Raw genomic sequence first — 72089 nt, forward strand, 5'->3', positions numbered from 1 at the left:
AGGCACTGAGTTTTAATGAATTTTTTAAATAAATGGCAACGGACATTTAAGCTACTTTTTCCCATGGACAATTTAACGTAGCCCATAAGTTCCCATAACTCCTTGCTTATTACCCTTCTGGTTGACAAGATAAACAAATATGACATTCGGCTTACCAAAGTCACGCGCACTATGGCATTAATATTGGTCACATGACGCTGTGTATATAAAAGATGCAGAAGGCTGTCTGCTACAGCTTCAACCTTCTCTAAAGAACAGTGGCCACGGGTTCTTCTTGTCTCCTCAGCAGTGAGTCCTGGTGGTGGGCTTGATTAATGTGAGTTAATGTGCAGAATGTGACTGTAGACCTGCAGTATGGCTTGTAAGTATAAACATTTACAGCTGTGACTGATGCATGTGGTCATGCACTCATGTAATTTAAATTGTCAGTGTTAATCTGTCAGAATTATTTATATAATTCACTCCAGTTCATGCAAGCATTGCTATGGATATTTAGAGCTCACGAGCCATTCAAGAAGATACCAAATAAATGTATTTTTTGTAGGTTGATATTCATTAGTAATAGCATGTAGTAGGCTGACCTATTTCAAAAGTCTGTCTTTGCAATACAATTTATAATTGGAATTTAACTGTGAATATTTTACGCTGCTTCCTCTTTACTATGTTATCTAGGGTTGGGAATAGTACTTCATGTTACAATGCTGGGATACTGTGACTCCCTTTTCTCCATTTTGTCTCCTAGTAGTTTTGTCTCAAGCTGCACTTTTCTGTTTGCACCTCGTCACTGGGGCAAAGTTCACGCTGTTGCTGTCCATGCCCAACAACTCTTTACCATTCAGCGTGGGGCGCATCGGAGCCGGGGCGCTAATTGCCATTGATGCTGTGAACAACAGCCCCGGTTTACTTCCAGGTCAGGTATCTGTAGGGATGTGCACTTGTGGGAGACCTCACAGAACTATGTGCTAAACATGGCACTTGATCATTAGCATGAGGTCCTCAGGATTTAAATCAATAGATCAAACAAGAACCACTTGGTTGTTATCTGCATCCTGAAAAAGAGAATCAAATTATTTCTGCCACCCAGAACACAATCTCTAATAATATTATAAACACAGTTAAAATGGGAGGAGCCTTAAAATGGGACAGTGCTCATGTATGCTACTTTGTCATTCTACATTTAAGCCAGTCAATACATCACATGCATCTGTTATCTATTTATTTATGTATATCCTTAATGCATTGCACTGTGCATGGTGCTACATTGAAAATAGGGGCAATTACGAAACAAATAAATGATTTATGAAACATTTATTAGCCAAATAAATCATGGTTAATACAGGGTAATGTTGGGGCGTCATGAAGAGGAACAGCTTTTTTTTTTTACAATGAAATATCATCATTAAATGATTGTGTTCCCATCTGTCCTTTAGATTATTTATTGAATCCAATGTGGGGAACAAGAACTAATCAAAGTCTGCACGTTCAAACTAAGAATCTGCATAAGTACATTTGACAGATTATGTCACATAGTGCTCGAGCTGTTCTATAGATAGCATTTGCCCATTAGGACTGAGAATTGCAGCCTAAAGGAGACCTTCATCTCTTTCATTTAGGTCATTGGCTGGAATACCATTATGTAGATGATGAGTGCAATGACCTGAAAGGCCCAGGGAAGGTAGTGGAGCTTCAGCACAGATACAAATACAGCGCTTTTATTGGCCCATCTTGCTCACAGGTACTTAACTCTACTATCCGTCTCCAGAATCTTTTAACCTAATGTTAATTAGCCGTAGCAGAGCAAATGAACTTTAATTGTGTTCATGTACTAGGTGTGTGCCGTGACTGCTAAGCTGGCAGCCTACTGGAACATTGCGGTGGTGAGCCCCATTTGTGCAGACCAGCAGTTTCTGGACAAAGAGGTGAGAGGATAAACAAATATAATCAATCGTTGCAATCTGTGGCACATAAAAAAGGGCTGAGCTGTACATGGAGCTATTAAAATATAAACAGACATTAATTATACGCATGCTCTGTATAAATGAAAAAGTGCTGACAATGTACCTGCAGAACATTTCTCCTGGTGTGCTGCTTCAGGCCGACAGGCTTCACACTTGGTGTATAAAAGTTTCTTTAGTTATATTCTTACGAGTGAGTTCTTAAGAGTGAGTTACTGTTGTAAATATGTGATCTGTTAATTTGTGGTTCATGCCACTGAGCAAAGCACCGTTCCCACACACTGCTCCCCGGGCATCTGTCATGGCTGCTGCCACTGCTCACTAAGGGTTACTATGGGTTAAATACAGAGGACACATTTCATTGTGTCACCGCGTGCTGTGCTGCAGTGTCTCACAATGACAATCACTTCACTTTCACTTTCACTGTATGTCCTGGGCTTCATTCTAAAAACTCAATATTAGGATCCAACAGGATGCTCCAATATGATGTCAACAAAGTCAGCATGTCAACTTCTACCAGTGTATTGCTGAAATATTACTGGATCCCGTTTTGATGTTGGTTATCATGCATGATATAAGTATAGAGCAAAAGCCCAATTCACACATAACATTTGGGTTGTGTAAACACTTGCCATCCTGGTCACAGTCATTTTAAATGCCTGGAAATTCAAATTTAGAATTGAAACTGACCTTATTGACCTGACCTGACCCGACCCGACCCGACCTTATTGTACAAGTGAAAAACTCAGATTTTCCTCCAGTTGGTACGAAATGTAAAAGCAGCCAGCAGTCAATAGTGTTTGAAGTATGAAAAATAGGATAGGAATCAACATAGAAATAATTTTTGTGGATGGTTCCTCCTAAAAACAAAGGAATGACGTCAACAATTGGCAGACAGAGCTGTGCCTGCCCAAGTCACTACAAAATTCTGAAAAATCTTTGCTCCATAACAGTTTGTTGTGTATGTGGTCAGACCTCTTTTTCACCACGACACTGAGTGTAATGTGTGTGCAAAAGATTTCTCAGGATAGAGGCAGAGGGTTTTACGTAATGCACTTTGCTCTCTGTGTGTTGTCTTGGTGCCGTAGGCATACCCAACTCTTACCAGGGTGTTTGGACCCTTCACTAAGATGGGCTCCTTTTTTGTGGCGATTTGTGAAGAGTTTGGCTGGCGGCGAATTGCGATTATATACGACAGCAAACCAGCATGGAACATCCCAGCAGAAGGAATAAGGTAAGAGAACCAAGAGATGAAGTCCATAAAATATCATCATGATGTAACGAAAACCTGGACCCAAACGAGCCCTTTAAGGAATTGTTCTGTGTCTGTGAAGGTACCAGGCGGAGATCAGCAACATCACGGTTTCCAAATACCTGGAGTTCAAAGAGGAAACAAATTCAACTTCCACATTTACCCAGATCCTGACGGAGGTGTCTGACGTGGCGCGAAGTGCGTGATGAAGAACGGGTGAAGGTCGATGTTTAACGCTCTCGTAGTGGTATGACCACTCACACCGCGCCCCATTCTCTGCCGCAGTCATCGTGATTTCAGCACAAGGAGAGGTTGTGCGCAGATTCCTCATAGAGGCCAAAAGGAGAGGGTTGACAAAAGGCGATTACATCTTTTTTTGCTTTGAGCCATACGAGCAAAAACACACGTTTGGAAACTTTGACTGGAAGCAAGGTGTTGCCAAATCTGACTGTTAAATATTACACGCTCCGTCCTCCGCGACATACTCACAACGCTTTTCTCCCAACATTTTTCTTGTGTTAAGGGGATGATTTTGACGATGATGCAAGACAGGCATACCAGGCCCTGTTCCTCCTCTCCTTGTACAAGCCCAGAGACGAGAAGTACAGAAACTTCTCCAACAACGTCATCCGCAGGTCCAGAGTGGACTTTGGCTTCGCATATTCTCCAAATGAGCAGGTGAGGACAGCCACACTCCAGACGGAAAGAACGTTTCTAGTAAATGTTGACAATTGGAATATCTGTGATCGTCTGATCTGGGATCATTTTGCGTACGCGCGTCTCCACAGGTGTCTGTTTTTGCCGCTATAGCTCACGACACGGTCTGGCTTTACGCTCAGGCCTTGAGCGAAACTTTGGCCGAAGGCGGTGACCCCTACGACGGTGTCAGCGTCACCCGCAGAATGTGGAACAGGACCTTCACAGGTTCGACGTCATCGCTGAGCAGCTAATTAATGAACGGCGGGGCCAGAAATCCAGTCGCGAGCGCCGCACCACTAACGCGTCTCCACGCTTGCCCCCCCGGGCCAGGTATCCAAGGAGATGTGACGATCGATGCGAGCGGAGACCGCGAGTTAACCTACATGATGAAGCACATGCAGGGCACGGGTGACAAGTTTGAAGTGAGTCAGTGACTTCGATTCATGTTTTAAAGAAACAGCCTCCTCCTGCCAAGGCCTGCTTCACCGCACACTTCATTCGCCATCACGCCTTGTCAGACAGAGCATAATAAATCCCACAAACACAGAGGCTGATGACTGATAAAAGCCACTGGTGTGTTTTTAACGAATCGTTCTCGCAGTGTCCCTCTTTTTCATGTTCCAGTGGCTTTGAAGTCATACTGTGATGTGTGTCTTTTCCTTCCTTCCTTGAATGGTCATGCTTTCCTTGTTCTAGGTTATTGCTAACAACTTTGGGACAAACAAAGCCTACGAGGCTGTGCCGGGCATTCACATCATTTGGCCAGGGGGGCAGAAGAGCCCCCCTAAAGACACACCTATTTGTGGATACAGAGGGGAGCATTGCACCAGAACTGGTAAAGCCAATGCCTAGTCATTTAAAAAAAAAAAAAAAGAAGTGATTGTCACGTGTGATACACAGCAGCACAGCACACAGTGCACACAGTTAAATTTGTCCTCTGCATTTAACCCATCACCCTGAGTGAGCAGTGGGCAGCCATGACAGGTGTGAGGGGAGCAGTGTGTGGGGACGGTGCTTTGCTCAGTGGCACCTTGGCCTCACCGCTTCCTTAACCGCTAGACCACCACTGCCCTAGCAGAGCTGCATTGGCCGGGAATCGAACCCGGGCCTCCCGCGTGGAAGGCGAGAATTCTACCACTGAACCTACAATGAATATTTGGGCATGCAAATGAATTACAAGTGGACAACGTTGTTTATTCTCTAACGTTTTTAGAACATGTGCACCCATTGAATAGTTACATTTCTGCCTTTATGCAAGCAGCATCCTAATCATACAGTGTATCCACGGTATGTGGGCACATCATTCAAAACATTTTATCGACAGCTTGTTGGTTTCAGGCCACTGCATGTGTGCAAGGATGAGGGTCAACCAAGAGGGGGAGCTGATGCTCCATCCAGCACCAAGCGTCAGTCAGGCACTCAGCACAGCGCGTTTCTGAGCGCATGTTCATGAGAATGTGCATGCACATTATCTAAGGGCACGGCTGAGGTCACTAAACTCATTTCTGTTCTAAACTCCTCAGCTGCTCTCTCAACCTCTTAAAAATAAGAAAAAGGAAAAGAAAAAAAACACGGTCAATTATTTAACAGTGGCTTTCAGATCAAAATCACCTTTCTTTCTTTGTGCTGAAATATGGATTTTTGAAATGGATCTTATTGAGGCCCCTGCAGGTGACAGATGAAACCAATAAACATCAGACCAGAATTATATAACATGGTTATCAGCAGTTTAGGATATTAGGGTAGACTGACATATGCTGTCTGAATTTAAACTGGCCTGTGTCTGGCCGGAATATGCGATATGAAGGACTCTGTTTTTATACAGGGTTATACATTGTACAGGTTCCTCTTTTTATTTTTTCTTTCCTTTCAGACAGAAAATTTGCGTTTGCTTTGGGACTCGTGCTTGGGCTGATGGCTACTGGGAGTCTTGCAGTTTTCATCCTATACAGGTGGTTTTATTTTATTAATAACATTTATGTACATTGCTTATTGCAATGAAAATGATCCCTGCTTCATTTGTCTACGATTACAACTCTATAACAGAATATGATGATTTGCAGAGCCTTTTCAACCTATATTCAGTTGAATACACTACAAAGACAAGATAATGTTCAAATGGATAAACTGAAAACTTTTTTTTAGGTAATTCTTTACTTATTATGAATTTGATGCCACATGTTCCAAACAAGCTGGGACAGGGGCATATTTAGCCCTGTGTTACATCACCTTTCTTTTTAACCTTCGGGAACAGAGGACACTAATTGTTGAAGCTGTGTAGGTTGAATTCTTTCCCATACTTCAGGACAACTTCAGTTGCTCATCAAGGAAGTATGGGATCTTCAATGTCATATTTTGTGCTTCATAAAGCGCCTCACATTTTCAATGGGAGACAGGCCATGGACTGCAGGTCTGGTCTCTTTAACTACGGAGCCACGCTGTTGTAAAACGAGCAGCATGTGGCCTCACCTTGCCTTGCTGAAATAAGCAGGGACGTCCCTAATAAAGACGTTTTTTGATCAGTCTTTTCCCCAGTCCCTTTCCCAGCTTTCCCAACGTATTGCAGGCATCAAAATCAAAATGAGTGAAGATGTTATGCCGGGGTCACAGAGGACATCGAGAGAGCGACTGTAGGGATAGTGCAGAAAGTCGCAAAAGAGTGGGTGAGTATATCGCCTTTTAATATATGACTGTACGCCAGCCGAAGCTGTACACCACGGTCATGTAAGCGCAGGTTATACGGTCATGTAAGTGCAGGTTAAGTCGAGGTGAGATGGGATCCGAGTCAAGCATGTAGAAACAGTTTCAATGACTGAGCGCCAAGCACCTGGTCAAACGTCGCCCCTGTCACGTGACAAGGGTCAAGTGACAGAAGATTTGCAAAAGGCAATAAAGTTTATGAGTTTGAACATTAGATATCTTGTCTTTGTGTGTGTATTCAACTGAATATAGGTTGGATGGGATTTTACAGCTGAACATTTATTGAAGTCACTCTGATAAATGGTGGCTAGCAGACCTAAAGCATTAAAACCCCAACAAACAACAACCCATTAAGAGATACCCCAAAAAAAAGCTAAAAAAAAATAATAATAATTTGTTATCTTGTGTAAAGTAGACTGAAATCTCTAATCTCTGAAAGTCCCCTAATACAGAATTTGAAGTCTCTTTCTGAAATTCAGCATTTGTGAACAATTGCAGCCACTTTTATCCAGTCCCACAATACTGGGACAATATCCAATCAGTATTGTCTGTTAAATTCAATATTACATTTTACGGTGTAGTAGCAATTATTATTTTCATATAACATTTGACCTACTATTTCAAATGCGCTTTTTGCTAAATTTTCAGTCAGTTTTTTTTTAAATAGTAAAATGACCATTTTTGTAAGATTAGAAATGGTTTATGGTTACACAGGAAATATAAGCTTCAGGAGAAGACATCCATGAGGCTGTGGAGGATCAACCCAGACAATGTCATCATGATGGAGCACTCCTTCATGACCTCAGCAGGAAAGGTGTAGAGTCAAAGGTCGTTGCCAAGGCGGCCACCAGCACTCTTACAGCTAGGACTCTTGCCTCTCCTTGACTTCCAACCTTTCACTGAGCTGAAACATCATGCTGATAGATCATCCTCTGCAAAACGACTAACTGCACTTATCCATGAACTCATCATTTTAAAGTGGTTAAAATTCTACATCTGTCTGTAAATCACTCACTTAAAGCATAGCAGTACTAAAATTAGATCCCTGAGAGCTCTCTTAATTCCAGAGATTGATGCTTTGAGACAACAGGGTCATACCCTACAACAATAGATCAAATGAAATAAGCATTGTCCACTATTTCCTTGGCAAGTTCATTAAACTTTGTTGGATAAACACAAAAAGCAGGCCTTGAGAGAAACAGCACAAACATTATCCAGAGTAATCAGACCTGGCATTTTAGCCAAATTAAGTGTAATCAATTAGTGATCAGTCCAAAATAAATTATTCAATTATTTTGGAGTGGTTTATTTCATCAAGCAAAGTTTAAGTTCATTGTCTTGATTTTTTTAAATTTTTTGCTTCTAATTTATGGCACCTTATTTGAATACCAATGCCATTCAGGGGTCTCCTGAGTCGATTATTGGCAGCATTCAGGACAGGAGCTCATCCCACAGGACTGCAGTCTATAAGGTGAGTGCCTCACTGCTCAATATTTAATCTTATTATGTAGGTGGAAGTAGTCGATGTCACAGTTACGTTGTTTTCACTGTGCAGTTCCTGAATATTGACCTATTTGTGTGTGTTGTCTCATACATCTTCATTCTTCACCAGTCAGTTTGAATAAAAGTGTCTCCCAGATGATCAAAAGTAAATGTAGATTTTGACCTTACCCTATGACAATAAGGCCACATACTTGCCAAGGGACGGTGGCTCAGTGGTTAGGGCTTTGGACTTGTAATTACAAGATTGTGAGTTTAGATCCCATGATGAGCCACTGTTAGCCTCAAAACCTCAATGCTCCTGGTGCTCCTGCAAATTAGCAGCTTCCGATGAGAAATCGGCTCATTATTGGCATATAATATTGGCATATAATTGGCTCATTATTGGCATATAATTATATGTGCCCATAATTTTTCTGTCCCAGAATCTCATTGTTGTTTTCAGGGGAATGTGTGTGCGCTGCGCCTCCTTACCGTGAAAAGTGTGTATCTGAGCAGTGAGCTGCACGCTGAACTCAGGCAGGTGGGGTTTCATTCGCCAATTGTTCTATGACCTGTGACCTATTACCTTTGGGCAAATGCAGTAATAATTGTTGTCTACTGCATGCATGCAGTGCAGAGATTTGACGCACCCAAACATCTGTGGCTTCATCGGGGCGTGCCTAGAGCCCCCCCAGCCCTTCTTACTCACCGAGTACTGCCCTAAAGGCAGTCTGCAGGTAAAGGCTGTGGTCCGGACTTTTTCTGCTGAGGCTTCTAAGCACTTTCATCATGTGTTTCATCTTCCAGGACATTTTAAAAAGCAAGTCTATCAAGCTGGATTGGAGCTTTAGGTATTCTCTCATGCTGGACATTGTAAAGGTATGCTATTCCTTATATTACAGAGGCATTCTGATTAATACAGAAATTGCACTTTGAGTTACCCTGCATAAAACTGATCACCTGAACTTCAACTTGAAGATACACTCATGACAATCTAAATTATTTTTATTCCCTTCCTTACAAGAGAAACCAGCAAACAGATAAATAAATGTTCAAATAAGACCAAATGTACTCTGGATGAAGTGCAATATTATAAGTGGGCACCACACCTTTATAATAGTTTTCAATTTAATAGTGATTCTTCTTGGTGATTTTCTTAAATTGTAATTTAGTTTTTTTTTAACACATGATTGTTAAAATGCATTGATAACTTTAGCTGTATTCATAAATGTATATCTCAATAAATGTATGGTGTCATTTTCTGTCATTGTCTGTTAAAGTAAAAGTAAAGTGATTGTGAAACACAATGAAACATTTCCTCTGCTTTTAACCATCACCCTTGGTGAGCAGTGGGCCGCCATGACATGTGCCCGGGGAGCAGTGTGTGGGGACGGTGCTTCGCTCAGTGGGACCTTGGTGGATCGGGCTTCGAACCACTAATATTCTGATTACGGGCAAAAGTACTGGAATGTTTAATGCATGTAGCTGTTTTTTTTTTTCGGTTTTCGGAAGCAACCTGTGTTCGTCAAAGTTACACATTGCTGTATGAAGCTGTACATGAGTCTGCCTATGTAACCATCTCTAGGGGGTGGACTACCTCCACCACAGCCCCCTGCGCTCCCATGGACACCTCTCCTCCTCCAACTGTGTGGTGGACAGCCGCTTTGTTCTGAAGGTCACAGACTTTGGGCTCAGCCACCTGAGACGACCTGCCACAGGGGAGGCCCCAGACAGGCCAGATCACTGGCACGGTGAGTACACCTTTTGAAAAACTGGTTACAGATACTGTCACGGCCAAAACTGCTTTGCTGAAATGGGCTGGGTAGCCGACCGATCTGCAGAATCAGCTTGGCTCAGCTGGTGCTTCAAGCCCTATTTAGCGGCTGATTAGAAGATTACCATTATGTACACAGTAGCTCCAAGCGACTGCCGATGGACTGGGAAAGGGTTAGACAGGGATTAAAATGCCATGCACACCACATTACACACAAGTTTTTTTTCTGATAAATGGACTCTGAGCATCGCATTAACTGTTAATGCATTCATCCTGTCTGGTTTGGCTTTGAATATGTGTGTTATTGAGGCATTTATGAGCCTGTATGATTCTCTCTAGCCTTGTTGTGGAGAGCCCCAGAGCACCTGAGGCACAGCATGCCATTGAATGGCACCCAGAAAGGAGATGTGTACAGCTTTGGCATCATTGCCCATGAGGTGGTATACCGCTGTGGACCATTTTACATTCCCAAGAGCAGCCTGAAGCCCTGGGGTAAGTACTCACATGTAGACAGTAGACATTTGATGCAGACATGTGATCATTCTATTTCTGACTTCACTCCAACGAGGGGAAAATTAATTTTATTCATAGCTGTTGCCTTGCCTGGGGGCTTTGAAGCACTCTATCTGTGAAAATAACCAGAGGCAGGTAACCAGTGGAAAAAAACTCTTTGCTAAAAGTGAAAATTAAGTCATTCAACAGAGAATTTGTGATCAAGGATTAACACACTGATTATGGTGTTGTGTGTACTAATCTAATTCTATTCTCTCACACACAAAAAAAAACATGCATGAGTAAGTAATGTCTAAGCACTGGTGCTTCAAAACATGATGAATTCATCACCAACCCTGGTCCTGTAGGTGCCCTGCACAGCTTAGTTCTTACTGTGTTCCAGCACACCCGATTTACCTCTGATAGGTCTGATAGGCAGACAAAGTCACCAAAGTTCCCAGTGCCTCTCAATTTTTCAGTACCTCTCAAGTTTTCTTAAAATGGTTCTCATGGAAACGGCATTATAATATAAACTGGTCTCTGCAATTAACCCATAAGCAATACCTGAAAGTAGATCATGCTGCACTATGACTTTTGCCTGACATGAACAACCCAGGCTAATCCAGTTCTGACCAGAAGACGATGGTTTCCCCTTTTTGAGAGGAATCCCTTGGGTCCTCTTAAGGTGTCTTCCTATTTTCTGATATTTTCTGATATTGCCTGATAATTTTTCCTTACTAGATTCAGCTTTGTTTTGTTCACTAGGGGTATTTAGCATTGTTCTAATGTTATGAACTTTATGCCAATATACATTGAAGAAAAAGTGACGATTTATTGCCTGTTAATATATTTGTTGTGAAAAATCTTGGTTAAATACAAACTCTTGACCCCTCATTGCCAATAATAACTGGCAATTTTGTTCCTAGGGGCAAACCCATAGTCAAATTTGGCAGCATGCAGCAGATATTTCCACCGGCAACTTTGTGTGCACACCAGAAAGTGCTTTAGAGATCTCATCAGTTGATTGGCTGATGATGAGTTTTGCCAGATGGTCCTTAGTCCTTCACCCGGTTCACAGTGAGCCTTGCCATGCAGAATTACCTTGCCAGTTACATAGCTCATTAATAATTTAGATATTATGATTAGGGCACACATTAACCAACGTTATAATGAATAAAACTGGCTATGCACCCGATCTAATAACTTCATAAGTGGTCTTTCTGCAAGACATTTTTTATTGTGTATATTAAATATGTCCCATCATTTTAACGGACTGGTAACTTGTTGCATGTTTTACCTGACTGTATTCTCCTTATCATAGCACAGCATATCTAGCACTCAGTGTATTTACCAGTGTTTTTGCTGTGAGTTTTTTGGCCCAACTCAATACCTGCACATTTTGCAATTAATTAATCATCGTTGATCACCTTTAATTCTAAAGCTTGCTTTAGTTGTCTTTGGTTACAGGGGAAGTCTTAGTTTAAACTCAGTCTTGGCGTTGATCCTTCATTTTTTTTTCTTCCAGAGGACATCGTCTAACTGAATCCATTCTCTCAACTCATCTGTCCAGATGTTTTTAGATTTTGTGGCAGTTTTGCTTCCGTTTCTTACTAATTATGCACACATGACCTGTTCTTTTAGAAAAAAAGGTTTAAGTCGCTGAACTCTACAAATCTCGTTGTTCCCATTTAGATATAGTGGAACGAGTGAGGGCAGGAGGCTGCAACCCCCTAAGACCCCACACAGACCGGGCCGAGTGCCCAGAGGAGGTGGAGAACCTGTTGAGGAGCTGCTGGAGGGAGAGGCCTGCTGAACGGCCGGATTTCCCCACCATCGGATCCTCTGTGAGGAAGCTCTGCACCAACGGGTCTGTAGCATTCCAGAAGGAGGGTCACATCGGGAAATGTGGGAATGCAATGTGCTGTAAGGAATTTCTGAGTTATGGTTTTGATGGAATTACTCTGGGGTTTTGTTTTAGCCCACAAAGAATAAAGATAAGCGACAAATTTAAACCACATTTTCATCACTAAGCTAAAGTGATGTTTTTAGCGCTTGCGTGGACACGGACACCGTTTCAAATCCAATTGGATATGTGATGTCAAATTGAACACAGTACACAATCTGTGGCTATGCAACATGAATGAGAAGGTTTTTGTGGCCTATAAATTTCAAAAACCGTATCAGTTTGTGCATGTGTGCTATATGTTATCATGAATGTTAATAAAATTAGCAGTGAACTGGCCTGGGAGATTAGTTACTACTGATCTAGTATTGCTAATGTCGCAACTCCATCAGGCTACAGAACCCGGGTAGGATGTAAACGGAGAGCGATGTGCGCTGGATCATGACCGCGAACAGAACTACACACGACTGTTGCATCTACAAACGGCGGGCAGCAAAGTGCAAACTTTAAAGAGACGTCAATTTGTGCATTATACAATTACCCCGTTCATTAGTTCCGACGCCTCTTTATCATTCTGCTCTCATCAGTCGTTTCCCCCCCAGGAGAATATTCATGACCGGCGATGTGGAGCCGATGGAAAGATACACGAGGAGTGTTTGTCTCAGTGAGCATGCTCTGTGTGTGTGTGTGTGTGTGTGTTTTGCTTTTGTGTATCTGTAAATCGTCCTTTTTTCGCCTCACTGTGATTGGCATGTCAGATTTCGAGCCACCTCTTTTCGTAGAAATTCCCAGTTATTCATTTCTAAGTGGCCCTAAAGACACGGCAGGGATTTTTAATGGAGGCGATCAACAGAGGGGCAGCAGCTCCATTAATAACACTTAGAGATGACAGCTCCAAATCAGGTACACAAATGCAGAGCCTCAGCGGCCATTCCCCAAGGGCTCCTGACACGCAACTCAGTGGCGGCCAGCCTGACAGCCTGCATGATCGCAGCATTAATCCAGCCGGGAGAAGAAGGAAGCGCGGTGGAACAAAGACGGAGACAACGGCGAAGAAGAGCTGGTGACAGGAGGTGAAGGGAGAGGGAGGAGCTGCGGCGCACACGGACGAAGAGAGTGACGGGGTGAGAGTGACAGAAGAAAGACAATGAGGAGAGCTGGAGGACAGACAGGAAATCAACATCCTGTTCTGCTACTGAGCGTCATCTAGCCAACTTGTCATAAAGCAGAACCCAAGTCCTCGTTTCACCCCCCCGCCCGCACCCCTGCTGATGTACGTGTCACGTAACCCCTTTAAGTCAGCTGTCCTCGGTTACTCTGAGATTTTAAGCATGAGGAAGTGTGAAGCCTTCCGAGCACCCGGCTTTAAAATAAACACAGCATGAGTGCTGGATTTATTTATGGGGAGTTAAGAATCAGTCAGTCTGTCAGTTTCCACTTGTCTGTGCAGATGAGTGTCGGGGACCAGACACCCCATACCTCAGCAACGGTCTGCAGCTTCTTCTCTCAGGGGAGAGTTCCGAGGCGCTCCCAGGACAACCAAGACATATGATCTCCCCAGCGATTCCCTGGGGTCTCTGCCTAGCGGGACGTGCCTAAAAAGACTGTAACCTTATCGTGGAATTTGTGAGCAATTTTTTTTGTGAGCTTCAGGCTTCTGGCAGGGTCTCCCATGGCAATATTGGGGGCTTACTAGACCCACCTCTGGAGCCAGGCCTTGGACTTGTGTCTGCAGATGAGCATCTGGTGGATGAGTGATTCACATAGCTTTGCCAGGCTCCCACCGAAATAGCCAATCTGTTGGTTCACCACCCTCAGGAGGAAGGATGTTGTAGAAAAATGTTTTAGTAACTTCTAGTAATTTTTGGTATGGCACAACTGAGCACTGTGTATCTGTTTTGAGTTCCAGCGTAGATCTCTCTCTGTGTGGAGTTCACATGTTCTCAAAGCTGAGTGTGTAGGTTTTCCCCAGATGGGTCAAAAATAATGCCGTTTGTCTCATAGATGTCCACCCTGCAATTTACTGGTGTCACACGTGGCCATGGCAGGGCGCTGCCACTAGGGGCCACTATTGGACAAGGACATTTGCACAGCCTCCTTTGACTGTGTCTTTTGACTTGTATCTTGAATGCAGGGTTGTAATCCAGTGAAAAGACATGCAAACCCAAGCTCTAACCCATACCTTTTACTCACCTCTAGACTTTTAACAAAATTATCCCTGTTATTACCTAAAAAGATGTATCTCCTCATTCACACATACAATTGCAATTGATAACAAATGAAACCAATTTAGTAAAATGTCTATCTCTAAGTTCCTTAGGTACATCATGTAATGTACAAGTATCTGCTTCCTACTGATATTGTAAAAGTAAATTTAATGATTCTGCATGCTTTTGTATGCCAGAACCTCTTGAACAAGTTGTCCAGTGTCCTTGCTGCTGGAAACATGGTCTTATGTGCTTTACATTATTTTCCACCATTCCATTGAGGGACACTTAGAGTTTTCACATTTATCCAAGGACTTCCTTTAAGCTGTAAAGAAAAATGTCCGAGTGAATGAAATGGCTGAGGACCATCTGCCTGTGTGACTCAGGGGAAGTGGGAGTATCCTGGATGACCTACTGACTCGGCTGGAGCAGTACGCCTGCAACCTGGAGGAGGTGGTGAACGAGCGCACCGCTCAGTTCCTCGAAGAGAAGAGGAGGACTGAAGGCCTCCTGACTCAGATGCTGCCGAGGTAATGCATCACTTCCGCCCTCATTGTTGTTGATGAAGAGCTGTTTACCCCCCCCCCCCCCCATCTCCCTTTTAAAACCCTTTTCACTTCCTCACCACTGGTCATTTTTCATGTGAAGAGCGATGAATGTGTTTCAGGTAACATTATTCTCCAAGGAGAGAACAATAGGATTCAGAAACAATTACAACCACCAGGTATTAAAGGGCCTGTGTGCCTTTGCCTCTGTCATTTAAATGTAATATAAACAATTTTATATATGTTGAGGTCTGTGGCCATCCAGCTTATCAGTGGGAGGACAGTGCAGGCTGAGACGTACGACTGCGTCACCATTTACTTCAGTGACATCGAGGGCTTCACTGCCATGTCCGCCAGTCTCACACCTATGCAGGTGAGAATCCTTTGGCAGCCTGTGAACGCCAGTCTATTTGTGCCTGATGAACACTTGTTTGTGCAAAAAATAAACAGATTAACATGGCACTGAAGAATTTTTATTATTAAGTAAGAGCTGTGCACTGACAATTCACCCAGAAAACATGATCACTGAAAAAGAAGCAAGTCTCTACTGACTCTGTACTTCCTTTTATATTGCTTTAATTCAATGGAACTCATTTTGGCACAATTCATGTCCACAGTGAATGAAGCTTTGTACTTAATTGTAGAGTTTTTGTTCAATAATTGCATGGCAGTCTGACTAATGGAGGGCAATTTAAAAAATCGAATCTCGTCAAAATTAGTTATAGTAAAAAGTAAAAAAAACTCAGTAAGACTTGCCCTTCCGGTGACTGTCCGCTAGCTGACCCACCCCTGTGCCGTGGAAAGGGCCCATGCTCTCCTCTGGCATTACCGGATGTCTCCTACTTTAGAGGGTGACGCGGGGTCCTCTCTGTGGTTTGACCTGGGTGCCGTGCCTGTGCCACTTACTGGAAAAACAATTTGACTGTCTTGCAGTTGTCATTGCACTCTCACAGCTGCAGCTCAGTGGAAAAAGCTGTTGTCACTGCTGTCATGTGTGTGTATTTGCAGGTAGGTGTGAGAATGTGTGCTGGCATGTGTTCTGGTTTCTGTTTTTAGGTGGTAAACGTGCTGAATGACTTATACACGTACTTTGACAACATCATCGACAACCATGATGTTTATAAGGTGAATCTACTGTTTGACAACCTCTTCACCGTGCATTCATCACAATTAATCTAAGACTGACTTGTGTTCATGTACTTTTTTATTCTTACCAGTTGTAGAACCTGCATACAAGCTCATTTATACAATCATTCAAAAAACTAATTTCAAATTCCATTTGATAAGATAAACACATAGGACACGTTTTTCAAACTGGCACCAAGTGCAATGTGTATGCTCATGTGTAAGGTAAGGTGTCCTCTGGATTTACATAAATAGATAAAGCAAGAAAGAACCACTTGGACACAAACACGCAACTCACTAATGTACATATAATGAAATAGGATATCAATTTACTGGGCAAAGGGGACCCCAGACAGACATAAAACATGGGTTTAAAAAAAGATGAACAGAATGAAGACAGGACACAGCAAAGATACATTTATACTAAGAATCATTTACATTTACAGCATTTATGAGACGCCCTTATCCAGCTCAGGGACACAATGGCAGTAAGTGGGATTCAAACCCGGGTCTTCTCGTTCATAGGCGAGTGTGTTACTCACTAGGCTACTACCACCCTAATCATAGATTACACTAAAGGTAAATCGGGGTGCACAAGGTAATCATGAAATGTCAGGATCATGACTTAACTACATGTTTGTAATATTTGAAATGGGAGGAGCACAATGATGGACAGCTCTCATGAACAAGATTTCATCATTCAATATGATATAAAACAATGCCAGTCTATAAATCTCATGCATAAACCTCATTATAGGTTATGCTACAACTGTTGAAAATAGTGTCCATAATGTACATAGGGTGGTAGTACCCTAGTGAGCCTATCAACCAGAAGACCACAAAGTCACAACATCAAACCCCACTTACTACCATTGTGTCCATAAGCAACACCCTCCAGAGGGACTGTCCCTTTAACTACTGATTGTGTGTGCCTCTGGATAAGGGCCTCTGATGAATACCATAAAATGTAAATGCAAAAAATTTAGTTGCATAATATGCAGTACACATAAAGTTAAGTATCTCTGTTCAGGTCTGATATGTTCATATCTGTCAGGTGGAGACCATCGGCGATGCGTACATGGTAGTGTCTGGGCTGCCGATCAGAAATGGGGATGACCATGCTAAAGAAATTGCCAAAATGTCTTTAGCAATAGTGCAGGGCATGCAAGAGTTCAAGAGTGACCACGTGCCCTGTCAGCGGTTAAAAGTCCGAATTGGACTCCATTCAGGTAAGACGCGTTCTCTACACACATTTAAAAATTAAGCCTGAGATAGAGCTGCTTGTCCGTCAACAATGGTTTTTACTTCAAGCCTTTTCTCTTCAGGTCCATGTGTTGCAGGCGTTGTTGGCCTCAAAATGCCGCGTTACTGTTTATTTGGAGACACTGTCAACACTGCATCACGGATGGAGTCTCATGGCTTATGTAAGAACTACAACACTATCAAATATATCTGATAAAACTTTCACCAGCTATCAGAATCATTGTCAAACAAAAAAAAATTACATTTAGTCACTATGGGGATAAAACAATTAAAGAAGTTGTGAATTGAAGTGTTCCTGTTGGACAGTGACAGGCATTGAAAGCCCTGGACATGATTATGTGCACTTAAAAAATGTGCTTCTTTAGCTCTGAAGGTCCATGTCAGCAGTTCCACCAAAGCCCTGCTGGACACATTTAGAATGTTCCACTGTGAGCTCAGAGGAGACATTCACCTAAAGGTAATGCGATAAAAAACAACATGCTTATACAGTATAAAAAAGTATAAGCAAAAGAGGATTAGGTAATCATATCATATCATACCAGGGTATTAACTGTTAGAGAAGTGTGAAAGAAATGTCTTTTATCTGACTGGTCTTTCCATTGAACAGACTACAGCTGGAGGAAATACAAAAATAGCAACTATTTGACCATTTCCTACACTGCATTAATTTGCCATCCTTTTCCATCACAGGGAAGAGGGATCATGAGGACGTACTGGCTTTTGGGGGAGGACCAGTAAAAACGCTCCCTTTTTTTATTCTTCTTGTCTTTCACTCCATTACTTATTTTGGATCATAATATTCGTCTTGAATATTTTAATGGACCACTGGACCACTGAGGACGTTTCAGTTGAGATGATTTACATTCATACTGTGTGTACTATACACTACACAACTATTATATAATTTCTAAATCGTTGACTGTCACAACCACAACCTCACAGAGCCCCACCCCATAGTAATCACACCCTCCATTACCTCACCATGCTGTTTAGTTTTATGTCTACACATGTGCACTGTGCCTTTGGTGTTTAATATCGAGGAATAACGCTTGTTTTACAACTTGATAATATTTATGACTGGAATAAAGCTTTTTTATTTCCTCACAGTTGGGTCACCCTTGTAAAACCAGGTTTCTGTGAAAGCTTTAAGGATTTTGCTTTTTCAGTGTTATGTTCTCAAATTCACTTAGAACTCAACGATTGAAGTTTAATGACATTTTAGACGGGTATATGGTTTCTATTTCTAAAATCTATTTCACTTCCATCATCCTGCATTTGAGCTTTTAATATTTCATAGAGTCTGAGCTCTATAGCACAGCCTAGACAAACTGCTAAAATTCACACTTGAACGATACAAATGTTTCTAAATTATTCTTTGTTTTGAGCACTCATAAAGATGACAACAGAAGATTTCTATCTCTCATATATATGATAAATAAAGACTGTATGGGAATGTTGGTTTAAAATGCAATAAACATAATTTTATAAAGGACACAAATTTCATAAGATTTGTATTAATGAAAAAAGAAAAAGGTCCTAAGATCTGAAACACGGTAATCAGACTCCATTGTCAGACTCATTATTTGCAAAATAATACATAGCCAAATACATTTCTCATACTTTCATGCATTTCCCCCCAATTCCAAACACACATAATTACACTTATGCAAAAAGGATTCATTGAATCCATGAATATTCTATTTTTCCTGTCTGAAAAATAAAAATCATGAAGTTTCAAATGTGCAAAATGACGGATTAGCACTTATTCCTGCTCCTGCGCTTTATCTTTACGATGCTTTCATTATGGCATCTAAAATGTTTCTTGTTTTAATATCATCCCTTTAAGGTGGAGAGTACCAGCACATCATCTCCATTAACATTCCATGCAGGCAAGGGCTTCACTTGACAACCGGCTCTTTAATTCGCAAGTGGCATACTGGTCATGTTTACAGCGAGCGCTGAGGAAAAACATGCCGTCTGATAATGGACATCCCAAACAATCACCTGACCTCCTGGTGCCCTGCCAAAGTGACCAGTCATGCATCATTATATAATGTTTTGTGGTCCAGCTTGTGGCAAGACTAGATGTCTGGCCAAACTCTTAGATAGGCAGGCAAGATATTCATCACCTCTCTGACCGTTTAACGAGACAGATGACGTGTAAATCCCTACAGGCCGTGCTGCCCTTCTCCACCCTTTGACCGGTCAGTGAGTTTAATGGCTGTAATGTTTCTCTGAGGCATCTCTGCTGGCTTTTGGTATGTGAAGGTAACACCTTCGCAACATCAGTATTCAATTTGTCATTTGTCAGCGTTATTCCTGTCCCTTTTTTTAACAGATAACTTTATTGTCACAATACTATAAGTACAGCGAGATCATGTTTGGAGCAAATTAACAAATCAGCATGATGTTCATTAGGAGGTGAATGTGTGCTGGGAATTTAGCAGTTTGAGATGTGCGTGCGAACAGAGTACTGTAGCACTTGCCAGACGGCAGCAGGGTCAAGAGTGTGTGTGCAGGGTGTGGCTCTTCACTGATTATGTTCTTCACTTTGCGTCTGGACCGGGTGTGATGGATCTCCTCCAGAGCTGGGTCCAAATGATGCATTGAGGGTCTTCCTGTTCTCTGAGGTACAGTTAGAGTTCCTTGCTGTTATGCAGTATGTGATGATGTCATGGCCTCTATAGTGCACCTATAGAAGTCAGTGCCATGTTGATGGTCCATGACAGGTCCTGGCTGATGTGAACACCTAGGAATATGAAGCTCTAGACTACCTCTACCATCCCTTCTCCGATGCTGATGGGTTAGTGGACACCATGACTCCCTTTCCTGAAATTACTTCCTTTGGCTTCTTATAATTCATTACAAGATTGTTTTCATGACATCAGCCTGTTGCATAGTGACATGATATAATCAATGACATTTTGTAGTTTTAATGTTGTGGCATATAAGTAGATGTGTGGTTGTAAAAGTAATGCAAAAGAACGTCAAAGTTATGAAGCCCATTACCTTTACCCATCATTCCGGAAGCAGCAGGAGCCTAAGAGCTGGTTGCACTTTGCAGCCATCGCTGCCGGAACCCATTTCTCCACCTTGAAACCCCCAGATGGGTGATTCTGTTTGATCATAAAAGCCACTGATGAGGCTACTTAAATGGCCATTTTCCCCTTCTCATCTGCACATGGCCCTTTAAAACCTCCAAGCATGCTGCATTTTCATGGGACTGCCTCAAGACTGGACCATCTTCTTCACTGTCAGTTTAGCCAGCTGCCTATGCTGTAGTCTGGTGGAGTCTTTTTCCTTTTTTTTTTGGATTGCCTTTATGTCTGAATATTTATTTGTAGTCCATTTTGATTGGCTAGAGAAAGCACAGAGCCCATAGTAAAGGCTTGTGATTGTGGGTTGATTAAAAACCTAGATTCCATCTCCAGAAATCAAACCGAGCAATGATATTAATGCAACAATTAGGGGTCACCTTCAAAACATGAAAAGGAACATTGCTGAAAAGCAATTTTGGTAATAAGGCAGAAATCAGTTAAAGGTTTTAGCGTTTTTTGTTGGACTGGATAATTTCACATAATTTCATGATGAAAAAATCTTTTTGGTTAAAAAGAATCCTATCCACCCATGCATATTATACACTAACATTACCTCAAGTGACAGTTTTTATATTTTATCATATGCTTAATTAAGCCATGCATTTTCATAACTTTACCAGGTTGCTGCCATTCCATCTCTTCCCCTGCTTTTCAAAAGCGCAGATGTGTCCCCTTTCCATGGTGACAGCACTTACATTACACATATGAATGACTGATCATGAAAAAAAAGGAACGAATGTCCCTTTCATGTACGCCTTCATGTAAAATTCACCGTGCCTCATCAAAACACACCCTCCGCCACTCGAGGGGTCGGCTCTTCTCTGGCAGAGGGAGATAAAGCAACGGCATGGAGTCACTCAGCTTAGAACAAAGTGTGTAATCTCCGCTCCGGGCACTTGGCAGAGTTTGGGTTGGAATGTCGCTGCAGTTCAGCGGCATACGTTGCCGGTGCCATCTTTTGGGTTAGCAGCATTGTTTATAGATGCCGGATGAACCAGATTAAGTTCATTAATTATCAAACGCAAATGGTAACCCGACAAATCGCAGACTTACATTAATGTTCATTAAACATCGGTTGGGAAGCAAATAATGGAACATGGATAAGAGGAAAGTTCTTCTGCTTGTCATACTAATCATAAACATTAAATCAAACACAAAGTGCATTAATCACGTCAGCTCTGCCTGAAAAAAAACATTTGGGAAGTAAAAACTGAGAAAAATTAGCGCAGCACTTGAGGATGAGAGCGAGGAAGAGCGAATCATTAGCATCACAATGCCCAACTGCCACTCCACCCACCCGTGGCTTCGCCAAGCGCGCCGGTTTATCTGTAATTAATGTAGCGCTTGCAAATTAGAGCTTCGATGCGCTCGCATGTACACTGGCTCACGCACGCCATCTCGCCGTACTCTGGCCACAGCCAACGTTCCATCTGGAGGAGATTTACGCCCCGGAGAACGAGAACTCTGGCACGGCATGGAGATATGAGGACTACAGACACATCATTTGTGAGTAGATCACTCTTGACCACGACTACGTGATAATGTCGTACGTGTATGTTGTTTTAAAGTGAGAATTAGATATGAACAAAGCTGAGAAAAAGAAGTGGTGATAAGATGCACTGGTGTGTATGTCCACATTCTGCAGATTTCTGGTGATTTTTTGTCACCACAGCTTATTCACCACTGGTAGATTTTCTTAATTTAAAGATTGAAATCAAATTGCACTCTTGTTAATCAATGTGTAGCTAAACCACGCAGTATTATTCAGTGTGATTAAAATTTTCTCTGAATATAGGATTTTTACAGAAGATTTTTAGGAAAGGTTACAAGATTATCATGAAAAAAACTCTTAAAAGTCTCCTGAGCTTCTTGGCATGTTGCAGCAATATAGTTTCCAAGATCTCAGAAGAATTCAAGCAAGAAAAGGAAGATGGTTCATCATCGCGTTGAACTGGGAGATGGACTCTGGTTAAGACAGAGCTCATAATGAATGGCCAGAAATACTCTGGTGAAAAATCTGTTCTCTTTTTTTCTGCCAGAATGTTGAGGTTTTTATCCTAACAACTAACTGAAGCCCACTGTAAATGAAACCAAGAACTGGATTAAAAATGAAAGAACATCAGTGTCCTGGAATCATCCAGACAAAACCTGAAGGTCAAACACAGGAGTGACCTTCTTCATAAAAATCCGACCCACTCACTTCAGAAAAATCCAGACACATGTTTACATAAAGGTTTATAATTATTAAATCAATGAATCAGTTTGGTGCACTTTGTGCTCCACCTGCAGCCAACATATTTCAAACTAGCTTTGTTTGGCCAAAGATGATTGATTTCCTGTTCCTTTGCTTGAGGGTCTTATTAAAGTTTAGGAACCATCTTTAAATGAGGATTGTTTAATATTTATACACATAGAGCCTCTTGTTCTCAGCCACATGCTCAGGTCCTGGAGTAAGGAGAAACATTCCAGACTAGGCTCAGAACAAAGCCCCAGAATAACCTGGATCACAGAGGAACATGGAAACAGGTCAATGTCAGAACAACAGGTACAAAAGACTGAAACCCCTCCTCTCAGGTTGGAAAGATTAAAGGGACAAATGTGGAATCTTCCAACCTGAGATAAGGGGAACAAATGAATTTCTCAGTTCTTGCGGTCATTTTTTAAAATGAGTTTTTGTTTTACCTGATGGAGTGCACAGCTATTTTGTGGGCGCTGAAATCGAGCGCATTATTTGAATGTTTAAAAGACACGCTGAGAAAGATGTGGGAATGGAAAAGTCACACACCTGCCTCATTCGAATAGGGATAAACACGGCACTCCTCTTCATCATGTCTGCTCCTAATGAGTGGTTAGGTGGGGTGAACTGGAACCAGAGCCAGTCGGAGCAGGGAGGGATTCAATTACCGATATCTGGGTGATGGACAGTCCAATCCAACCAGACGGTATCAACCCCAGAGCAGACGTGACCTTCACGAACCTTTGTCCTGCGTTCTGGCCCGATACAAGGCCAGGCCCAGCACTCTCCCTCACTGGACTATGAGTCCCATCATGCACCAGTTCCACTGTTTGAGAAAGGCAGTCGTCTCACCAGCAATGAATTTGATTCGATTATTTTGGTCACAGTTATTATTGTTTTTCATTCTGGTCTGAGAAGATGTTTAAAGGTATGAATGTAATTCTTCATCTGCAGTAAGATGACATTTTTATTGCCTGCTCTGGGTAGTTTTATCTCTTGAGTTTGTTATCAGTATTCTTAGTTAAAATATGTTTTGTCTTTGCATTCATTTCCATTTTTTTGTATATTGTAGACTGAGCATGTCTAATAGCTCTCAGTATATCGCAAAATTCTTCTTTTCTGAGAACACATTTGACGGAATATGAATTTAAAACACAGAAATTCAATGTCATTGTATTTAATTGCTTTACTAATACACCCTTGATAAAAGAGTTCAACCGACTGCAACTGTAACTGTAACTGGTGTGACTGTCAATAGTTCTTGTAGTTGTAATTTACGTATTGTTCATTAAAGCATTAGCGTTAAAACGTTCTACACAGAACAAGAAAACATTGACATGCAACAGAAATTTCTTTGTGTTCCTGAAAAACACTTGCTGACTCCAGGTGCTTCGAATTACTTTGGCGGTCAAAGGTCAAATGTCTGCCCTCTTACCCCAATGCAGACAAGAGGAACACCGCTGTTGGACTGCTCTGTGTTGGGACAGAGAACGCCTTCCTCCGTGAATGTCCCCACTACTCCCACTGGAACTAATTAAAAGCCAGTTGGTAACGAGATAAAACCGCTTTGCATCACATCGTCATACATCCAGATGCTTCTGTGCTTTCGCTCTGCAGCTCTTTGTCACAGGCTTCGTAGCAGTAGTGGTGCTCATCTGTGTCGGCACCTATCGTACAACTCCCCTGTCCCTTCCCCTGCAGGACTTTAATGACAGTAACTGGCAGCGGATCCTCTGAGAGAACGTGCTCAGTGTGCATGACAGAGTTGCATTCATTGGTTAGTCTATCTGCAACACAGTATTTTGCCAATTAAATAACAGCCGACGAGGATTTCCAAACCAGATATTTGTTATTTCACTGTGGAATAGCAACAGGGTTCATCCATCGTCTATTTCTTTAAGCTCTCTTTTAGTGAACTAACAAATGCAGAAAGCTGTAATGGACATTTCTGGATCATACACTACATATCAGACAAGAGTTTTGTAGTTACTGATCCTACAATTCCTACCACCTCTGAGGGGAGACTTTTGTCATTTTTTTCTAGATGCAGTATGATCCAACATGTTTTTTTTTTTTCAAACTAGTACGAGAACTCCACATGAACAATGTAAACATCAAGTTTACTCATAGGAATGTTCTAGAAGGGTCTCCTGGGGCAAACAGATGGAATCTCGTGCAAAGGCAGCAAAAGGTCAGACAGAGTTGCTTCTTTATTGTGCTTGACAGATTTCCAAAGTGCCCGAGTCCAGGCTACTGCCCCATGAAAAAAAAATTGAAAGGCATTACAAGATATTTCTGTGATTTGTTTTGTTTTATACTGTTCAGATTTGCAAAAATCTCTTCTCATTGTGGACATTTGGGCCAGATTGATAAACTCTGAAAGACCCGCTCTCGCAGTAAAATCAGCACATTGCCTCACTGATAAAGCTCTTCATTTAAAGGGTACACAGTGAAGTCTTACCTGGTTTTTATTGTCACATCATGTTTGTTGTGAGTGCAGACGCATGCAGGAAGCAGAAGCATTCATCATGAATGAATGAGGGGGTTCTCTTATTCACTTAAGCAACGGGGAGCGTTCTAGCTCAGTGTGATTAGAACTCTGTTTATTCTCTTTTCACTTTGCACATTTAACATAACCTGTTCACCCGTTTTCTGAACTCTGGTCCACTAATTCAATCTACACTTGCTCTTGTTAGCCCTGATCAGCCTCATGCAATGTGCTGCCCCACCACCAGTATTAAAGTCTCACCTGAGAACATGCCCTTGCTGATGCCCTTGCTGATTCCACATCAGGATCTTGCTATTTACCTAGACAACTCGCAGCTCTCTCCTTCTGCAACAGCCCGCAACCTTGGGGTAACAATAGACAACCAACTCTCCTTCTCGACTCACATCAGCAACCTTTCCCACTCATGTAGATTCCTTCTCTACAATATCAGACGAATCCGCCCTTATCTGTCAACCCAGGCCACCCAACTACTGGTTCAGTCCTTAGTAATCTCACGACTGGACTACTGCAACTCCCTTCTAGCTGGTCTACCACTATATACCATCCGACCTCTACAACTCATACAGAATGTAGCAGCACGACTAATCTTCAACCTTCCCAAATTCTCCCATACCACCCCTCTGCTACGTTCCCTCCACTGGCTCCCAGTAGCTGCACGCATCAAGTTCAAAATACTGATGCTGGCCTACAAAGCCAAACATGGAGTAGCACCATCCTACCTCACAGCCCTTATTACACCTCACACTGCACCTCGTATACTCCGAGATCCAGTACTGCTCGCCTGGTCCCTCCATCTCTGAAGGTAAAAGGAAGACATTCATCTAGACTCTTCTCCGTCTTGGCCCCTCGGTGGTGGAATGAACTTCCTCTCGAGGTCAGAACAGCTCAGTCACTGAGCACCTTCAAACGGCAGCTCAAGACCTTCCTCTTTAAAGAATATTTAGATTAAATTGTAATTTTCTTATGTCGAACTTGTGTACAGAATCTACAACAGAGTGAATAAAATAGATGTATTCATAGTTGGGTTCCTAGTGAACCGGAATTGATCTCTTCATCGATGGTAACTTGAAAGCACGTTGTAAGTCGCTCTGGATAAGGGCGTCTGCCAAATGCCGTAAATGTAAATGTAAATGTAAATGATTCTCATCAACATTTCTAAATTAGTCACAGAAATTTGTTTTTAGTTCACTTTGAAATATTAAGTCGTATTTTGTTTTGTGTTTACTTCATACTTTATACTATGTCTATTTTGTTATTTCATCATAAATTCAATAACTATACACGGATGAAGCGTAAAAATTCGGGAAAAGCCTTGTAATGAATGTAATGAATCTATTTATTTTGTGTTTCTCTGTGACATTAGATCTGATAAAGCCATGGCAAATATCTCCATCTGGCTGGAAAGTTCCAATGCTTCTCGGGGAGGTGAATTGGACTCCTGCACCATCTTTAGAAGCCCAGGATCACGCATTGCCCTGTACATGTTTATAATCGCTGGCATCATCTGCACAGTCATTGGCAACTTCCTGGTGGTTCTAGCCATTGCTTATTTCAAACAGCTGCAGTCACCTACAAACACATTTGTCATGTCCCTGGCTGTTGCAGACTTCCTTGTGGGCCTGCTGGTGATGCCCTACAGCATGGTGCGAACGGTGGAGGGCTGCTGGTACTTCAGCTCCATGTTCTGCCAGCTGCACTCCAGCCTGGATGTCATGCTGTGCACTGCCTCCATCTTCCACCTCAGCTGCATCGCCTTTGACCGCTACTACGCCGTCTGCAACCCACTGGTCTACTCCTTTAAGATGTCCCACTCCAGAGTGGTTCTTCTAATTGTGGTCTGCTGGGCCATTCCTTTGCTTATCTCCTTTGGCCCCATCCTCCTGGGCTTCCACAAGACCGGGGTCGATGTCCATATGCCCGACAACGTGTGCATCTTCCTTGTCAACCGTGTTTATGCAGTCATGGCTTCAATGGTGGCCTTCTACCTGCCCATGCTCATCATGCTGGTGGCCTACTGGAAAATCTACAAGGCAGCTAAGCGTCAGGCCATGCAGATAAGTGCCATTGAGGCCCAGATGGCTTCTGGTGTGAGCAAGGACTCCAGCAAGAAACTGCGACAACGCAACGCCCTGAAACGTGAGAAGAAGGCTGCAAAGACTCTGGGGATCATCATGGGTGTCTTCCTGCTCTTTTGGCTGCCCTTCTTCACTGTCAACATTGTGGACCCATTCATCAACTATGGGACAGCTGGCGTGGTCTGGGAAGTGTTTTTGTGGCTGGGTTACGTGAACTCATCCCTCAACCCCTTTCTGTATGGTTTCTTCAACAGGTCCTTCCGTAGGGCCTTCTTCTTCATCATGGGCTGTAGGATATGCCTGCCTGGCTCTACACCTGGAATGGACCTCTCTCAATCCAAAAGGGACGTGAACGAACGTACAGAGAACCTGTAGGTCTTTGTTTCTCTTTGCCACAGTGCCACTTAACCATGTTTGGTCATAAGCTGATGGTACTGATGGTTTCCATTTGTGACACATTATCAGTGTGCTGGCATCCATGTGTCCTCTGCTTTTAACCACCCACCGTTGGCAGGCATCCATGACAGGCACCTGGGGAGCAGTGTGTGGGGACGATGCTTTGCTCGGTGGCACCTCGGTAGATCAGGATTCGAACCGGCAAACTTCTGATTACAGAGCCACTTCCTTTACCGCATAGCCACCACTGCCCAAAATTTGGGCATTGTAGGGGTGTGGTATTGTAGTGTGGCATTCTCTTCAAGTCCTGATGGCGCTGTTTGACGTGAACATCAGATGGCAAATTGGCATTTTATTGATGTCTGTTGCCAATTCTTCTGTGTTTACTGATCATGCCTGTATTTCTATTACTAGAGTAGCACCTTTGGTATCCTATTACATTTAAAACTACACTACAAAGCATGCAGTACAGTGTATATGTTCTCGGAAATTGTGAAACTAATTATGACATTGTTAACTGAAAATGAGGTAATTCTTCAACGAAATGTTTAGGTAAATCAGTATTTGATCAATGTTTGATGTTTTTATTTATTTTTATTGCTCACATCTTAGATAAAGAGCGGTTTTGATTTCATTGGCTTGAAATGGTGCCCAAGGCAGTACAGTACTGTATTTATGAAAATGTTTGTTTATGATGTGCCTTTGACTTTATGTACTGTATATTAGAAATTGCTAGTGGCTGCTTTGTTTTGTGTATTAGCCTGTAAAAAGTGTCAGCAACTGTCAGCAGTACTGTGATTTTGTAGCTAACATAATATACAAAGCAAATGGGTCATTCCCTGAATCTGGAGCCTTTTAATCAAATGAGTACAACTAAACAACTAAATATGTAATTACAGTTTTTCTCGATTGCTAAAACACTATAACCAATCTTTTGAACTAAAATTTCAAAACCACAATGCTATTTTTAAAAAATTACACCCATTTCCCTGGACTATAAACACTATTCCCCTGCTTTAACACATGAGTCAGATTTGGTGAACTGTTACTGCAAAACTTTACACACAAATCCCTACATTTTTCAGTGCTTACACCATGTGGTCATTTGGAAAGCACTAGCATTCAATAATGTTAACTTAAATCAGCACAGCTTGAGCTCAATTAGCACACAGTTAACCAAGTGGAAACACTAGGAGTCAAAATTTATCACACACCAATCAGAAACTTTGATGGGTAGATAAAAGGGCCAAAGTCAGCTCATTCAGGTTTGAAACAATGGATCCAAAGAGATGCAAAGGAGGAGGTCGAGGAGGAGGACGTGGTGAAGGGGGAGGTCGAGGAGGAGGAAGAGGAGCAGAAGGAGGTCTAGGACATCAGGGAGGTGGAGGAGGAGGAGGTCGAGGAGGAGGACGTGGTGGAGGAAGAGGAAGAGTGAGAGGAGGAGGACGTGGTGAAGGAAGAGGGAGAGGAGGAGGAGGAGGAGAAGGAGGTCTAGGACACCAGGGAGGAGGAGGAGGACAACTGCGACAAGGAAGGGGAAGAGCAAGGGCAAGAAGACAAGCGGTCTCGGTTGAAATTTGAGCCACTTCAGTTGACCATGTCCTTGTCCATGGTATGACTATGAGGGAGGCTGGGCAACGAGTACAGCCAAATTTGAGTCGCTTCACTGTTGCCTCCATCATCAGAACCTTCAGGGAGTAAAACAGGTAGGTGTACTTGCAGTAAGACTGCTCTGTACAGTAACTTTTGAGTTACTAAACTCAAGTTTCTCCGAAAGAACCAACTCAGGCATACCGCGTCCCTTTTGAACGAAACTCTGACAGAGTTCAGGTATGAGTTTTGGTATTGTATGAAGTATTGTTTCATCACAGCATGGCACTTTATGCTGCCATTTGTGCACTCTTGAACTGTGGTTCAGGGTAGCGATTTACTCTACTGTGTTATGTGTTTTGCAGAGAATATTTGAGATTGAAGGACGGCCTGTTCCCCATGAAATTATCTTTGTGGATAAGGCAGGTTTTAACCTGACCAAAAGGAGGAGAAGGGGGAGGAACATAATTGGCCATCGGGCTATTGTAAATGTCCCTGGTCAGCGTGGAGGGAATGTCACTATGTGCGCAACCATCAGCCAACGAGGGGTACTCTACTGCCATGCCATTCTAGGACCCTATAACACTATGCTTCTCCTTGCTTTTCTTGATGGTTTAAGACAACATATGTTCCAGCTGGACTACAGGGAACCAGCACAGTCAGAGCAGCCTAAATACGTTGTTGTTTGGGATAACGTCAGCTTCCATCATGCTGCTCTGGTTCATGACTGGTTTACCAATAACCCAAGGTTTTCTAACATCTTTCTGCCTCCATACTCTCCCTTTCTAAACCCGATAGAGGAGTTATTTTCGGCATGGCGGTGGAAAGTGTATGACAGAGAGCCTTATGTCTGTGTTCACCTCCTCCAGGCCATGGAAGAAGCCTGCCTAGACATATCAGCAGATGCATGCCAGGGGTGGATCAGGCATGCAAGAGGATTTTACCCCCACTGCCTGGCTAGGGCCAATATAGCCTGTGATGTGGATGAGATTCTCTGGCCTGACCCAGACCAAAGACAGGATGCTGAGGTGGAATAATGTTTTTGTTGTGTGTTGTACTGTACAAATAATAAAAATGTTCCACTATGTATACATTGGTTGTGTCTTTTGTGTTCATCATGTGAAAAGGTTTTTGAGGGGAAGAACCACAAGCAACATAACTTGCCAGTTTTGGAAATATTGTTTTTAATTTATTGCACCAATGTGTAAGACTATGTTGTAGTGTGTGTGTTTTTGAGACCTTGTGTGTGATGTCTGTGGGCAAAGTTTGGTTTTTCTGCAAGAGTGAATGGTTTTGAGTGTAGAGCTTCATTCTGACCTGAAAATATGATGTTTGGGAAATTGGGTGAGACGTTATGGATTTGTGTTTACTGTTTTGAGAATACAAGGAATAGTTTCAAGAAATGTGTTTAAGCAATCGAGAAAAACTGTAATCTATTTCTAATAGTTTTCAATTTCTTTTTATGGCTTAAAATGTCAACAAACTGCCCTAATGACATTTTAAATAGAAACATAGCTTGTCCGAACAGAAAAATGAACGGTATCTCTTCTCTATGGCTTTTCAGATTTTGGGATTGTTTTTTACATGATATATTGAGAAAACAGTGAAGACATACGTTTGGAATATGTATATTTTTTATATGTTAGTTGAAAAAGCACTGAGTGCATGGAATGGCATTTACAAATAATGCTTATGTTAAAATAAAATAAATACGTCCTAATATCATCTCAGCAAGCTTTGCTTCATGTTTTCTCACAAGTGAAAGTGTTGTAAGATTGGTTCAGTTAATGGTGACACATTGAATAAAAATATGTTACTTCATAATTCCCTTTGGATAAGCTGTAGGGCATCATATCGTAAGATCTGTGCTGTAAATATGATCCTGCATGCTATCACATAGGTTAATGGGAAATAAAGTGACGTTTGTAATCCTCTGTGCATGTTGATCCTCTGGAAATATCAGCTGTGTAAAAATAGAGTGTTGCATGCAGTTGTATTAGGATAACATCATTCTTCTGAAATGTCTTCAGTATTATGCTGGATAGACAGGGTCAAGCACTGGCTGGCCCAGCCTTAATGAACGAGCAAGACAGGGTGATATAACAAAACAGGAAGGAGGGGACACCGAAATAAAAATACAGGGTTAGCAAAAGAGATGGTCGGGGTCGTGAGACAAACATGATGAGAGTGAGGGAAATATGGAAGAAGAGTTTGGTGAGAGAAGAAGACACAACTTGGGAGAGCAACTGAGAGCACACAGGTTTAGTCTTTGGGATGGTAGTAGCCTAGTGGGTAACACACTTGCCTATGAACCAGAAGACTACAGAGTCACAGGTTCAAATCCCACTTACTACCATTGTGTCCCTGAGCAAGACACTTAACCCTAAGTTGCTCCAGGGGGACTGTCCCTGTAACTACTGATTGTAAGTTGCTCTGGATAAGAGCGTCTGATAAATGCCCTAAATGTAAATGTTATTGTCTTTGAATCCATTTACTGTTCAAGAATTTAATGTTTGTGGAAGGTCACATGCATGGAGGTTATTCCTAAATATATAGATTAATAGATACTGCATTTTTAAACAGACGATCCAGAGGAAACGTCCTAGAGGTGTTACACGCTCTGCATGGGTTTTGTTCGCTAGAGTAGGATCAAAGGCATATTCAGGATTTACAAAAAAAAAAAAAGAAAATTAAATAAAGATGTTCATAATGTTCAGGCCCAAAATCAGGTATGTTAAATGAGGGGAAATTCATGATTGGAAATGAAGGCTTTCCAACCACAACATACGTTCCCTGGCCTTACCTGTGGTATTGGTACAAAAACCTTTGATACAAAATTCAAGGGTGTCTAAAGATGATTCAAAAGATCTACCAGTGGTTTTTGGAAAGTGTGTTTGAATCCTGGGTTCTGAGTCGCAAACTAAAAATCTTCACTTGTTAGTAGACACCTAAACTACAAAATACCTTATGGTTACAAGATCTTCTTGGTTTTTCAGCATGTTCCACTGACCCCGGCCACAGATGAAAGTGCATGTTCTGACATCCCACCCGATTTTGGACGCGAGCTCATCAGGACGTCTTCGCGTACAGACGAAACATATGTGTTTCTGACTCATCCGACTCACTTATGTGGGTCATTATGCATGTTCACACAGCATGGCAAAACTGAAAAATTAGCTCAACAAAAAGCTGTGCAAGCTTCTTAGATGAAAATGTCAGGCATGTTTTTGCAGCCTTGAGAGTGAAACAAACCAGAGCGTCCAGGCTGGCCTGGCTAGTTTACTGTAATAAGTGCTAAAAAATAAACTCAAACATTAAGGTCCCCAATGCAGCAGGAAATTGGAGTCAGGAAACATGTTCAGTATATCAAAAAGCAATGTGAATAACTAAATAGCTATGCAAGGCTCTTTGATTTTCTGTGGGCCTAGACTGTGCAAATGCAGCATCCAGTCCTGTGGCTGCATCAGCCTGTGCTTTTCCATGCACATTTTATGCACGATACACAGACATAGTTAAAGCTTGAGAGGGGGGCATTCAATGTATTAATTGACTGATGTTTGTCTTGCTTGTATTATTGAGACCACATTACAGACCAAAATGAACCACTAAAATTTTGAAAAACAGATGTACATTGTCGTTCATGGTTGCAAAGTTTTCTGAAATCTAATGCTTGAACTTCATTGAGGGGGAATCTGGAGCATGAACAGAGCACCTAGTGAAGTTTCACATGCTGGAGCAGCAGTTGCATTATCTGGGCGTGTTAATCCAACTTTGAGAAGTTCGTTTTTTTTACCATTTCTGTTGGACTGTTTGGTGTGATAGTCAGAGCAACACAATCATTCAATTTTCTCTAACATCATATAAACACATTGACCAAATAAGAAGTATGATGAGAATTTTGATATATGCTGAAAATCTATAAAAATGCTGAGGGATGGGAATTGGAGGTGAAAACAAGACCGCAACAGAGAACCCACACAAACTTAAGAACATGCATAGGGAATGAATATTAAAGTGGTTCCATATTTGTGTACTGCGTTTTAAACAGGAAAATAACAAGGCCTGGGTTTAATTCCCAGTCTAGCAGCTCTCTGGGGTAACTTTGTGTTTCTGTTTCCTTTCACGGTCCACAGATATGATGACGAGGTGAATTGGTAACCCTATAAAGTCCCTAATTTTTCACAGTGCCTCATCCAAATGTTCTTGCCCAAGTGTATCATTTTACAATATTTGCTTATATATGTTGTGTTGAGTTTCATATGGCGTTCTGTCGGCTGAATCCTGTACTGGATTCCATCACATCAACAATTTATGTGACTCAGTTAGCATGTATCAGGTAGGTCTCATTTCGAGTTCTGGATCTTTTGGAGCATACATCTGAGGACCGGTTGTGACATAAATGCCTTCAAACGCAGACCACTTACGGCCCACTTCTTGGACTCTCTGATTAATTTTTCATCATACATCATCTGAGTCATAATTCATCACTCAATCATATCATTGCTGTTGTCATTGGTGGAGGAAAGTACTTGGTTTAAAAACTGGTTAAAAAATGTAAAGTATAAAATTATCGAAATTGTTTGTATTATGCCCTGGTAGAATTTTAGGAGGGGGCGACTCATGATTCATAATATTCTCAGATTGTGACTCTCAGCCATTATCCCTCTGGTTATACTCTGTGAATGTAATTATTTGTCATTATTACAGTAATTACTTGAGAGCTGTGAAATGCAGCATGTCCTGCATTTAACCCATTCCTTGTAGGAGTGCCGGACAGCCATGTACAGCACCTGGGAAGGGGGTACGAATTCTCCTCCATGATATGTTTGTCAGTACCAGGCTAAACCAAATGCATATTTGCAAAAAAAAAAAACAGGCTCCACCACCACCAGGACCACCTTTAGAAAAAGGTTCAGGCAAGTTCCAGCTCATTGAATTTTCAACTTTTAATTGATGTGGGTCAATGCTGAGGTCATAAACACACAAATCATACATATTATTAAATTATAAGTATTATTCCTGCCGCACAGTTATGCTACTGACCTCTGCTGGGTATGGCAGGTATTTGAGTGAAGTGAGGACATGAAAATGCGTCTTTCATTTATTTTGCTCCATATATGACAATTTAAAACATCATCACAACAGCAAATACAGACAAAGGCAATCCTGTAGCAACATTAATAACTCACTTTTAATTCAACGTATTCAGTGATGTGAAAAGAAATGCCTTTCACTCTCCCTACGCTGGCATCTGAAACATGGACATTTTTCAGCTAAAACCCAGTTTCCTCCAAACTGGTTTAATTATGTTCTGCGGATATTCGAACATTTTAAGAACCCGCACAAATCTGAGTTTCATACTTGGCCTTATCGTAATGAGACAGGGTTTAACACTATTCTCATTATGTCTGGTCACGTGGATTTGCTAGTGCCAAATCCTAGCGGCCTGAAAACGTGTCTGCACACAGTGCTGTTCCGTGTCATCTTGCTGGTTTCAGTGTTGTCGGGGGTAAGCGCCCTTAAAGGCATCAGTAAAAACAGACCATGGGTCCCTGTCTTTTCCCGGCAACCTATTTCGATACATTCACTGTCCTTTGGCTCACGCGTTAAAATGTCAGTAATTACCTGTTAATTTAATCAGTTGTATTTGTGTAAAAAAAAAAATCATCACTGTCATTACATTCAGCAATTTTACAGTTGATTTGTGTTTCCATCCCACTGGTCGCTTTTAAGATGAAGGCATAATAAAAAAAAATAAAAAAAATCAAGTGTCCTCCTCTGTAGAAAAGTCTTGCTTGTCAAAAGGTGCAGCACTGGAGATAAAAGACCCAGGGTGACCTCCATTGTTCTAAATATCCGTTTCCTTCAGGCCGTAGCAGTCTGGGAGGTCGTATATCTGATAGCTGCTCTGCTCAGTACATTCGTATATCCCCATGGAGACGGTGTCAATCTCAGTCCTGCCCAGCGCTGGCGTGGGACCCTTCCCCGGGACGCCCTTGATCTTGTTGGAGAGGTTGTTCATCTTCTCCTTCAGCTGAAAGCTGGACTTCTGCAGCGGGGGAATGAAGCTCCACCCCTTCAGGCTGAGGGAGCGCCCTTTGCTGCGGTAGGAGAAAATGGAGCTGCTGCAGGACTCGTGGATGGAGATGCTGGGCCGGCAGTCCGCGCAAGCATCCCGGCATGGGCCCTTCACCGCTGTGCGCCACCGCTGGTCGTAGAAGCGGCGCAGCACCCTTCGCCGGCGCTGGCACTGGCAGCGGAGGAGACGGGTGAACGCACGCTGGAACTCTTTGCTGGAGCAGGGGTAAATAATCGGGTTGATGCAACTGTTGAAGTAGCCGAGCCAGAAGATCACCTTAAACACCATGTCAGAGGGCTTGAGGGTGGGGAAAAAGGACCCTGCAATGGAACAGAGGGTGGTTATTTTCTTTAAATTCGGTCCATTTCAGCTATGATTAATAGTATATGTTCAGTCAAATTGCCAATTGCAGCGATGAAATCTTTATACTGTGCACTTGACTTCAAACCCATGCCAAATTGCACTAAAGAACACATGGCATACATTAGATGTCAATGGACTAATTATGAGCAGTTAAACTAATTTAATTGGGCCATTTGTACTGTTTGGGAAAAGTTCCTGTTTTGCATTATAATAATTATTATTGTTCTGTGACATTTTCTCTGGGAGGCACACCAGCCTATTGCATAACGCACACAAAGTTTTTTGGAAAGTCATTAAACACACAATCACTGTTCTCGAGGTTCTTGAAACCCGTGTTATTGCCTAGTTTTGGAGAAAAGTGAAGGAGAAAATAAACAAATGATAAAGCTATGAAGGAATTCTGCTTTCAGGGAAGAGGAATGCACAGGGCACTGCTGAGGTCGATGGAAGTCACCCCTATGGCCTCTTCAAACACACACACACACACACACACAGAGCATATCACTGGGTTTGTAGCATCTTTCTCATCTCTGCCAACATGTACCCTCCCCATGCTGGCATGATGCTATCTCACACATGAAACAGCTGTCATGTCCGGCAGACAGCGTAACACGCGGTCAGAGTCACCACTATCAGCCCAGCCGCTAAAAATAGTGGGACGAGGGGACGCTTTGAGCTGACGAGGGGGCCTTGGGATGGGGGAGGCATCAGAGGAGGCCTAATGAACAGCTCCAGGGCCGGAATGCTCCCCTCTCAGCCAGTGGGCAGTAATTGGGTGTAATTGGAGGACTTCTCCTCAGAAAGGAAAGCTCAGCTATAATTGTTGTGTTTATGGGAGCTGAGAAGCTCCAGACCGGATGTTGTGTTTTTTGTTTTTTTTTTATGTAATCTTTGTGATGATCTGATGTCTAAGCCACCCTGGGACCCATTTCTTCAACAAGGGCCAGTCATTGAAGGTTATGATCAGAACGCTGCCAAGAGCGGTGAAAAGGTGTGACTACACAATTTAGCACCTCAAGAAAAGAAAAAAACAGTAATGCATGTTATCTCAATGGCTTAATAAATGTAAATGCCCTGTACAGTGTAAATGTACAGTGTAGTATCTTCAACAATACTGCTGAACAAATCTTTTAACAAATAATTAAGTACTCCAGTGAATAGATTTATTTCACAAACTAGCCTATTTAAACTGAGCCATTTAAGGAGAGTTGCACCTATTTTAATCTTGAAACTTTCGTCTTTAAGCACTGTTTGAGGAATGTCCTTTTCCTAACCTTAGCGCTGCAGCGCGTATGTAGAGAATGAGCGAAGAATCCACGACATGCAGCCTCCTGCTCGTACACTCAAACGAACCCCAATTTATAGATAGATGGTTAAAGCCACTGCTGAGAGAAGGGGAATGTTTTGTGCCACGTATGGCAGAGACAGGTTGATTATACTACATTTTTTTGGAGTTAGACGTAGACCGATGAGTCCCTGAAGCTCCGTCTCCAACCATGACTCTTTATGAATGAAAAGGGACTGAATGTAATGGGGTTTAATGTGCCTGTGCTGCGTACTTAATCAGCAGTTACTATATTTTAAAAGGTCGTTGAAAGTTTTAAATGCTTTGGGGCGCATAAAACTTTCAAATTAAAGAAGACAGCTTGAACTAAATGTGCCCAATTTAGTATAATGTATAATGTTACAGTTCTTAACAAAATGGCCAGCAAGATAACAAACCGACTACGTTTGTGCATTTTACAATAGCTTCAGCAACAGGGACGGGTCGCCCTTCACATACGGTCCAGGCAAAAAAAGAAAAGAGACGGCAAACGAGGCACGCACCCCCGCAGAGGGTCATGTCCCACTCTGCTTTCGCCACGGGGGCCCGTAAACGTAGAGAACCCACTTCTCCTGCAGTTCTACATTTGCCGATATTCGTGTGTACTACATAACATTCCATCAGTGGGTTTTATAACTGCTAATGATATAGACCAAGAAATAAAAGAAGAATTATTTGCAGCAACACAATCAAGCCTTATAGTTGAGATGCAAAAGGTACATTCATTCATAACCGATGGCACAGAAACGCTGGAATTGTGATTTCCTATCCCCCACATGCGTTATTTCTCAGCCTCCCGCAGAACCGTCCCGGCTGCTCATTTCACTGGGTTCAGTTGACCACTAGAGCCGTGCCCCTCTGTTAGCATGATAGGCTTTTCTGGCACGTCTCTCCGGAGGTGTTTGATCCTGTGGCTTTGTGCTCATTGAACGCGAGCTGTCAGATTCCCCCCCGGCTTACCAGCTTCTGTTCGGCCCTGTCCGGGAGCAGGGTGCATTCTGTCTGGATTTTTATAGCAACGGATCAATTGCTTCCACAAGTATCTGGAATTTGTTGAAGCTGAGGTCACACACGCAGATCAAACACGCACACGACAGTCCATACAACAACAAAAAAACCCTCAGCAACGTTCTTTATTTTTATTCTTTCTCGTCTTTTCCAGCTGTCATGGAACCTTCTCCATCTGAAGCAATCGGGTGGGTCATCGAGAAGGCCATCGTGCTAAAAGGAGGTGTCAAGACATTGCGACAGACTGTCATCACGCGCACTCACGTGCCGTATAAATGATTCGCGGCTACTTCTCGACCGGGTCGAAGTGGACCAATCTATTCTTTTATGAATTCAAATCAATCATCTTTATTTATAGCCACGCAGTCAAAGCAAATCGTTGAGTCAACGCCACCGCAAGTTTTATGTGTTTCCTAATCTCGTATTATGGCGGCCGCTTGTTCGCCGAGAGTATCTCCACAATCTAGGAAAAACCGAAAAAGCCCCTTGAAACAACGTTCGCCTGATTTCCTCCCGACTTGACTGTTTCCTTTGGCCGCATGATCCTCTCACTGGTGCCACGGAGAAGATGGCATGGGAAAGCATGTGCATTAGTCAGGCTTTCGAGGTATCGCTGTGTCCACTTTCGTTGGTTCTGCCACTGGCGAGCACTCTCAGCATTTGGAATGTAACAGGGTTGGCACAATATTCATTTGAAAGTTAAAGACGAGGACTTCCTGTTAAGCAAAATCAACCATGACGGAGGATACGGTTACGGGCCAGTCGTCTTGCTCGTTTGTTATTTTTAATTTGTCTTTTGCAACAGCGAGTCCCTACAGGCATCATGGCCGGGGATCGTTTTTGTCTCGTACCCCTCCCTGGCCAGATCGTCCAAAATCTGGGTGCAGGCTCAGCATTTGCATTTCTGTGCAGCGACGCAACCAGAAGAGACTTGAGGGAAGACGTCCAGCTCACAAAACACACGGCCAATAAAAAAAAAAAAAACACACCTGAGCCATATTTACACTCATTTTACACTCCTCTACACGGTTTCCTTAAACTCCCAGGTTTGACCCATAATGCCTTCTGTGTTCCACCTACGTGCACCGATCAAACCTTCAGGAAAAAAGGTTCGGCGAGAGGTGCTCAGAACTGAGTAATGTCAATCACGTGCCGCCCGGCGAAACGCTGCTCCGCTGCCTGAAAGGCCTTCAGCATCAGCCAGAGGCTTCCAAAGACCCATCTCCTTCCTCAAGGCTCCTAAGTGAAACTGCCTTGAACAGACGGGTGTGGGGGCGAATGGAGGGGGGGGGGGGCACCTGAGGACCCGTCGCGGTTAATATAGTCCGTTATCGGGAATGCCGAGCCGCGCGGGGAAAAGTGTCGGGTTTTGGCCGCCGATGCCGCTTTCCAAGCCCGCCGTGCCGTGCTGAGCGGAGCTTCGGCCCGGCGCTGATTATATTAGAGCTTCCTTCCTAATCAAGACTTTGTCACTTAGAGAGAGTAGGAGAGGGGAGGGGAAGCCAGATGGAGCGGGAGAAGGAGCGATCTCACCGTACGTGTGGACCGGAGCCATCTTGTGCCGCTGTGGCAGTTGAGGGCAGAAAAGGAAGAGGCAGAATTAGGGAACCACCCCACTTTAACCGGGCTCAATTACAGAGCTAATTATTGCAGTGGAGCATTGTGTGTTCGGGGTCAGGGGGTCTTCTGAGGAAAGCTGGCCCACCGCCGCCAGGAGATCCTATCAGTACTCCCCACGTGTGCGCGTGTACGCTTCCTTCATGAAACCATTTCCCTTCCAGTGCTCTGCGGCAGATACGTTTGGCCTTTATGTGAACCAGATCAATGTAGAAAATTCCGATTGGTCCGAAGCCATTTGTCGTTCGAATTTCCGATGAGACGCGCGTGAGACATGATGCGACATAACAGCGACTTGCTGCAGAACGGGAAGTGAAATTCCCAAAGCTGTCTCCAGTTAGGCCTGTCAGCAAGCTCGTCATCGCCATGCTGGTGGTAAAGGTCTTCAGTCCCAGCACAGAGAGTCCTGGACCACATCCTACAGACGTCAAACAGAAATGTGTCCTGTCTGGACACATCAGACATGCCGCAGCTACTTTTCTCCCCTACGACGAGGGACCCATTCAAATTGCTGAAATTTAAGGGCCAGTGGTGGCCTAGCGGTTAAGGAAGCAGAAGGTTGGCGGATCGAATCCCGATCCGCCGAGGTGCCACTGAGCAAAGCACCGTCCCCACACACTGGTCCCCGGGCGCCTGTCATGGCTGCCCACTGCTCACCAAGGGTGATGGTTAAAGGCAGAGGACACATTTCACTGTGTGCACGGTGTCAGCGTTAATTAAAATGGAGCCGCGTGGTGAGTTTGTGTTCATGATGGAAAAGCAGAGTTGATATTAAATTTGGTGTATATATATATATATATATAGTGATATGTATCCATGACAGACAGACAGACGCAGCGTCTTGACATTTACGTTTACGGCATTTGGCAGACGCCCTTATCCAGAGCGACTTACAATGTGCTTTCAAGTTACCAATCCAATGAAGTGATAAATTCTACTTCATTAGGACCCTTTAGGGTCATTAGGATCATGACGATCGTGGCATCAACTGCGCATCATGTGTGCTGCACCTCCACACATCTGCAATGCTGGGGCCCTTGGTGGGAGGAATTACTGGGGGAGACACAAGCTGTCCTTTCCGCAGGACATTACTGAACTAACGGAGGGGCGGGGGTGGCATCGCACTTTCTGTACTTGGAAGCTGCTTAAGAATCTAATCATTCTTAAGACGAAAGACATACCTACAATATTAGAATTTCTTTGCATACTGAACATGGAATTTATAGATCAAGACCCCCCCCCCCCCCATCTTTGTCGGGTCTGTTGTGGGGAAATAGAGGCTGGAATTACGCAGTGCGTAACAGCTTCAGTAATAATTCAGCACGTCTTACCGAGGGGCAACACGAAGAAAAACGGGAGCCAACACAAGATGAACATCCCGACGACGATGGCCAGAGTCTTGGCAGCCTTCTTCTCCCTGGAGAACTTCATGAGGCGCACGGAGAGCGAGCTGCGGAACGGGTTCCTGGAGCTCGCCCCCGCGTCCTCCGGCGCGCTCCGGCAGTGGATGCGCAGCACCACCTCCACCGACTCGTTCCTCTCCAGCTTCACGCCCGCCTCCAGGCTCCGGGTCGTCCGGCGGGCCACCACGTACACCCGGAAATACATGACCAGGATGACCATGAGCGGGAGGTAGAAGGAGAAGAGCGAGGAGAAGAGCGCGTAGCCCGGCTCCTCGGTGATGCGGCAGATGCTCTCGTCCGACGGCGGCGGCTCCTTCCAGCCCAGCAGGGGTCCGATGGAGATGACCATGGAGGACAACCAGACAACCACCAGGATCACCCCGGCCTTCTTCTCGGTCATGATGGTGGGGTACTTCAGACAGTACTTGACCCCGATGTAGCGGTCTATGGAGATGATGCAGAGGCTCATGATGGACGCGGTGCAGCACAGCACGTCCACCGCTGCCCAGATGTTGCAGAAGACCCGGCCGAACACCCAGCATCCCAGCACCTCCAGGGACGCGGAGAACGGCAGCACGATGATGCTGAGCAGCAGGTCCGCGATGGCCAAGTTCACGATGAAGAAGTTGGTGACCGTCTGCAGGTGCCTGTTGCACAGGACGGACAGGATGACCAGGATGTTCCCCACGATGGCCACCAGAATGAAGACGGAGAGGAAGACCCCGACCCCGATGATCTGGGAGTCCAGGGTGATGTTCCTGCAGGTGCTGTGGCTGAGGTTGGAGATGACGTGGTCCAGGACGGACGCGTTTTCGGCTTCTGCGCTGTAAATCCCATCACTGCTGTCGTTCCTCGAGTTGCAGTGGGTCATGTTTGAAACTCCATAAAGAAAACTTTCACAGGTCGGATCCGGTCGGATGGTAAACGTTCCGGAACGAGTAAGTTCTCTTCATCTTTACGCACCTGACGCGTTGCCACAGTTTCCCCAGCGCGTAAAAGAAGAGAGAGAAAATGTGCAGAAGTCCAGATAAACCACGACTGGAATAAAAAAAATGTTTTTTTAAAAGTTCACCCGTCAACATGGACCAGGTCGCGTCCCGGTGCCGTCTGGGAACTGGGAACTGGTCGGGTCTGAAGTGATCCGGAGGAAGCTCGGGATGGACCCGGTGACGGAGGGGAGGGAGGTCTCCGCCTCCGCGGAGTCAAGCGTCACGACCGCGGTCGTCCTCCGCGCGTCCACTGGGTGGCGCAATATTCCCTCTGTAGCTCTCGGTTATCCGACTACACAAGGCTTACCGCTGAGCCTTACCTCTAAATTGTCCATTTCATTTGACTCTTGAGTCTTGAATGACTCTTAAATTAATCTCAAGCTTAATTATATGATAACCAGCAAGACCAGAGTTAAAAATTAATTATATTATTACATTTACAGCATTTATCAGATGCCCTTATCCAGAGCGACTTACAATCAGTAGTTACAGGGGACAGTCCCCCCAGAGCAACTTAGGGTTAAGTGTCTTGCTCAGGGACACAATGGGTGTAAGTGGGATTTGAACCTGGGTCTTCTGGTTCACAGGCGAGTGTCTTACCCACTAGGCTACTACCACCAGATAATATTATTGATGTGGACTAAAATGAATAGGACATTATTTTTGTATTCTAAATAAATATCACAGTTACATGCGTACCATTGTTTCCCAACTCTCCGCATGTCGTGTGATTGGAATCTGGGGCAGAATGTGTGATTGCAAGAAAAAGCTTTATTTTAATGCAATTATTGCAACCTTTGTAACTGCTGCTCCTCGAGTAGCCTAGGTCAAGAATTCTAGACAAATGAAAATGTATTCTATTTACACTCTTGACCATGTTGATAATTCTTGACCTTGCAGCAGGGCTGCAAAATAATGGAACACGTGTAACTGGGATATTTATTCATATTCAAATTTTGTTTGTCACGTACATAGTCATACACCGCATGATACACAGTGAAATGTATTTGCAACTACGATAGACCGCAATATTGCAAATATAGCAAGTATTCAAGTGAAACCAATATGCCAATATTACAAACACAACCAAAAATTACAAATGTATATTTCTTCACATAAATATGCGTAACAGGTTGGGTGAAGGTGTGCAGATGAGTAAAGTGAAGTTGTGCAAAATTTCTGCAAAATTCTGGGGGGATTGAGTCCAGAAGTGATTGAGTGTTTTAGTGTTCTGTCCTATGTAGTGTTGTTGTTGAGAGCTCGTATAGACTGCGAGAAGAAGCTCCCCCTCATTCTCTCTGTGTTGGACTTCAGGGAGCGGAAGCGCTTCCCTGATCGCAGCAGAGAGAAGAGTCCATTGTTGAAACAATGGTAATTCAATTTGAGTGAACTCAGATCACTGGATTCAGGGTACAGAGTGCTAACCATTACACCACTGAAACTACCCCATATTTATTCAGAATACAAAAATAATGTATTTGCTCTTCAGTACACATCAAAAAATGTATACACACACACACAAACAAGAACACAACTATATACAGTATGTAGTGTATATGGTATGTATATAATGTCAAAAAAGAGACGTTTTTTCTGATTCTAATATTTAAGAATATACTGAAAAAAAAACAGTGTGCTGCAGCACAAAGTTCCAACTGAAGTTATGTAGCTGGCAACCCGACGCTGACGGAGATGTCAAGTTCACGTCGGCCTCTCTCAACGCGCAGACTCTGCCAGAAAATGAGGCATTTTCAGAGCATAATTCATCAATGGCCACTGCAGAGTGGAGATATATTGAAGCCCATTAAACTTTTAACATGTTCAGTGTATTGTTTTTATACAGTTGGGCAGATGTGTTCATTTTTAGCCGAGACCGATGTGACTCACCAGCTTCATTAATGTTCCATAAGAGCCGTCTGAACGCCTGTAGCTGCCGTAATGACAAATATGTCTCCCCGTTTGTGGCGTTATTTGAGAGCTGCAGACTGTTTTGTGTGTTTTGGTGAGGAAACGAATATTTCTGAAGCAGTTACGTAAGCCTTTGTGATTGGTGGTCATGCAAGCGTTAAACAAAGCACGGTGCGGGGAGGGTGGGTGACAGCGAGACCACCAGAAAGTGGAAAGCGTGGAATGGAAACCAGGGACCGAGTGTTGGTTTTATTTGGGCTCCGTTCACCACATCTGTCAGCGCGCAGGTGCCAATAACCAAACAGCGAAATCAGTGGATGTTGTGCAGTCCCTCTGTCCTCCGTCCACATAGTCTGGACACTTCAACGTGAACAGAAACGAACAGAAAGTGCTTTTTTGGGAGAGTGACAAATGGGAGACAAATGAAAAAGGGATTTATTTGAGCCACTAGAACAGCTCCAGTGGTTTGGCACTAAAGGCCCATTTATGCACAATTTTCATAGTTGTGTGGAAATGCAGAGATGAGGTTTGTAAATAGGACAGAAGACAGAGTACCATCATGCGGAAGAGTCACAGGGAAGAAATGACAGGAACTTTGCAGAGGTCAAGCAAGACCTGGTCACCTGGGAGGCGACCTCTTCCGTCATCGCCATTTGGACAGAGGTGTTTCATCACATAATACTGGCTTATTCGTCGATTTCTGAACAATGCCATTTTGGAAGATCTGGTGGAATCTGACAACCAGCAGGCCGCCTAAAAAAGAAGCTGCGCCAATTTTACATTTTTTAACACGCTCTTGTAACAATCCAGGGTTCGCATTCCTCAAACAACACTAAAGGACACCCCTTTAACGCCACTAAATCTGTGACGATGCTTTGGAACGGAACCTGTTTTATGAGTTTTGTTCCCCTGCCAGCTTCTCTGTGTTGTCATGATTCCACCGCAGGGCCCCGTACAGCCTCTGTTTTCGGACCTTGTCTGGTTCCCCGCGACGGAGCTGTAATTTTACACCCTGCCCCCCCGATAAGTTCCACCGCAGGAGAAAAGTACTGCGGTGTTTATGAAGGTGCGATGTGTTGGACATCCAGTTATGTCCAAAGATGGCCCGGGTCAAGACGACTCAAGTCCCACATCGCTGCTGCGGGTTTCACTTTTACTGCGGGACTCGCATCCCGCCCTGGTCAGGGACTGTGGAGGCGGGACTCCTGCGTTCCGTGTGACCTGTGGCCGCTGTGTGTATTCGCAAATTAGTGACACTTCCTGCATAGTTCTTCCCTGCCCCTCCCCACGGTCCACTGTGTGTGTCCCCATGTGAGCAATCCCTGGTATTTCCTTTTCTGATGAATGGCCTCAGGTTTTCTGGTGGCGCAGACGTGAGCTCAGGAAAAAAATCCCAGATATTTGAAGTCATTACCAGATGCCTGAGGGATCTGTTTATAAAGTCGGCGGGGGAGGTGGTGGTCTTCAGCACCTTGTCGCTTCCGTCCCGCTCGGCCGCCCCGCGGTATTTGTTTAAGCCTGTTTGCTTTAATGATGTGGATCTCGACAAACAGCCTCTGGAAGAGGACGTAGATCCCGGGATCCTGCCCCCCCCCCGAGAAGGAACGCGCTGTTTGGCCGCGTTTCATCGATAAAACCACCAACCCGTCTCCTGAATCAGCACGCCCCCCCCCTCCATAATGAGGTGCTCGCATTGCCTTAATTACGGAACCGGGGGACTAAGCCTTCACTGATGAATCAAGGGTCCTTCTCGGCCCGTCTGTGAACGAGGACTGTCGTGTTGGAATATGAATTCTCAAAAGATAGCAGCCCCAGGTGGCCGCGGGGGCATCAAAAGGCCAGTCCACTCCCCGTGGGAAGGAGACATATATACGGCGGGAGCCTAATAGCGTGGTTTGTGGGCGACGCCATTCCCCAGACTCCCCAGTTTTCTCTCCCTCCATCTGCAACCCTGCTGTCATGGTTCAGACACATCCTCACAGCAGTCAGGATTCATTACCCCGGAACGGCAGTCATACAGCCCGGCTCCACATCCTAAAAGCTACCTCGAAGTGTCTCTACAACAAATTTAAACGAGGACAGGGGACAGAATGAAACTTTCAGCTTCTAATGCTGCTTTTAAAAATGTATCTTATCAGTACTGGTTTGTCAGAAATGAAATATTAGAAAGATGAAGAATGTTTATCCAATTTGGCAAATACATTTTGAACACTTAGCACAGCGTCCCGGTGGGGGGGGCAAACAAACAACTTTGATGTGGGGGGGAAATGTGTGTGTGTCAGGTTTGAAAGCATTTAGGGCGAAACCATCTGGGCTTCACTTGCATGTCTTATGTTGAGCTGCCTGAGAGCCGTCGATCATGCCTATGGTAACCCCCCATCTAGGTGAGAAATGAATAAGTTAGATCCTCCTCACCAAGACGCAGACATCGAGCAGGCGGCCCTTTCTTGTTTCTATCTGTTTATTTTTGCGAGACATGAAGACAAACTGGAGAGAAACTAGACTCCCCGAGTGCCACGTCTGTTATAGCCTTTGAGCACTGGGCCCATTAACACTTTCACTGCTAGTTTCTCAACATCCTGTTCAACAAACAAAGTCTATATAACTGTCCCCGGTCCTCCATTATGTAATAGGAACTCATAGGGTTTCATCCTCAGATGTGCAGCTGGGTCTCTCTGGGTGGGTCACAAGCCGACATGGATGCTCCAAGCTGACCACGGAGTTCATGGGGATCACACGTTTCACAGATCCGACTCAGAGGGCGACATCCGCTTTTCCCAGTTTTCAGAGACCATCTCAACATATATCACACCTCACACACACACACACACACACACGTAATAAGCTTATGCACCAGCCTTCCACACACTTTTCCTTATAATATAATATTTGATGTCTAATTCATATTGGAATGGTTTGCATTAGGCCACATGACTTGGCCTCACACCTCCAAGGCTGTGAGTTCGAATCCCACCTTGCATGTGTGTGTGAAGTTTGCTTGCTCTCCACATGTTGGTTGCTCCGGGTTCCCCGGTTTCCTCTCGCCCTGTACACTTGGTGGACTGGTGACTCTAAATTGACCGCAGTGTGAGTGTGTGATGAATGGCGTGTGTGTGTGCAGCCTGTGGTGGGTTAGGCCCCGCCATGACCCCGAGTAACAGGACAAAGTGGATAAGGAGAGTGAGTGATTTGCTGTTATGCTGGTTGGAAAAAGTGCACAGACTGAGAAGTCAAGAATGTTTGTTGATATTTGCTTGCATTACATCTGACGTTTTAAAGTAAACATTGACTTGGCAACAACGTTCTGAAGACTGATACATATCTGTACAACCCAGAGTCTGCCGATTGCAGAAGAGGAACTTTGGGCGTCGCCTTCATTCCAATTCAAAGAGGAAGAACAACCCCTCCGAGACCCTAAAAACTCATAGCGTTTCACAGACAGCACCCAGACAGGAAGAGAGCAGGGCGCGGAGGTGGCCTCCCTCCCTCCCACCCCCTTTCTTCGCGTGGCATGCATGCCCCCATGTTCCCGCAGCATTGATGCAAATGAAGTACATGCGGGTGCAGGTGGAGACACAAGACTGCAAATTACAGCGCATTACATAACATCGCCGCCTGTCCTGACATCATTAGGACGTGCGCCATTGTGCGCCTGTGCGCGATAATGCACTCTTATTAGAGCGCTGCAATTTTCGCATCGGATGTGGTCTGTCAATTTCAGCTAAAGAGCACCTTAGGCTAAATGCATTTCATGTGCTGTAATGACCAATAGCCCCGCTCATGCCTCGTGGATAATTGCTATTTAGCATTCAGGGCGAGGCATTGTGCACTTGCAAACGGTTGCGTAGAGGCCGTGTCATTTTTACACGTGTGGGTGGCCTTGCTGGTTCAAATGAGTTGACAGAGCACAAAACAAGGAACGGAACCAACAGGAACAGAAACTGACAGGAACCTGTCCATTTTTTAGGTTAGTGAAGCGGAATGCAAACAGCCAAAACGACAAGAAAACAAAGTTGAAACTTTTGGTACTTACAGAACTTTGCCAGTGATGGATTGACAAGACATTCAGGACAATCTAAGGACAGCCACTCACAATAAAGAGCCTTTCTAGTGAAATAAATGGTACATTCCACCAGTCCAGCAGATTAAAGGATTTACTTGTTTCTGAGGACTCTGATTGATTAAACTTGTCTCCTTGTGTATGGCAAGAACATTAAGAGAAACCCAGACGTCCGCTTCATTACTAAATGTGAAGTTTGTGTAGGCGAGTGCCTCTAAAAATTCTGGAAAACAAGATTAAATGCAGATACCCTCTACATCTACACCATCATTGGAATCAGAGAAGAAGTCAAGCGGAATGTGGATTTCAGGTTATGATGGGCTTGCTGTACGACAGTGTCCGTAGGAAGAAAATTTTGTTTGTTGAAAGGATATTATAACTCGGGATCCTGATGTCAGGTTCCTGAAAATTGTGGTATATGTTGTCAAATTACACTTTCCCCATGTTTCTCCACCATCTTACACACACACACACACAGGTCATGCTGATAACAGCAGGACTGAAGCAAAAGCTCAACTGGGCTGAGGTAATATGGCACAACTGGTTATCGACGGGATCCAGCTACCATTTCAGAATGGATGTTCATGGGCACACACACACACACACACACACACACACTCACACACACACACACACACACACACACACACACACACACACACACACACTCAGACTGCATTCATACTGTCAAACTGTGTCTTGCCCTCAAGCTGTGGGTGCTGGTGGCTAGAAAGAGGAAGGCAGAGGCAGAGCAGCGCTGTGGTGAATGTTCGCCGGGAACATGTCCAACCCACACAAACATCTTGGAGAAAAAAAACACCGTCCGCCAGCCCGGCAAGCGAGCAGAGCTGAGAAGGGAGAAAAAAACCCGACAGGCCTGGGAAATAAATGCAAATTACAACACAAACACATTTACGCCCTCACTGACAGCAACCTCAAGCGCCTCGCTTCATGTCGCAAAGGAGAAAAAAACTTTTCTAATGGAACTTTTCTTTTTTTCTTTTTTTCAATTTACAAAGAGCAAGAAGCAGAAGAGAACAGCTTATCACACAACAGTTATTTCGTATCTTGTCTCTACAGCCCAGGGCTTTGGGTGTTTTATTTGTGTCCTCTGCTCTTCTGTCACAAATTGGCCCTCCTACACAGGAGTATCACCGCGCTGCTGAGCGTCCAACAAAGCAGCAAAGCAGGGATCAGCACACAGGTCTGACGTTGTGCTGGGCGGGTGCGTCATGCCGAGCGCTGAGCCCCCACTTCCCAGACGCGAGCGCACGGCGGCTGTTTCACGCGCTTGAAAATGCTGTTCTGTTGAAAACGGGATCAAGGCTACAAGTGGACAGGGAGAGAACGCGGCTCGAGGACCAAACGTGGAAAACCTTGTAAGCAGGGATGAAACAGAAGGCATGTAACGGCGACACACATTCAAAATACAAAATTAAACAGCCGTATTCATTCCACGTTACATGCACCATCAAACTGAATGGTTGGTCCTTTACGTCCAGCAAAAAGTCAAATCCATTTAGGCAAATGTATTTTATGCAAACTTTGTAAAAAGGCAGGTTGTATACCACCAATGAGCTCCCTGACATTCCCACCCTCAAGTGGTCACATGACAGTGAGGTAGTACTACATATACTACTGCATCAGACAAATTGACAAACTGGAATCAATTCCTAAAACCAAAATATAGAAGCTGTTACTTATGTATCTCAGAAATGTACATTAGTATTATAATTTATGGTTTAGATGGATAGACTTTATTCATTCCAGATGGAAATTTCCATTTAAATTGAGGTAGTATTTGGAAATAAATGTTTGGTAGCATTTGGAAATGAATTATATTTCCCAATTACAATCTAAACATGATATAGGATTTAAAATGTTTTTCCTTTGCTGTCCCAAAAAAAGTCCTGTCACAACTGATGGGGGAATAGAAACGATGGACACAAAGGATAGGGAAAAAAGAAACAGTTTATGGTGGCCTAGCTGTTCCTAGGTTAAGGAAGCGGCCCTGTAATCAGAGGTTGCCGGTTTGAATCCCGATCTATCAAGGTGCCACTGAGGTGCCACTGAGCAGAGCACCATCCCCACACACTGCTCCCCGGGCGTCTGTCATGGCTGCACACTGCTCACTCAGGGTGATGGGTTAAATGCAGAGGACAAATTTCACTGTGTGCACCATGTGCTGTGCTGCTGTGTATCACATGTGACAATCACTTCACTTTATTTATTATTATTAAGGAATGGGCCATCACCATGCCCTACTCTGAAAACATTCCCCTCTGTTTTTTTCTGTTCCAGTGTAGAACATTTGCAACTGGACACACCTTGCACACGGCCACTACACCTTGCACACGGCCACAAGAACCCTCCATCTCTCCAGCAGGCCACCAGTCCCGGATGCACACATGTCCACACATGCTTCTGTTTCCACATGCACAAAAAGACAAAACTACATACAGCACAAACCATGCAGAATGAGACACTGGGGATGAGGAACCCTTGGGCTGCATGTTGGAGATCAGCTTTGCCCGGAGATACAGAGCCCCAATCACGCTGATGGTCATCACCATTAACTGGGCACGATCAGGGCTTGCTGCTCGGGTGCACCTGCACACCCTGTGGTGTCCAGGGGAGGCTGAACATCACAGGTCCACCTGTTTTTTGAATGAATGACCAGTGTGGCATGGGCATAGAGGACACATCACTCACACAATGGGAGAATTATTACAATCATAGAAATAAAGCATGAATGATCTCATTGAACATGCAATGACTTGACAGAGACAGGATACAAACAGGGAAAATTTGTACAGATAACAGCAGGTGCAAACACACAATTCAGGGTCCATAGTAATCTCCGGTCCGCACGCCGAACCAGAGCACCCTGCAATAACCTCCTTGTGTAATAACACGTTTTTGACTGTGATATGAAGCATATGTGGCACATTGCATGTCTGTATTCTGTGCTTATATTGTGTGAAGGTTTTTGGTCAGGACTTTTGAATTTCAGGGTGATTGAAGTGTATAAATCCACTAATCTCAACAAAACCAATTTCTGTCATATCAGCAAGATTGGGTATGAGATTTTCCATTATGATTAGCAGGTATGTGGCGGTACATATGATTTACGTAATCCTGGTGGTGTGGTGAATGTGAGTGGAAACACTGGATTCAAATTTCACACTCTGGCAATGACAATAAAACAGTACGTCATTATACACCATTTCAGTGTTTGTAGTGTCTATAAATTAATTGATTCATTGTGATATTTGCGCAATTTCAGTTTCTGAATTGATTTGTATATCTATTAATAGATTGCAATTGAATCTATTAATGGTTTTGTTTTACTTCACTAGGTTGGAAAATTCAACATAACAATTCCAAAATTAAAAGACTTAATTTGATAACCCCTATTTAACCGAATTTATTTTGAACCAGTTTCCTCTTGCTTGTCATAGTCTGTTTGTATAATTAATAACCAAGTCATGTGCAAGTGAAGTGGTTTAGCTGACTTCAAAAACTGAATGTGACTCCAAAATGATCAGACAGGAAACCAGTTATATTCTTGTCGGCCTATGGCTCATGTAATCAAAAGCATGATGTATCTGGTTTATCCTCAAAGGACAGTTTACAACACGGTTAAATAACCCAATGGACCTTCGTTTTTTCTTTTAAATGTTTTCTGTGTATCAAGTCAGCTGAAAAAGTCACAGAATGCAGCCCTGTATCTCATATCTTTTCTGAGAGTGTATAGTACCGTTAACAGACGTCAGTCATGTTTCTGTAATAATATAGATCAGATCAGTTTATTTCTTATGTCTATTATATATACACACACACACACACACACACACACACACCCAGCTAGCCACACATAATCATTCCCTTGGCCCTGGTTGACACAGTCCATAAATCCCACTTCATTGCAAAACAGGCAAGCAGTTTACATAGACGGGTCTCTAGGGGGCAGCTCCCTGTGTCCCTTCGCTCCTCTGAGGACCCGGGCTGCCTGGACAGGCCGTTCTCACGCTGCCTGTGATGTGGCCGATGGAGCAGCAGCTTGTGCTGGAGTCGGGGAGGGTGCCGCTGCGTGAAGAAACAAACTCCTGGCAAGCGGCGAGAGGACACGACTGCCATTTCCGCAACATGTGGTTTGACTTAAAGCAGAAAATGGGTGCATATACTGCGGTGAGGGACAGCGTGAAGTCTCACATCTGTCATTTAAGTGTTATAAAAATTCCCAATGTCAGTTCTGAAATTGGACTTAGTTGATGGTGACAATGAACTTTGTGTTTTGTGGCAATGAGCCACAAATTGTGAGAATTCCTGTTCATCAAAAGTGACGGATAACAAAGTATAGACAGTTCCAGTAAGTTTATTAATTCAATTTTGGAATGTTTAATATTTGAGCAATGTCCATTAGCTGATTGCGTATCAGCTCTGTAATTCAGCAGTTCAGCCCTTAATGGGCCAAGGGCAGAATGGAAAAAGGGGACATACTGGAATGATAAAGAGACAGGGGACCGGGCAGAGAAGACACTGTTGAGAACATGAAAAAAAAAAAAAACTCAAAGTGATTGTTTCGCATTTGCATTGTTTTGCACTACACACAGTGCACACACCAACCTTACTGAGCAGTGAGCAGCCATGAAAGGTGCCCGGAGGGAAAGTGAGTGGGGACGGTACCTTGCTCAGTGGGACTTGAGTGGAACCTTGGTGGTTTGGTATTTGAACCCGCTTTCTTACTCGCTAGGGCACCATTGCCCTGCATATGTGTAGACAGTTAGACCAGGGTGGAATTTCTTCATCACCCAGCGAGTGTAAAAAACAACTTTGTTCAGAGCCGCTCCTGATTTTTGACTGGCTGTCCAAATAGCCGGCAAGAGAATTTCACAACAATTTCACCGTGACTGAGTAAAAGAACCGTATCTTGTGTCTGTTTGTTTAGCCTACAGTCTCTCTGTGATGAGAGGCTTTTTAATTTCCAGCGGCAAACCTGCAACTTGACTCGTTCCAACGGACGTACACATTCTGCAGTTTTACAGGTCGGTTATGTTATACATTCCAGATTCTCACCACTAATTTATGTTATGACAAGGGCTCGTTTTCTATGGACCATTAGCTGAAAATGTATTCGAGAGAATACTTTGCCGTGTGTTTAATATCCGTGCTTAATTTTCCCACTGGCCGATAAAACTGAGTAGTCATCTCAGTTGCGGCGAGGTACGAACTGGCTCAAATATTGCCTGGAAAGCAATTGGACACGAATCACTTTAGCCCTCCAAGTGGCCGTCACAACGTGTCAGTGGAAAATTCAACATTTGCACCGTCTCTGTCGCCCACGATCTCACATTCAAAATGAAAGTAACTATTAATCAAGAATGTTGCAACCGATGTTGCAGAAACTGCATCAGCGTGCAAAATGTCAAGGGAAGTGTGTGAGGTGAGAGTGTGTGTGCAGCACAGCAATTACTGTACGCCCTGGTTTGATGAGCCCTTACGTAAGTAGCTGGACTCACTGCAGCTAATCAGACAGGCACAGGCACTCTTTAGAGCTGTTAGTGGGCTGTGTGTTCATGTTGCACTGCTGGCAGTTGGTCTTTAAAACCATTATCATGATTCCCAGATTCCACAGAATTGCTGCTCAAATGGGAATAAAATGCTCGGCGGGTTTGTGCTGAGGTTACGTGTCCAGGCTTTATCTGTTTCTCAAGCCCTCGGAGTATCATGTTGGCCTTTGAAGGAGATCGTATAGTTCTGAACATTCGAAATTAGTATTAATCTTCAATGGCAGCCATGTGAAAACCATTATGCAGAACAGAGCGGAGCGGCCATGCCAGATCATTAAGAGCGGCATTCCGGGTGCTGGAATACCCACGACAGACTGTTCTGGTCAGCCTCAGGACGTCACCTGCGGAGCACGAATGCAGTCTGTGTCACTTTAAGGGGAATATTCTAAATGTCTTGCCGGCAGGCCTCGGCGAGCATATGTTAATGTTGACTAGCAAATCTCGTGAGAGTCAGGGTTCGCAATAACCTAATCCACTCGCTCTCTGTTTTTATTTCGTATTCACTTACATTAATTATCTAAATATAAGAAATTCTTTACTGTGCTGTATCCTCGTGTGCAAGCATGTGTATTCCCTGACCCCCATACTGCGTAGTTCCCAACAGACTCCCGCGGTGGTCTTTTATAGAGTGCAGCCCAACCCTTAATAAGAAAAACAAAACACGCAGCGTTTTCACGTAATTGCTCATCTCAGGCTGCCAGATTTATGCTTATGGGCATTACGAACCCGTGTTGCATGAAACGGGAGTATTAATGAACAGCGCAGGCTCAAGCAACTCTTTATTTTGAGCCACACGCGAGAAACCACAACTGTTCGCTGCAGTTCCCGTAGCAGGCTGTCTCAGGCTCCGTCAACACTTACTTTTTATGGTTAACTTGTTGTTAATAATACTGAAGGGTGGTGTCATTCAAACAATAATACAATTAAAGTACAATTAAACACAACTAAACACAATCCATTACAAATTTGGAACACTTATAAAAATTGCTAAGTCTAAAAAGTCATGAAGCAGTGTTGCAGAGCAGAGTTGTCTGCCCTGAAATGCTGCGTACCTCGTACCTTTGTCCCGTGTCAATTACAACTGCGACCTGAAAAATGGACCAATACAGCAATGTGTGTCTCAACAACCATGATTAAATTCACAAGTACAATGATATTCCTTATCATTTTTTCGCTGACAAAGATGAGACAAGATGTTATTTGCTCTCGATTAATCACGTTATTATTTTTGTGCAGTATTTCTATTCCGTGTCTCCCATCCTGTTGGACAGATGATGTCACTTACGCATTAATTAGACCTTCCCCAGGGGCATGCATGGTTGGCCTAGTGCTTGAGTGGGGTTCATACTGCCACCAACCCTGCCTCCAGCCTAAAACACCATGCGTACCCTCACCTCCTATCACCTCTGTCCCCCCAAACACCATCCAACCGTTTTGCCTGACCTCAGCTGCTAGAAGTGCCGCCCATGTCTCCCAGAAGTTCAATCTGACCCGGTGGCACTACGGGATGGGGTCCACCACATCCACTCCCAAATCTTAACTGTCCCTGGACACATATCGGCATTGACTTAGTCACCAGCTTCAACACAATCTTGACCATCTTTGATCATTTCACAAAGGCTGCCTGGTCAACATCCGGACTGCCCAGCAACTGTCACTAAGCCTAGACCAAGGCACATGCTGCCCTCCTCACCGCTACGTGACGCTCTGAGACCCAATACAACTTCCGCCATCCCAGCTGGCTGCGGTTCCGTGTCAGGAATCCAGTGTAGCTGGCCAGTGAGTCGAGAAAACTGTCACCCCGCTACATTGGCTCCAGGACCACCTCCTCAACTGGTCGTTGATGGTGGGCCCGCCCTGTGAAACGGATTCTGGAGTCATGTGGCCAGCAAGGCATGGCCACCCAATAAAACAATGCTGGGTCCCCAGGAGGTTTTTTCTAGACCCGTCTCTCATCGTCGAGTACCAATGGCACTCTTCCTCTGTCCTGGGGCTGTCGGGAGATCGGCCATGGAGGAGGGGGGTCCTGTCACATGACTTAGGTGGAACAAATGCAGAACAAAATCTTCCTCATCGCCACTCCTTAGAAAGTTAGACTGATACCATTTCTCATTTCCTTTCTTCTCCCATTTATTATTTGTTTCAGTGCCTGTTTATTTAACCTATCTCTATAGTTGTCTTTAGAGGCCTGTCTTAATTTTTGTTTTAGCCTAGTCTTTGTGGCAAGCTGTCATTTTAGTTTTTATTAGTCTTAGTCACATCTAGATTAATTTTAGTCAACTAAAAGTCTTTTAGTCAGAATTATACATGAATATTTTAGTAGAGTTGTAGTCTGTGAAAATAGTTGTTCCATTTTTATCACATTCAGATTTTTTTGTAAAGTATGTGAATGTTAAATGTAATGTAATGTGCGTCCAAAGATCGCTTAGGTGCTGGGCCTGTGAGAGCAGAAGAGCAACCCTAGCTGTGTCTGATGAGTACCGGCTTGGCTGCAGCTCAAAAATAAAGGTGTCACACAACTTGGTGAAATCCTCTGGGTTTATATTGAGCTCAGTCATTCTGTCATGCCGGGGTCGCGGAGCAAAGCAAAAGAGCGAACGTTGTGTGATGTGGAAAACCCAATTGCGGTATTGTGATCGAGTGCCGAGCATTTACCAGCGATTAAGTGCCAAAAGTCACCCGATTCTTTAAATGGGAAAACACTGACAGTGAGGATGAGGGAGTGACATTATCTCTTTACCATTTTCAATTTGAGTCAGTCCGATTGCTATTGGCTGTACAAGCTGTGGAGATTTTTAAAATAAACACTGCATTTGACCAAGAGAAGTCAAGTACAAAAGGCACGGTGTGAAGCAGGGCTTGGTGCTCCATGAGTAATGAACACTTTCCATAAGATTTGAATCAGAGAAACACAGAAGAGAGATTTGCAGTGTTCCACTGAAACGAGTTTAACAAAGTATCCCGTGAAATGCAACCGTTACAATCGCCCAGACCCATTTCCATCGCGAGAACGGCTGGAGTGGTTCCACATGTGTCATATTATCCAACAGCTGCAGAAACACAGGAAGTTAACTGAGTGGGACGGACTGTCAATCAACAGATACATTCTATGGCCTTGCTGCTTGTCAGCTTTGATTCTGTCCTAATATTAAGTAGACAAACTGGATGTTTTGCTAAGCCTCATACCTCCACAGTGGTAGTATGTCGCCGAATTGATGCTAATGTTCCCAGATCGTCGCTGATATCTGTCATTTTAGGCCTGAATTGCTGTTGCTCTCCAGATGAGAAACCTGAGAGAGGACAGAGGCAGCAGCCACAGAAATAAAGTGTAGTGCCGCAGTTGAGGTGTATTCGCCGGTCAGTTTATACATTAGTAAGTAAGGAAAAATCTGAGACGTCAAAAATAATTTTATTTTTTTAACTTTCTGCACACAATCTGTACATTTACAGGGGCTTCAAAGTGACTTTGAAGGTTTGCTGGCAATAACAAAATAATTTGAGTGCAAAAAACGCACAGGAGGGAGCGAAACGGGAAAAAAAGAAGAAGAGGTAAATACAAAGTGACAGTGGAGTTCCATTATCGTGGTGTGAGGTTTTGAATTCAGCAGGGATCAAGAAAAAATGCAGCAAAAAAAAAATTGTCAAAGATGGTGAACCCTGAGGGGCCTGAAGGAGAAAGGTTTCCGCTTTACTGCCTTCGTTTTCTTTGGGATCAGACGGACTGTTGCTTATCGGAGAGAAGGCTTTCAGACGCTGGCTGTGTGACAGAAGTTCTGAACGCAGTCTGATTATGTTGGAAGTGAGGTGAAGAGAGAGGAAATGAAAAGCGTGAGATGGAAAGTGTCAGATCTTAGTCCAGGGGCTTTGACCTCTTGCCCCTCACACTAAAAGTGGGCCTGATATAATCTGTTTGACAGGGAAGTGCCTATCCACTGCAGGGCAGAACTAGGGTCAGCAAAGTAAAATAAGATGCACAGAGGGCAAGTCTGAAGTAGTCCTTGTCATCATAGGAGGGCACTGGGGACCTGTCCCGCCCTCTGAATAACTAATGCCCACCCTGGATGAGCCTGGTTGAACCACAGTTGAACAGAAGGCAACACTTTTATCTTGATCAAGATAAAATACAACTGATCAGTAACATTTCTGATGGAATTTCATGTTAATAGGACTGGACTAACTTGTACTCCCTTGAATGAACAAAATGCTCTTCTATGAATGTGCGGACCAGTCAAAGAAAGCCAGTAGCCTTAAAATGGGAGTACTAGTCCAAACCACACAAACGATCAGCTTCTAAATCCATTTGACTGCCATTTTGAAGAATTTGCTAGAATGAGACTGCAGCACAGTTCAATTATTACAGAAGCACTCCTCTCTCTCTGAAACTAAGCATTGGGCTGCCTTCATTGTGGCACACAGCTTTGAAGATGCAGGTCAATAACCACGAATACCATTGTCTAACCATCGTTTCTGTGACCAGGAGGGACAGTGAGGCAGCCAGGGCAGGGACACTGCAGACATCACCCCTTGATGTTATGCTGGTAGCAAGGAAGCTGTGCTGACAGCTGAGTTTGTGCTCCATACCATTCAAGTTCAAACATCTCGTTCCCAGCCCTTGAAGCGTGAGTTCAGTGCCCTGCATGAAAGAATGTCTGAGAGGGGACTTTTACTCCAGGACTAGCAGAGGTCCAGTGAACCAGCAGTAACATATGGAGACCCTTAAATTATGCACAGTTTTTCCTTTAGTTCATCACTTTCACATTTTGGCACTAATATGTATCTACATATTTTCCCATTTCTGGATTTCTGTCTCTCAGTGGTGATTGCCTCAGTAAGGGTAGTATAGGGTCACTTACCTTTTCTAATGCTGGATTATAATTTTATAAATTATAATTTGCGTCTTTGCGGGAAGAAAGTGAACAATAAAGGCGAGGTAGAAGGTGGTTGTGCTCAACACAAAAACCACACCAAAGTGCAATCAAGGTGTCTTTATTTATAGGGCTGTACGTGCGAAAAACAACCAAGACCTGGCGTAAATCAGAGGGTAACACACACACACACACATACACAGGAGATTAAACCTAGGAGGGAGAGCAAACAAAAGGTAAGGGTGACAACTAACACAACGGCAAACAGAATCTCTAATAAGCAGATTAATAGAACAGACAATCAGACAATCAGATAATTATTGCAACACCATTGCCTTTACTGACATTAACATGCAGTGCGTTGCTGTAATTAAGAAACACACATGCACAGGAGAGAGACTGGAAGCTCAACATATATAGAGACATGACTTTTCCCTCGTCGGAATTCAAGGTAAGAATGTAAATATTAAATGTGCATTATGCGCATAATCCATGTCGGTTATGAGCAATTCAAATCTTACGAAGCTCCAGTCATGCTTCATCAAAACTAGTGGCCAAAAAGTTGATAGCAGCACAGACCCAGGTGCGGCTAACATGAACTCTGCTACCAAAGGAGGAGGCGGAGCCATGACATTTGTTAGATATTTTCTGCATTAGCGAGTAATTAAGTAGGACCTCCCCTCCAGCACTCTAACAGCAAAAGCACACAAACATACATAGACACCAAGAGAGCAGAACACATTAATAAAACAGATCATTATGGCCCTAAATGCCCAGGAACGTTATACTCTTTACCATGAGATGTCTCGGTTCTGGCACTTCCACTGCATCCGCCGACCCGGAATGGGTCGGCGTGCTGCTTAAATAACATGGTTGTCCGCATGTTACTGTGGTTCACCCATTCTCGCTGCCAAGCCTTTCTACTGCCTTTGCCTCCCAGCCTGTGGATTGCTTTCACCCTCGACCCTGTTTCTGTGACCCCAACGTATCCATTTGCCTGCCTGGTTCCTGTGTTACCATCTGATCTCCTGTTCCTGGATTCTTCCTCGGCGTGCCCCTTTGGACTGACTTCCCGATCTGGTACTGACCGAACCTGCCCGCTCCCACCAAGTTCTCACAGAACACGGTGCAGTCGCTGCCTCCTTCTTCACAGTGCGCCGCCACCGCTGTTCTTACAGGCCGCGCAGCGTCCACCAGCTCCAGAGCTTCCACCTCTCACTCCTCAGCCACAGCCCCCGAAACTCTCTCCATTGTCCAGCTATGGTTGTACATGTGCCACTCAACCTGACATGAGATCATCGCCCTCATTCATGTTCATCTATCCATTTAGAGGGTTGCAGGGAGGCTGAATCTTATCCCAACAATTTGTGGTCCGGGGCAATAACAAACCCCAAACATCCTGATACATTAGCTGCTTAATGGATTTACTGGTAAATGTTTTTTAATTGAACCAAACCTTCAACGGCTTTCATGGAATGCCTGAATCCAAATGAATGCGCAGAAAGTTTTGGAAGGTTTTGAAATAAAGAATTTCACAGGAGGACATTGTCCATGGTGCTGAACAATCTCCCCAACACACATTTGTCATGTTTGCCATTTTTCTTCATTACCCATAAAAGACTGAAATTGCCTACATTTTCATTGCTCTTCCGGAGCACATGTCTGTCTATCTATCTTTAGCAGCCAGACAACACATTAAACTATATGAAAAGTCAAAAAATCTTCAAGAATGTCATGATCCGGTCCGGAAGGGGTAAAGAAAAAGTGAAGTGATTGTCACATGTGATACACAGCAGCACAGAACATGGTGCACACAGTGAAATTTGTCCTCTGCATTTAACACATCACCCTGAGTGAGCAGTGGGCAGCCATGACAGGCGGCTACCTCAGTGGCACCTTGGCGGGTCGGGATTCGAACCAACAACCTTCTGATTACGGGGCCTCTTCCTTAACCGCTAGGCCACCACTGCCCCGATCTGGACCGGACTTTTATGTTCGTCCTGTGTAATGTTTCCTGATCGAGTTCACCTCTGTATGATTGTATAAAACTGCCCTGTTTGTGTCTGTTTATGGCCAGGTCATTGTTATTTGTTACTGGATGTCTTCCCTGTCCTGTTCATCATGTATTACACCCCTGTTTTGTGCCGTCGTGCATATGCGTCCTTCTTCATCGTCATGTCCAGCCATTATTCAAGATCAACTGCCTCACCATGTCAAACCAGCATGACAATGAGACATACTAATTTAACATTACTTCATGAAGTCATTAACAAAGAATTTCCACTCCAAGTTTAGAATAATGCTGTTTTGATGAGAAAATTCTAATACTTTAATCAAAATTGCGCCTTTCCCTTTTGCCACTCCCATAATGAGTATTAAATAAGTAATAACTTATTATTGTGTGCAACAGTTGTCCTGTTCACCCACATCAAAAAAGCCACCAGGTGGAATCCAACTTTAAAATTGTGTTGCATGGATAGAACATTTTCAAAGATAACAGTATTTGCAATATTTTAAAACAGTTGGTCAAATTGGTTGAGAAATAAATTTTAAATTGAAAGGCTTGAAAGGAATTTAGTTTTCTGCTTATTATATTTCCAAATGTCTCCACTCAGCTATCATTCTGTGGTGATACTGATGTGACCAAGTCATTGTTGTGAGGAAACAGGATTATGTCCCAGCACATGTCAGCATTCATCCTATACAAATAGAACATGACAATTAATCTGCTTTTTATTCTTTATGGCCATCGGTCTGCTGTATTGCTTAGGCACACAAGTTGACCTATGTCATTTCACCTCTGTTTCTTGGTTGAAGGCAAAGAACGGATTACTTTAGTTTATTTTCGGTGGAATCCCTCTGTCATTAGAGCTTTTGAAAGTCCATTTTCAAAGGACTTTGCAACAACAAGATGAGGATCGCAACCCTACTGGTTCTCATCAGTACATGTGTTGGCAGCTTTAAAGTGTCCACACTTTAGTGACCACATTTTATCCCTACAGTGCTGTCTCTCAAAAACACTCCAGGGTCTCCTGAGGGCATTAAGAAAAGCAGAAGAGTCACAGTGGATGAACAAGTCAGGTTGACACTACAGGACATATATGAAAGTTAAGTGATTGTCATTGTGAAACACTGCAGCACATCACACGGTGACACAGCGAAATGTGTCCTCTGCTTTTAACCATCACCCTTAGTGAGCAGTGAGCAGCCATGACAAGTGCCCGGGGAGCAGTGTGTGGGGACGGTGCTTTGCTCAGTGGCACCTCAGTGGCACCTTGGTGGTTCAGGATTTGAACAACATTTTGATTATGGGGTTGATTCCTTATCTGCTAGGTCACCACTGCCACCACAGTGACTGACCATTTAATATTTTTGGCATAATTTTGACTTCCCAAGAATGAATGGTGGTTACTTCAAGGAATCTGAGAGTACTGTTCTAGGCTGAAATCTGAAATCTCACTAAGGTGACAATAATATCTGTTATTCTAACTAGGATAAAGGACATAATTTTTCATTTTATTTCATGGTTTTTATAGTTTATTTTTATGTGATTTTTATTCAGCCAATGCTATTCATGTGGAATAGCACTCTAACTAGATATGCAAACTACTATATATTCTCTGCAATTAAACAAAAAAAATCATGGTTAGACAAATTACATTTGTCATATAAACTGCTAATCTTAATACTGCAAATCACCACAGAATCAAACATCAAAATATTTCTAGGCAGCAGCCATTCTTAATCATGTGTTTGAGTGTCCAGCTATTCCAGTTAAATTTGAAATATCATGCATTTAAGAACAAAGTGCAGAACAAAAATGGGTTTTTGATTGATGTACTTGTTTCTGTACATCTGTGAGGCATGTGAGCTTTTCTTTTCAGTGTTTCTCTCCATCAACTATTGACCTTGTCAAGCACTGCAGAACAATTCAGAGTTTACAGATAATCATGCAGGAAGTAAATGTGGCAGCTTCTGCTAATGAACAGGGTCAGAGGAGAAATCCCTGAATTGTTCAAGCTGACAGGAAGGCTGATCCTTGCAACAGAGGTTTGTCAAGTGGACTGTGCCGGGTTCCTAGTCGCTTGGAGGAGGATCAGGAAAACAGGAAGACTAAAGCTTCAAATAAGCACATGCTTTGTAAAGTTTGGTGTTATCAATATTAATTCCGGCAGCATAGGGAGGGTGGAGTGTGTTGCTGGTCATGAAATGGTGTGGTGGATCTATGTCTTCATGTTAATACAAGTTAACTGTTGGGCTAAATGGTTAAATGATTTTATAGAGTAACTGTCACTGGAGGAGTTTGGGGACGCATTTACAGGCATGATTGGAGCGTTTGGTCCAGAAGAGGGAGGCCAAAGGTGAGTTGGGATGGGAGTGTAGCCGTGGACGCGCCGCAGCGTGGCAGGGAGGGAACTCAGGCTTCGTGGGGGGTAGCGGGGAGATCGTTCCCTGTTCCCGACATCATAGTTCTGTTCTGCCGGGTTTAGTCTTTGGGAGAAGAAGGCAAATGGGTGCAACTTGTGTTCCAGGGGGTTGCGTTGCGATAGTACCGCTCCCACGCCTAGACGTGTCGACTTCAACGATGAATGGGAGTTGGGGGTCTGGGTGGAATAAGATGTGGGCCGTGGTGAGTAGTTGTTTGAGTTTGTTGAACGCCTGTTGAGCTTGAGGGTTCCAGTGGAGTCGGGTTTGTTGGTCTTTAAGGAGGGAAGTCATTGGTTGTTCCACCTTGCTGAAGTTGCTTATGAAGCGACGGTAAAAGTTGGCAAATCTGAGGAACTGCTGTAGCTGACGAATGGTGGTGGGTACAGGCCAGTCCGTGACTGCGGTTGTATTGATGGGATCCATGGCAATTCCTTGGGGGCTGATGTGGAAAGTACTCTTTTCCAATTTAACAAAGAGACAGTTTTGTAGAAGGCGCTGGAGGACCTTTCTGACGTGGGAGATGTGGGTCGAGAGGTTGGGTGAGTAGATTAGAATGTCATCTAGGTAGACAAACACAAATTGGTCCAACATGTCTCTGAGGACGTCACTGAGGAGCGCCTGGAAGGCGGCTGGGCTATTCGAGAGGCCAAAGGGCATTACCAAATACTTACCAAATACTCATAGTGGCGTTATAAAACCAGTCTTCCACTCGTCCCCTTCCCGGATCCGAACAAGGTGGTATGCATTTCGGAGGTCCAGCTTGGTAAACACAGTGGCCCCTGCCAGGAGTTCAAAGGCGGTGTTCAGAAATGGGAGGGGGTACCGGTTCTTATTGGTTATCTCGTTCAACTTCCGGTAATCAATGCACGGCCGCAGGCCCCCGTCCTTCTTACCCACAAAAAAGAATGGGGCGGCGGCTGGAGAGGTGGAAGGATGGATTATGCCGCTAGCCAAGGATGCTGTGATGTACTTGTCCATCGCCTTTTGCTCCGGAAGCGAGAGCGAGTACACCCTCGTGGTGGTAAGGCGCCAGGGAGCAGGTCAAGCGCCAGGTCATAAGGCCTATGGGGGGGCAGCTCCACTGCCTTTTCCTTGTCAAAGACCGCGGCAAGGTCATGGTAACAGTCAGGGACCCCCAGTAAGGAGGAGATGGCGTTGTGTGGAGACCGAGGCGTGGTCTCTGGCAGCTTCTGGGTCACATCATCTCTAAGGGGCGAGGTTTCAGCTAATGCGTGGGTCCAGAGCGGTTCGGGGGCGTGGCCTGTCGGGGTTGGTGGTGGATGCATTGGTGTCCCCACTGTTTGATGATGCCTGTGGTCCAGTCAATGTGGGGCTCGTGGGTGGTCAGCCATGGGTACCCTAACACAATTGAGTCATGGGGAGTCGTGGTTAAGTAGAATGTCATGGTTTCCACATGATTGGGCTCGAGGCAGATTAGTAGTGGTTTGGTTTGGAAAAGGACACTCCCTGAGCCCAACGGGCTGCCTTCCAGTCCCATAACCACACGGGGAGGATCACACCGGGAGACGGGGAGCTGGAGTTGGGTGGCCAGATTGACGTCAATCAAGATCATGGCCACCCCGGAGTCCACCAGTGCTCGCCCCAATGTTGGCTGGGTCTGGGTTTCTTCTAGCAGACGGTGATGGGGAGCGAGCAGCGGGTGGTGGCTCTGGGAAGGGCCTTGGTGCTCGCCAGGGGGCTCTGGACCTCAGGGAAACGTGGGTTTTTTCCAGATGGGTGTGGTTTGATTCGCCGGTTGGGACAGAGGGCGCTGAGGTGGTTCGGTTCTCCACAGTAAAAGCAGCGTCTCTGCTTTTCTCGTTGCCTTCATTCCTGGGGAGTGAGTGGGGGTTGGGCTCGGCTCATTTGCATGAGTTCATCGGATACACGGGGGGCGGAGCCCTAGGGGCGTCATGCAGGCACGCCGCGGGGGCACAGTGGAAAGGGTGTGGCTACGCCATTCTTGGCCACGCTCAGCGTGATGTCTGTCTATGGATGTGGCCGGCATGATTATACTGTCAAGCGTGGTTCCCCAATCGCGATTTACCATTTCATCTTTCACCGCCTCCCGGAGGCCTTGGTAGAACGCGGCGGGGAGGGATCTCGGGATTCGTGGGGGGTAACGGGGAGATCGTCTTGGCACAAGGGGCAGGCAAATTCAATGTCAATGGCAGGCGAGGGTCATGGTCTTGATGTAGAATTTGTCAGGAGATCGTCGTAACAAAGGGGGCAGGCAAGACTCGTGGTCAGGGATGTCAGGTGAGTGAGTCAGGTGACTGCGAGGAAGAGCGAGGATTGGTTAGGACAGGAGATAAACAGGAAGTCCTGGCGCCTGCTCCTCGCTCAGACATCGTGTTTCATTCATGGTCCATGAGCTCCCACCTGTTTCCCGATCCCGTATCCAGTCCTCTCCATCTCCGGTACCGTGAGTTCCTCCTTCTCTTCTGCTCGCGAGCTACTGTTATCGGCCGGTATATCGTAACGCCGTTTCCCCGGTGGGATTCCGCTTTTAGCGCTCGGGCGTTACAACAACAATCGCGTGTGTCTTCCAACCTCCCGCAGTTCTCTCCGCGTTTGGGTCAATCCCGCACGCTACGCCTGACAGGATGTCTGAGCCTGTAGTCGACCCAGCGGAGTTTGAGCACGTGAAGGCGGAAGTCACCTATTTACATGGTATTATTGATGCACAAGCCACCACCATTAATACTCTCAAGGACTCCGTTTTGCAACTCTCCACCTCCATGACAGTGTTACAGCGGCAGCTCTCCGGCGCCACCGCCGGTCCTCGCATCGCTCTGCCAGATAAGTGGAACGGGGTGGACGGCCGGCCGGATGGGTTATTAGCCACCTTGGATATGATTTTCGAGTGCTACTCCTCTCATTATGAGACGTCTCGCGCCAAGGTGGCTCTCTTAACATCTCTCCTGTCCGGGCATGCACAGGAGTGGGCGGCGGCCCTATACAACGCCAAATCACCCATCTGCAACGATTATTTTCTCTTCTCCGAGGAACTGCGGAAGACTTTCGTCCCAGCCAGCGGCGAAAGGGCTCCAGATTCCCAGCTTCTCCATCTGCATCAGGGGTCTTTCTCCGTCTGCCACTACACTTCAGAGTTCCGAACCCTCTCAGCCAAACTCTCTTGGGGAGACGACGCTCTTCGCGCTCTCTTCATAGAGGGCCTGGCTGATCACATACGAGACAAGATGACTGGCAAGGAAGCTCCTCAAACCCTCGATGCGGCGGTGGATCTGGCTCTCCGTATAGATCAGCGGATTCTGACACGGCCTCCACCTGCTCAACGTTGGTCCCGACCACCTTCCACTCATACGCCATCTCCGCCTCGTTTTTCGTGGCACGTCCACTCATATGTCTCCTCCCCACTCGTTCCCCCCTCAGCCCCTCCGCCTGCTCCTCGGATCATCGATGGTGGTCCCGCCTTCACCGTCCGCCGGATCCTGGACTCTCGTCCTCGTGGCCGGGGCTTCCAGTATCTTGTGGACTGGGAGGGCTACGGCCCCGAGGAACGTTCCTGGGTTCCCTCCCGGTTCATCTTGGACCCGGACCTCATCTCGGCCTTCCATCACTGCCAGCCTTCTCGTCCGGGACCGTCAGGAGCCGGTCGTCGAGGGGGGGGTCCTGTCAGGTGAGTGAGTCAGGTGACTGCGAGGAAGAGCGAGGATTGGTTCTCTCACGATTGTCTGTGTGGTTACACGCCTGACAAGGGACAGGCAAAGCTCGTGGTCGTGGATTCTAATCAGCGTGGGTAAATAAGGCTAGCGTCTCTGTGAATGAATTCAAGTCAAAGAACGGGCAGTGTCTCCTCGGGGTTACCTGACTATTATACTCTGCACTGCCCGCTCTCATTTCCGCTTCCGGGTCGCCGTCTCCCTGGCTGGTCTAGTGCTCTCTGGTGGGCTGGAGGTGTATTGGCTGTGACAGTATTGTTTGGGTCCTGGGGAGCAGAACCTGACAAATTAAAGGTGTCTGCTGTAAGATACTGCAGAAAATCTTCTGATTGTGACCTATAGGTCAACATCATTTTTATTTGTCTCAGCAAACTATGATATTGAAACATGCTCTATTTTTTTCTCTTCCAGTATGTGACTTGAAACCACCCCATTGCATGCCATGCTTTTTACAGAAACCAACCCATCTAACCTGGCAATGACACTTCTGTAAACATTTGCAGAGGGAGATCCCCGAGATCAAATTTCAGACATTCATTTTGAATCTGTGAGTAAAAGGGATGCCATGCCATGCCTCATGACTTCCTAAGAATTCACTGAAATTCATCAACACAAATATACTGGTTCTGAAATGCTATTTGCTTTAAAAATGGCTTTAATTCAGGTCAGCTCGCATGACCCCGCATCTCCATAAGCAAACAGAAATCAAACTGGGGGGAGAATGGACTCAGCTCCACATGGCCCGGTTTAGCACACAAGCTATTTAAGGCATTAATCACCGAGCATCCAGGTCTGGCATGTGGGTTGATTGCAGCAGGGTCTGCAGGTGCCATTCCACCACATGCCGGCCGTCTGCGGCAGGAGAGACAGAACAGCAAAAACAAATAAAATCAGCCCTCAGCATGCGGCTGTGTACAAGAGCCCTTCGTTTGATGGTGGCTTTCAAAGGCCTCTGCGCCACAACATATTTCCATGCCTGTGTCTCTCTGAGGATGGCAGTGTGTCCTGTGGATGAAAGGAAAAAAACTGCAGGAGGTGCTACAGGGGGGTGACAATCACTCTCTTTACAGCGGAAGTCTTTCCTGAAGCTGTTCCAGGTAAGAAAGTTAGTGCCTTAGTGATTTTGTGAATCTAAGGCAGAGGAAATATAAAATAAATCACAGGCCATTCTCTGACAAGACATTCCGAAACGGTACTCAATACAATTGAGTGTCTAAAGATAGCTGGGGACACTGCCATAATGGCGATACAGTATATCTTGGGGTATGGGGGTGTATGTCCAAACTCTTTATGTAATTAAAACGGGGCCATAAATTTACTCTCTTATTCACAATCCCACTTTAACTCTCACTCATGTTCCTTAACCGCTTAATCCATATCAGGGGCGCCGGGGCCGAAGCCCATCCCAGGATATTGGCTGCAGGGCAGGAAGTCACCGGTCACAACCACAGTACGACCAATTTAGAGACGTCAATCCACCAAGTGCATATGACTTTCGGAGGAGAGCCTGGTAGAAACCTTGCATATGTAAGGGCATTTGAAGTTAATTTCAGAAGCAGATTTATTTCTTACATCTTCTTTTCTTTATTTTAAGAAATAAAGGTTATGAAATGGTCATAAGATTTGTCATACCTCTGTGCCCAGTGGGCGCTCCATTAAAACATCACTGAAATGTTGACTTGTTGATGCCCCACCCTGAAAACACCCTGGCACATTTAGACAACATTTAATCAATGTTAATTACACTTTAAAAAATCCGAACAATGTACCAATGAATCATGAACAGCTTTGGATTATTGAAAAATGCTGATTTAATCAACAGTAAATCAACTATGATTAAACACTGAATTAATCATTTCTGCTGTCGGGGTGGGGAGCGTGGCACCATGTACTTCTGACCTTAATCGTGATCATTTGTACCTTGTTTTTGTCTTGTCTTGAATGATTTTTGGCTCCCTTCACTTGTAGTAATGCCTGCCTCATTTGTCACATCTTCACTTTGTCTTCAGTCTGCCTGTCAGTCTGTTCATCTGAAGCTAAAATGATTGTTTCTTTTTTTTTTTTTGCTGTAGCTCTGTCTGCACTGCTCTGGTTACCTGTAACCGTCCTCCCGCTGATGTTTATTGCATGCTCACTCTTCCCTGGAAGGGGGTCACTTTCTGACTCACTACTTCAATTTTTTTTCTCCCTTTGAAGGTGTTATTTCAAGAGGTTTATCTTTTATGTTCAGAAAGGGCCCTAGTTTGAGGACTTTGATAACTGTGAGGACATATCAAATTTAAATGCATTTGATGTTACCTGGACATAAAGAGGTATGACACAGCAGAAGATAAAAGAATGAACAGTTTCTAACTTATTAACACAGGTAAGTTGCTGTTGCAGTTACATGCAAATATTGTATGTAAAAATGTTCCAGAATGTTACAGAAAAAGCCAAAATAAAAGAAAAGCGATGGAGGAAGGGAGAGAAAGCCGGGAACCAGGCATCAGAGAGACAGCCTGGCCCTGGACAAATGAGGGGGAGAAAGATTTTTCTGCCTTGTCCAAACAGAACTCCTGAAACAGGAATACAGTGGTTATCCAGCACCCCACAAGACTTTCCCGTCATGGCACCTCAAGCCATTAGCTTGCCTTTTGGCACCATGGTGACTCCTCTTGCTTGCTTGAGGGAAGCTGCAGCTTGATAAAGATACAAGATACATACAATATTCATTAATTATAAAGCATAAAATGCCAGGCACCTGGAATAACCCATTTTACAGAGACGTAATTACCAATAACAGACCATCTGCATTGTGTGAACAAACTGACTCACAAACGTGAAACTAAGGCATGAGAGTATAAAGCACAAAGCAGATTTATTTATAGGGTCGAGGTCCTCAAAATAAAAGAAACAAAGCAGAATTCACATATTCATAGATTTGGCAGGGAGGTGATCTCGGACGTGTCCGTATGTGTCCCAGACAGAGTGTGACAATTAACCTTGGCTTGGGGCCATGTTTATAGATTATCATGGGATTTATTCAAGAATGGCGATGGCCAAACTAGTGCATCTTACATTTGTGAACATATATACCACAATGAAGATGATGCCCCATAACGGTAAATGGTTAATAAAACAGGAACTGAAAAAATTTGATTCTGATGGTCCCAAACGTCTGTACGCCTGGGTTCGGCACATTTTTATCTTGAAACAGCATTATGATATAGTGACTTATCCTTTTTTGTCTGTCAATCAGTTTGTTCAGTCTGGGTTTTCTTTCTCCAGACCATTTCCAATGCAGTCAAATGGCACTTTAATATTTATCACAGTTTTATCTTCAGCTTTCCCAACAGGAATAGAACTTGTGAGACGGTGCCGAAAGATGGTTTGCACAGATTTAGCTGGTCTCTGACCTTGAGCCCTAGCCTTTCGAGTCGTCTGAGCTGATGGGTAATGGAGTGGCCCTCTGTTCAGCTCTCATAATTAGTTCTGTGAAGCTGAAACTGAGCCAGGCTGCAGCAGATCTCTCTGGCCAGAGGATCCAACAGAAAGCATCAGCGATATGACAGCAGGAGATGAGGCTCCCCGAGAACACATTACATCAACTTGTGTTGCTGTGACAAATGCCTGGGATTTTGGCCCATTTTTTTGTAAGGCTACAATTACGTGTCATTCAAAGGAACCAATCACTCTCGTGTGTTTACTCCAGAGCTGTCTTCTTATGTTTTTCAGAAAGGGTGTACTTTATTTAATTATTACTTTACATTTGGCCCAAAGAGACAAATGTCAGAACAGTGGGCGCAGCATTGCAGCAGGACTGGGTTTTATCACAACGAACTGTGAAAATGTCTACCATACTGCAGTCACAGTACTTTTTACCTATTCCTGCGGCTAGTAGGAGCCCAAACATTGATCCATTAGTATGCATGACACGGTGCTGGCTGTGCTGGATGCCGCGTGTATGCTCATCTTACACTACTTGTATCCTGGTCTCACTGGAAAAGTGGTAAGTTGTGTGTAGTCCATGAGTAATGAACATTTCACAGTTCTTTACAGGGCTCCAGCACGCATCCAAAGCTCACTTTCCCAGCTACTGCATCCCATCACGCAACATGGCAGAGGATACTGCATACTATGCAGCCTACTGACCAGGGTTCTTTTTAGTTTTTAATCACAAGAGGATGATATGTATTCTCTAATAATACATGAAGGCATATAATCTCATATACACTCACGTTTGAGCTCAGCCATTTATGTTGTGTGAGAAGGTCTGGCTTGTAGTCTCCACGCCAATTCATCCCAGAGGTGTTACACTGGGTTGCAGTACAGGCCACTCAAGTTTCTCATTCCACACCACACCAAACTCACTCATTCAGGACTTTGTGGACCTTGTCGTCATGTTGGAAGAGAAATGTTCATCAAGTTGGATGTATGAAATTGTCCTTTTACTGGAACTAATAGATAAAACCATATAAACAACATCACAGACATTGTTGTCATGGTCCAGTCCCCAGGAAGTCTCATTGTTCCACACCTGTGTCTCTGTGTATTTAGGCTTTTTCACTGCCTCATGGGACATTTGCATTAAATTTATGCTTGTGATGTATTGACAAGTGCATTTTTAAGTCACCCAGAGCAAAGTATGTGAATGATGCCTGTTAATCATCCATCTGGAAATCTTATTGGGTTGTTAGTTTCTCCTGAAAGATCCAGATATTTTTTTTTTGTATGTATTGATTTTTATATATCATTAAGACATGCTGTGACATCTGAGAACACTCTCCATGTGCTACATCATTTTAAATGGCACGGTGAAAATATGATCTTCTAGCCCAAACATACAACAGAAATGATGTAGATTGATGATTTTTCATTATATTCACATCAATAGTAAGAAAAGTAAGAACAAGAACCAAAAAAATCACAATATTTTCATTGTGTGTTGAAATCATTTCTTTAAACACATGGATGACAGGGAAGCATTGAAAAAAGATAAATCCATGGTGTCTCACCGAATAACCTGCAAAAAATTATTGTAATGGACAAAAATGTTACTGATTGCAAACTATTACATTTGCCAGCATGTCAGGATTGGCGTCATCTGGAGACATCACCTGTGACCAATCCAGACAGGAGGATAAGAGGCTCTGTGGTTCCGCCATTCTATTTTTTTTATTTACCTATTTTATTTGTAATAAACTTGATGTGGTATTTTTTTTAATGCAACAGGAAGGCCATGTGTAGGAAGGTCAAATGCATTTAATAAAGCAGGCATGCTGAATGTACACTGAATAAGCAGTCCTAAATTAGCGATAAATGCTACTTTTATTATTACTTTAATTTTGCTGATTTTGTTTTTCCTCTCTTCTTCTTCTCCATGCCTCATCTGCATGTATTGATGCCTGGCACTCAGATTCATTCCTTTAATTATGAGTTATGGCTTGTGCATGACGTCTTGTTCCTGGCTTTCATCACTGCGCTTGTCCTCATGGATTTCAAATAC

At 44.1% G+C, this 72089-nt stretch overlaps 3 protein-coding genes and 1 non-coding gene across 4 annotated transcripts; 2 read left to right on the forward strand and 2 right to left on the reverse strand.

The window, feature by feature from the left end:
* Positions 1 to 251: 251 nt before the first annotated feature.
* LOC114788477 (atrial natriuretic peptide receptor 1) lies at positions 252 to 18613 on the forward strand. Its single transcript, XM_028977097.1, has 27 exons — positions 252 to 361; positions 743 to 910; positions 1614 to 1735; positions 1830 to 1919; positions 3044 to 3189; positions 3290 to 3405; positions 3493 to 3639; positions 3731 to 3885; positions 3996 to 4131; positions 4237 to 4328; positions 4603 to 4741; positions 5780 to 5858; positions 7321 to 7422; positions 7987 to 8077; positions 8552 to 8629; positions 8721 to 8825; positions 8896 to 8967; positions 9674 to 9839; positions 10202 to 10354; positions 12047 to 12221; positions 14857 to 14994; positions 15259 to 15382; positions 16066 to 16134; positions 17189 to 17363; positions 17460 to 17558; positions 17763 to 17854; positions 18088 to 18613. The coding sequence occupies exons 1-27, from the start codon at positions 355 to 357 to the stop codon at positions 18133 to 18135; spliced, it is 3084 nt and encodes a 1027-aa protein (XP_028832930.1). The 5' UTR covers positions 252 to 354; the 3' UTR covers positions 18136 to 18613.
* trnag-ucc (transfer RNA glycine (anticodon UCC)) lies at positions 4988 to 5058 on the reverse strand. Its single transcript has one exon. It is a non-coding gene; the product is annotated as a tRNA-Gly (tRNA).
* Positions 18614 to 21918: 3305 nt separating the features above from the next.
* LOC114787890 (5-hydroxytryptamine receptor 4) lies at positions 21919 to 27690 on the forward strand. The gene is made up of 2 exons (XM_074933619.1): positions 21919 to 22001; positions 26604 to 27690. The coding sequence occupies exon 2, from the start codon at positions 26617 to 26619 to the stop codon at positions 27688 to 27690; it is 1074 nt and encodes a 357-aa protein (XP_074789720.1). The 5' UTR covers positions 21919 to 22001; positions 26604 to 26616.
* A 6573-nt stretch (positions 27691 to 34263) lies between these two features.
* adra1d (adrenoceptor alpha 1D) lies at positions 34264 to 42437 on the reverse strand. Its single transcript, XM_028977098.1, has 2 exons — positions 41024 to 42437; positions 34264 to 35700 (listed from the first exon to the last, which is right to left on the reverse strand). The coding sequence occupies exons 1-2, from the start codon at positions 41964 to 41966 to the stop codon at positions 35150 to 35152; spliced, it is 1494 nt and encodes a 497-aa protein (XP_028832931.1). The 5' UTR covers positions 41967 to 42437; the 3' UTR covers positions 34264 to 35149.
* Positions 42438 to 72089: the final 29652 nt, after the last annotated feature.

This window comes from Denticeps clupeoides, chromosome 4 (assembly GCF_900700375.1).
Source record: "Denticeps clupeoides chromosome 4, fDenClu1.1, whole genome shotgun sequence".
NCBI lineage: Eukaryota > Metazoa > Chordata > Actinopteri > Clupeiformes > Denticipitidae > Denticeps > Denticeps clupeoides.

What these genes read in the sequence shown, in the direction of transcription:
- LOC114787890 (XM_074933619.1), top strand. Translation starts at nt 26,617, where the DNA reads ATGGCAAATATCTCCATCTGGCTGGAAAGTTCCAATGCTTCTCGGGGA.
- adra1d (XM_028977098.1), bottom strand. Translation starts at nt 41,966, where the DNA reads ATGACCCACTGCAACTCGAGGAACGACAGCAGTGATGGGATTTACAGC. An exon ending in TTTCTTCGTGTTGCCCCTCG is followed by an intron (nt 35,701 to 41,023) that starts GTAAGACGTGCT and finishes GTTCCATTGCAG; the next exon opens with GGTCCTTTTTCCCCACCCTC.
- LOC114788477 (XM_028977097.1), top strand. An exon ending in GGAGCATTGCACCAGAACTG is followed by an intron (nt 4,742 to 5,779) that starts GTAAAGCCAATG and finishes CTTTCCTTTCAG; the next exon opens with ACAGAAAATTTGCGTTTGCT. An exon ending in TCATGCTGGACATTGTAAAG is followed by an intron (nt 8,968 to 9,673) that starts GTATGCTATTCC and finishes AACCATCTCTAG; the next exon opens with GGGGTGGACTACCTCCACCA.